Raw genomic sequence first — 67,737 nt, 5'->3', positions numbered from 1 at the left:
TTTCTCTTTGAATTCCCTTCATAACTCCGCGAGAACCTGTACTGTTATGGACCAGTGGCTACAGTGTTCGACTCCCACACTGAGGTTCTAAGATCGATACTCGTCAATGATACTTTTTTCAATATTACTTTCTTCTTTTTCTTTTACATAAGCCCGCTTTTCACTATCATATATATGATTTTCACTTTTTCTGTGTGAGGCTTTTCTTTATTCTCATGCGGCATGTGATGTTTACTAATTTTTTTCTTTGAATTATTTAGTATCCTTGTCACGACACAATGCATTTTTAACTTACAAATGTATTCCTTTCATATTGAATTACTGGCTTATGGACTCTAACTATTCAAACCTAGTTTCCAAATTGTTGGAAAAGAACCATTGAAAACCATATAGAGCGAGCCAGGGAATTGTCTTGTTGGTAAATTTTGCTTTTTCCATCAAGAGAATTATCAATTTTAATCATCTAAGAATATAGCTTTTCCAGTTATGTTTTTTTCCTACTCGGCAGGGTGGTAAAAAGTTCTAATAATAATGAAATCTGACCTGAAAACTAGGTAAGAATGAGTTGACAATATCATTTTGCAGCATAAAAGGAAACCAAATACATGTGTATATTAATAATGTGTCGTGTTGCAACACGAAAATGCAATAATTCAAAGGAAACTTTCATGTGGAAAAATGGGAAAACATCAGACATCGCAAGTGTACGAAAAAATTTCCTCGCACAGAATTAAAATTAGCAGTGAAAATCATTAATATAATTGTGAATAGCAGGTTTCTGAAAAAGAAAAAGTAGAAGGAAATTATGAAAAAAATTACCGCTGGTGGGAATCGAACATATAACTTGAGAATGGTAGTCCAGTACTTTAACCTCTGGACTGTATTTACAAGTACGTTATGCGGGCTAATACATAATTTTTGAAGGGACTTCGTAGCACTCATAAATGTTTTCCTGCATCTTTTTAATTATTAGATATGAAATTAAGTTTAATATTAATTAACTGAGCTTTATTTTGAGATATAAACGATTACATGCAATGCGTAGTGCATCTCTTGCAGGCTAATATGTTTACATATGTTTACCTGTATCCTACCGACTGGAATGCCTCTTTATTTATTGCGAGTGGTGGGAATGAATGGATCCATGGGAGTGGAGAATCCTCTGTAGAGTATTTTTGAATTGTTAGTTGTTGCTGAGTTAGTGGTAATCTTACAGATCTTTCCTCATCCCTCTCATGCAACTGAGCTGCCAGTACTCTTAGCAAAACATACATATAAATTGCAAGCTAAAGTGGCCATACTATTTATCTATGTTTTACAAGTACCTACATTGCTAAAATCCTACAGCTCATGGCAGAGCTGACCAATATTCAATTGCTCCATGGGTTTCTTAGTTACCACAGGTTTGCGTTGTTTACAGCAGCCTCTTAACTTTATGTGACATAAAAATTTGTTTGATGAAAAACAGACTATGGCGTTTGAATCAAGCTTTTGATTTATTCTGGGCATCAGTTGCTGCACCTCACAAGCTCTGATGAGCCCATGTGATTCATTCATAGTGCCTTCATTGTCCTTTCAGTCTGTGTACTTTCTCTATCTGAAATAGTGGAAGTAATTTTATTTTATATGTAGTTATCGGAAAGATTCATCATATTTCATTCTCACCATTACAAAAGGATTGTCCCAGCATGGAGTACGACCTTAAACTCAAACTTTTCTATCAGTTTGACAAACTTTTTTTTCCTAAGCATGTTTATATTGTCGTGATCATTGTGATTTCTTTCAATTAAAAGTACTACGGTTAAAAATCTATGATGCATGAACTGCGAGAAGTAACATTTATTTGATATGATGACTACACATTCTTTTTGATGCATTATGAATGTTATATAATGTGGCATTTTGCGATAAGTACCTCATGCTTCTCAATGTAATATAAAAAATTGTTCCTGCTTATTTTTAGAGGTATTATTTATAATTTCCTTCTAAAATTAATGTTTTGAACTAAAACGTATCATTGCTTAGAAAATAAATGCTTTTTATTTCAAAGTTCACAGTTGCTTGGTCATCTATTATTTGCTGTTTTTATTCTCTTTTCATTTTTTTGCAAAACAATGCACAGCACTGGAATAAAGTAATGCAATGTGCAATGGGATCTGAGTGTGGAACTACTTGAGAAAGTCCATTTTCATAAAGTTGGCACCTGAAATATCGTGCTATTGGAATTTTCCAAACCAATTTTATCTAATTACGAGTAGCCCCCATCTCACTTAGAATAAGGTTTAATGTCATTAGGGTATATCCAGGAATCTATCTAGGGTATAACCAGGGAACATGTGGAAATATGTACTCGGCATTAAAACAGCTTGGGCATAATCATTCTGGTAGCTTTGGACCTGAGGGTCAAATTTTGGTAACAGTCAATTTGAACATGTTGCTCTCAAAATTTATAGTGTGGACAGTTTCTTTTCAGGTACATAGTATGGTCTTTAAAAGTTTTCAGAATGGAGGAGGAGGTCCAGAGGATCTAGGAATCTTTTTGACTAATTTTTGAGTTTCCCCAGCACTTAGGAAGCAGGAAATACCCCCCTGACCTTGAGTCCCACACAGTAAAAGAGTTTACTTTTACCTTAGTCAGGCCTTGCAGTGTTTGCATGATTCATGAGTTGAGCAAGTAGAGGCATGAGCAGTCTCTTTTAAGGTAGCATCTTGTGAAAAACCCATACAAAATGAACAAAGATGGATGCGTAAAATATCTCATCATAATGCTTGGCGTTCATTCAACAATTGAATCCTTTGTAAGTGCTTGTGTTGTGTGAAAAGGACGTTATGTTGTAGGGAGGGATATTTCGGTTCCACTTTTTCTCTGTTTCAGTTTGATTCTTAATTTTGAACTTACATAGCTGAATTTTTTAAAGAAAATTAATTCCCCAAGGCCGTACTCTTTGATGGGCAGATTGCTAATGGGAGGTAATTGCAAACGGGAGGTAATGGCAAGATAAGACACTAACTGAAAATACAAACGTGAAACTCACACACGCACCTCGCGGATTTGCTCAGGGGAACAAATGACCGCGTGGGACACACGCACTCAGGTTTGTGGAGCCCTCGCTCACGACAGTGACCCACTCACACAAAAGAAAAAGACAAAATAAAAACACGCTCTCAGTCACGCACCTCGCGAATTTGCTCAAGGGAACAAATGACCGCGTGGGACACACGCACTCACGCACTCAGGTTTGTGGAGCCCTCGCTCACGACAGTAACCCACTCACACAAAAGAAAAAGACAAAATAAAAACACGCTCTCAGTCACGCACCTCGCGGATTTGCTCAAGGGAACAAATGACCGCGTGGGACACACGCACTCACGCACTCAGGTTTGTGGAGCCCTCGCTCACGACAGTGACCCACTCACACAAAAGAAAAAGACAAAATAAAAACACGCTCTCAGTCACGCACCTCGCGGATTTGCTCAAGGGAACAAATGACCGCGTGGGACACACGCACTCAGGTTTGTGGAGCCCTCGCTCACGACAGTGACCCACTCACACAAAAGAAAAAGACAAAATAAAAACACGCTCTCAGTCACGCACCTCGCGGATTTGCTCAAGGGAACAAATGACCGCGTGGGACACACGCACTCAGGTTTGTGGAGCCCTCGCTCACGACAGTGACCCACTCACACAAAACAAAAAGACAAAATAAAAACACGCTCTCAGTCACGCACCTCGCGGATTTGCTCAAGGGAACAAATGACCGCGTGGGACACACGCACTCACGCACTCAGGTTTGTGGAGCCCTCGCTCACGACAGTGACCTACTCACACAAAAGAAAAAGACAAAATAAAAACACGCTCTCAGTCACGCACCTCGCGGATTTGCTCAAGGGAACAAATGACCGCGTGGGACACACGCACTCACGCACTCAGGTTTGTGGAGCCCTCGCTCACGATAGTGACCCACTCACACAAACGAAAAGGACAAATGATAAAATAAATAAAAAATAAAACACGCTCTCTCTCACGCACCTCGCGGGTTTGCTCCAAGAAACAAATGGCCGCGTAGGACACACGCACTCACTCACTCAGGTTTGTGAAGCTCTCGCTTACGACAGTGACCGTCACACACACGGGAGTTGGGAAGGTAGAAGGGTAAAAGTGCCCAAGTGCTCCAAGGATCAGATAGGCAGGTGGGGCTATAATATGATGGATCCTGGTGGACATCCTTCTTGAAGCACTGCCTACATCTCTTCTGTTTTCGTCTTTTCTGTCTATCGTGTTTTTCATATAATCGGGGAAATGTCCTAATAAGCCCTTGGTTTTGGTTGAGCCAGGCTAGGATGACTATCTCCTCAAAGGGATCGAAGGTACAGATATTTTCATAAGAGATTCTATAACTGGAATTAGAAAGTCGATGAGAGGAATTTTTCAAAAATGTTCTTTGAATAAAAATTACGTTTCAGAAACAGTGATTTCAGTAGGTGGATTCCCAATTTTTAGTACCATTTGATGAATTTTCTTTCAATGGGAAAGTAAGACATCATTTGATCCCAATGATCGATGCCACAATTTTAATTGCTATATTCAACCACCACCTGTGGCTTTCTTGGCGTGCACCCTCGCCTTTTCGTAGATTCGTTCATTTTTTGCACTGAATTCAGCGATGATCATCCGCACTTCCCTCTCATCCGTCCACCTTAGGATACCGATTTTATACTCATGAAAGGCCTCCACCACCTCACCTTTCTTTAATTCGTAGCAGAGCACCAAAAGAGGAATAACTTTCTTGCCTCTCCTCAGGGTCCCCGTCAAGTTAGGTTTCCCATTTGGATGGAATCTAGAACTGGCTACACTGTTAAAAAAGTTATCAATATGAAAGGATTAGCCTCAGTCAAAATGATCCTCCATCATTTGTTTACCATCTTCTCCGACTGCCCTTTTCCAGACACTTCTGAGTTGGAGGACCTGCAGCGCCAAACCCTTTGCTTCCGTCAACATATACAACTTCATTGCGTACCTGTAGCGCTTTCCCCTCATATATTCACTATATCCCAGCCTAGCTCTCCATGGAATCATATACTCTTCCAAACTTAGGTCACGTGAGCGGGTCACTACTTTTTCCATTGTTTCCTTGAATGCGTCTATATGGGGCTAATTTTGAATAATCAGTGGGCCAGAGGAGTGTTAGAGTCAGAGAACGTAGATAGGTTCTTGTTGATTTGAAGGGCTTGGAGAATTGATATGAATAAATCAAGCGACTTCTCTCTCCTGAAGCAATGCAAGTCATATAAATATCAAGATTTTCAATTATTGGAGATGCGGGAGATTTGGATAATTCTAGCACGAAAAATAAGGCCAAAAAGTGGGAAAATTCTTCTATGATAAAATATTTCCATCTAGTAAATTTCCTTCAGGACACGTATTGCCCATTTTATATCCTCGGATGTATATATCCTCGGGCCGGATCAGTTTCTCCGAGTTCGGCGGCATGTGACTGGGTTAGTGGAAATTGTTCTGTTAGGCATTTTTTTGTTGGGGAGGATGCCAAATAGAATGCTTGTAAGTATTTCGGATATTATGGAAAAAATCAAGTAATGAGTCTCTAATTCAAATGCTAGTGAACATAAGGATGGGAAAGTCTAGCTGTTGTGCATGAAATGTAAATAGTAAAAATAAATTGCAATGTGGAACCAGGACTTTACTGAAGTTATTGTAAAATTTATGCAAATATATTATTTCATGCATAGCAGCAAATAAACATAGGGAGAACATCCAATTTTGCCATGATGAAATCAGAGCAAATAAAATTCACTCTGAAACTTTAAAAGTATAAGAACGGAAGCATTTATTGTTATCGTAAGGATAAAAATACACATACCTGGAGTATGTCCGAAATTAGGCAACCAGCTAAGCAATTTACCACGATAGCGTTAATTGACGTTAAAAATGAAAATAACAACAAGGGAAAAATATCTGTATTCCTTCTTGTAAAAACCAATTAAATAAACACAATCTAATCATTGCGTTAAAAGTCATAAAGAAAGATAAAATACCTTGTAATAAAGTAATTACCTATCCTCGTCAAATGTAAAAGTATCTTTTTATTATTTCGCTTTGAATATTTGTTAAAGTTTTTTTTTAAGGTATAAGAACAATTGTGAGAATATACAACTGTTTTCTGCATTATAAAATGAAGGTAATAAAAAAATACATTGTAAAAAGTCACCCCCAAAGACGTCCTTGCAGAGCAAAACCGGGTAAAATAGAAAAACAGAAAAAATCGCAAAAAAATTTTTTTCGGAGCTTTCCGCACGGCAAACAGGCGAAGAGTGGTAACTGACCCTCTCCCATGCCCTAACAGCGGTGGCTGGCGCTCAGGGCGGAATATAACGCAAAAGGAAATCATGACGTAGCGTCTACGTCATCAGTCACTGGGTAGTGGCTGCCATGACGTAGACGCTACGTCATCAGCACGGAACGTGTTAATCTTTTTGCTCTGGTGTTTCAAGTATTCAAAATAGCTTTACTGTCGTCCACTACTCATTGGGAGATGAATTTGATAAGTATAGCCATTCTAACGAGGAAGGCACCTTTCTTCATGGCCAAAGTCAAAAATAGGTTGTGAATGAAGATTATGTGCTGACAGACCGTATGAAAACTATTTTCATCGTGTATATGGAGGTATCTAAATTATATCATAGTGTAATTCTTGTAAATGATGTAAAGAGACGCTTCTACTCAAGTTAAAGGTTGCCTTATGAAATACATACGTCAGTCAGAAAACTTTAAACAAGGTATTCATCATAGCTATTCAAGTTATCTATGAAATGAATCATATGGTCCTTTTTTATCGTGCTTTTGATTCATTGGATGGAACTTGAAACAAATAATTTGTCATTTTGTAATTGTATTGCTAAACCTTTTCTATCTATGAGTAAACCGTATTCAAACTGATTCTTTAGCCAATTATGTACTCTGGTTACACTTTATTATGACACGAGATCCAGTTCCAGCTTCAAGAACCAGTGTAATGGAGAACTGATGCGACCCATCTCTAGTCACGATGTAATGAGGTAGAATAGTTATTAAAAACACCGAGCCTCTTTATAAAAAAAATTATATTATTTGAATGTTTAACATTCTGAATTATGTACAATTTATAATACACTTTTGGAAATATGTTGGTACATTTTAAATAAAGGAAAATATAACTTCTTCAGAAAACAAAAAAAATGCATTAAAGTTGCATATCAATGCCTTCAATCAGTTGATTACGTGAACAGTAGTATACATAATTGGCAATTTTACTAAGATTTACCAAATCTTGAATAACAATTAAACATCATCATGCATAGCACACAGTAGGAAAACAATGGTTCTAATTTATTGATCCATGGCTCTAATGGGTACCTTTCTGTAATCATTTACAACAAAACATTTAGAGGAATGACTAGATGTTATGTGGTTAAAGAGATGGGAACTTAAGGCAATGACTAGCCTATTCCCATCAATGACAATTTTCACCGACGATCGATGCACACCAGGATAAGTAACGAACATTAAAAAGAATATTCACCAAATAAAAACATCCAAGAGACATGAACCAATATCACAGGGAAAAAATGAAAGAGCACCAATGACAACTACTGATGTTTCCTATAGTGAAATCAATAGCAGTAGTTCCATTTGAAGCATCGAATTCCACTCGGGACACACAATTAGACTTGATAGCTTCCTCTCATGGGAACCCATAGTACTATTTTTGGATTTTTTTTGTTAAATAGAGGGGTAATTTACAGTGGAGAAATATGGAAATAAATTTGCAGGAAGCAATAAAGGTACCCGCTTTACATTAATTGGAAGCCTTGCGTTTCTTCAAACTATCACTTACATAAAAAACAAATACTAAGTCCTCAACTTCATAACAAAACCAGCAACAGAAGGACTGCATTTTGTACCTGCACACATAATACCGTAAAAACATTCACACAGAAAATCTATAAGCATACGCATTAACATAATAATGATATTCTGATGCAGGAATATGGCTGAAATAATCTGCAGAACCAAAATTGCAGCCAATATCAAAGGAAGTTGGCATTTTCAAACCAACAAAAATCTTACAAATTAGGAAATAAAATAAATTTGGAAAAACAGGCTCTGACAGATGAAAATATCAGAAAGAAAACATCTATAGACACCAGAAAATTATCTGACAAGGACTTAGTATCAGTTAATCAAAAAAATATTATCTTTTCAGACTATTTGTTCTTAAGAAACTCTTACAATACTAAAAAGGACCTCATCACAATTCAGCTCAGTTACTGAGAGAAGGTAAAAATATTCACACTGGTTTGCATTTATACCTCAGACAAAACCATCAACTCTCCCTGGATCACAGTTTTCTTTCTACCTTAAGGGAAGAAGTTTGCAGCATACTAAACTCACAGAAGTTCATTTGTTCGTCACTGAAAAATGTAAAGTCACATAGCAGTCAGCTGGTCAGGACTTCAATCCTTTTCCTGCACCTTCCCTCTGATGGGTGTCTGTTGGTAAGATATCCCTTCTCTGATTTGAATATGTTGCATCCGAAACTTCTTCATCACTACCCCCAAGAGTCAGACTTGTTATATCCTTCACGATCATCTCTGCTATTTGCCATGCCATGTCTTCTTTTGCCTAAATGGTTTATAAATTGATTAGTACCATGACAGATTTAAAGACAAGACATGGACTGCATCTCACTCAGCAGGAGGAATGTTCTCAAGTAAATATAGAAGTGAGATCATGAAAGGGATGTGATGAATTCTCGTCTGATGATGTTGGACTAAGTCAAATGGTTAATTCATGATAAATTATATAATATATATTTGACTTTTTGCTGTGTATTTACATTCCTTTCCATTATTTTGTTACTTGGGTCTATTCCCCTTCAGACACCTCTTTATTAATAAAATTTTATGTTGATTTTTCATCAGGAGTGGAAATACTGGGTTAGTGTTGTAATATTCTTCCTCCACCATAAAAAGCACCCATATTTCTTTGCCTTTTTGCTTTCAATTTATGATATTTAAACAATTTTCTAGTTCATAGGACCAAAAATGTACAATTTACTACCAGATTCATGACTGACACTGAAAAACTGTAATTTTATAATGAAATATATTCACTCCTGTTACTCTCAATATAATGGATGATGTTCTCCTTTAACCCTTTCGCGCCGGACCTTCGTTGAAGGAAATTCTTCCTCAATACGAGTCTCTAGAAAGTTTTCTTTACTCCTCTGTACGAAGCCTTTCCGCGTCAACTAAAGGCAGTGGGTCCCTCCCGAAACATTTTTGGACCCAACTTGGTGGGGCGCCGAACCTTTTCCTTGACCTCTGTCCCAGACCCTAGAGGGATTAAAAGCCCCTTCCTAGCACGAGTCCGCGGTCAACTAGCTAAAATATTAACGCAGAATGTATGCAAATATTTGTTGTTCGTATCGATTTTTTTAAATTCAAAATGAATTTCGTGTTTTTTTCTGAGCGTGCAGAAATTTTAAACGAAGTTCTAACGTTTATATAGACGGATTTAGTATATTTACTAGTTGTTCTATAACTCTGTTGATATTAATGTTAGAATTTCGTTTGAAATTTCCATGTGGTCAGCAAAAAAAGATGTATTCATTTCTAGCATTGGATTTCAAAAGTAAGCAACAAATATTTTTTTGGAAAACACACTGCAAATAACAGTAGTTGACCACTTGGAGAGGATAGGAAAGGGTCGACCTGAGCGGCCGAAGAAGGGGCTGGGCTCGTGCTAAGGCGGATCACAAGGGGCGACCGCGTCCGTGGGTCTATTGTGTCCGCCACGGTCACTTTTTTCGACCTGTGCCACACAGGCGCGGCATTTGTTGGTTAGGGTAATAACATTCAGGATGCACTGGTGTGGCATTCGTAGCTGAGGAAAAAAAATCCTCGCTGCACAGGTGTGGAATTCGGCACGAAAGGGTTAATTGCAAAATATATGAAAATGCTATATTAACTATGCATAAATATTGTCCTTATTATGCTTATTTTACATTCGAGCATAACCTGTTTTTGATGGTAGCCATAACACAGATAATTCTTCATAACTACCTAAAATTACTTCTTAGATGTACACCCATGTCTCGTATAGCACAAGGGATGTGTTCTTTGGGGTCTTTGCACAATACGAATTTGCGTTATACGAGAGTGTTTTAACACTGCGAAGATAGGGATGCGTTCCTGGTAGCATAGGTGTTAGGTATCTAATTTCCTCTAAACCACATATATTCCCATAAATAGCCTTAGAATACCTTACTTATATAAGTTTTTATGGAAAGTATCTTTAAAGATAGTAGGCACGCATTCAAAGACTTTTATTCATGTTAAAAAAAATTTGTACGTGCTTTTGAAATTCCATCCAGTCGTGCGGGTGTGCAAACATATGCTATCTCAGGGGTTTGTAATGCATTGCCGGCAGTTGACGATTTTTCAAACCAGTCCAAAACCAACTATTGTGTCACCCAGGCCCTTTTGTTGCTCATTGAAATGATAGGCAAATGCTACTTTGAATGCCATTTCATAGCTAGCGGAGTTTATGATCGATAAATCATTTTAATTTGAAGTCCTCCGAGGTATTAGCAGCTACGTGAAACAGTCTTTAAGAGCCTTGAAACCTGACCCAGGTGAGAATGCATTCTTTTCCAAAACAATATCGTCTCGTCAACACTAAAAACTGGTTAAGGGGGAAAGGAGCCACTTTCAATCACAGCTTGAAGTTCATCAGAAAATGTTGCGGTGACTGCGCTATCAACACTTGCAGATACACCTGATATCGCCGCACTGAAAATACCTGCTTGCCGTTTAAATTCTGGAACCAACCGGAGCTTTCACTAAATGCCTCGGAGCGATCACCACTCTCTTTTTGTACTGATTCACTATGAACTTTCCGTATGTGTAGACCACTTGGTTGAAGTTGGTGCGGCTGAGGTCACAGATGTTTTAACTTCGTCTTTATTCAGAATAAGGCATCGTGCGTTTAAATTTCCGCGCAATATCGCTTTGACGCTCTCCATTTTCAAAGCAATTGACCTCTTTCAATTCCTCTTCCATTTTTCTTGATAAATTCTTGATTTTTCTACCCGCATTCCTATTTTTTGCCATTTTCTCTTGGTTTTTACTCTGTATGGCTCTATTGAAATCACCTTCTACTGCTGAACTGTATTCCTGAGATGGAGAGGGCCTACGACTGCTGGGAGGGAATGAGGCCATTGTGTTTGAAACTCTATAGCGGACCCTTTTATGCGTTGATGCTATTCATACTTAACTCAGCCATTTCTCCCCCGTGAATACCGATGACCTTGAAGGCTTTAGCGCGGACCCTCTACCTGGAAGTCATTCGCCCGATAACCAATGACAGCAAAAATTACGTCTCAAACCGTATTGCATGAAAAAACTCATTTCCACTAGCCCCACCCTTAATTAATGATCTAAATTAACTATTGTCTTTCTGTTAAGGAGACGAGATAAATTACTTCGGTAGGCCGGCTATCTGGACCCAATGACGAGTAATACTTTTGGCCATTGCACAGCAATGGATTTCGATTAATATAAACAAAAAAGAAGATTTGAGGCAAGCAATACCATTAATATGCGTAAAATGATAGCAATTTCGTGAGTACTTAGCGCAAATTCACGTTTTATCATGAGAGCATTTAAGTTATTTGATAAGGATACACTGCGTTGCGATGTTTCCCTGAGGAACGAATTGGCGCTATATCAAAATTGCGCTATACGAGGCATGGGTGTACTCTGTTCATTTCACTCAAGCTTATCATGTAACATGATTGGAGCAATATGCAGTTATGTATTTAACCATCTATTATCTAATTACCTTGTCTTCATCCATATTCACAAGCTTTTTTACAACCTTGGTTATTCTGGACTCTGTAAGATAAGAGATAAAAATACATGAGCTTCATGTTAAAGGTTGATATAAGATATCAGGATAAAATTAAAACAAACACAATAAATATGCATGCATAAGGAAAGTTGCATTTGATTACAGGGAACTATTCACTTAGGCCATATGCCAGTTCACTTTGGGGCATACTAGGGATATATAATTTTACCTAGTTCCTGGAAGTGATGTTGAGTTCTTGACTTTGGGTGAACTTCATGACCAAAACAAGGCGCAGCACAGCTGGTACAGCTGAAGGCATACTAGAGGCTGTACCAGCCTCTCTAAATTTAAGGGGACTTTAGCTACCTCAAAAAGTTTTTCCCTTATCCCAACTGCCTATGATACATCCACTGAGGAGACCACAAGCCCAAAGGTACCTAACCTCTGATGTACCATTTTTCCATGTACATACATAGGTAATTACATTTCTTTATGTCTGCCATAGAACCAAGTTCAAGATAAAAATCCTAAGTTCAAATCCTTTTGCAACAGGACAACATTTAGAGATAAATACACAAAAAGATTTAGAGTACGAACCCGATGAATTGAAGTTACAAAGCATCATTATATTTGTAGCAATGAAAAGACACAGGTGCATAACTATACTGATTGCCATGCCCAAGAGAATAGAATGGGAGGAATGAGTGCAAGCATTCCCTTTGGCAAAAACCAATTAAGGTATCTAATAAAATTCAGCGCACCAAATTATAACCTTATTCAAGGAAATGTGAGGTTTAACGATGCATGGGAATTGATAACAAATTACCACCATAGGCAACCTTTGCACCACCCAAGCACACCTTGAATTAATTTTCAGACTTAGCGCATGCACAGAATATTTTTTTTCTTTAAATTTTGATGTCCATACAATATGACTGAAAAGTTATAGTAACTTACATTTTTTCCAATTTTGCAATTCCAAAGGAATTTCATTGGCATTAATTGAAATATATTATAAAATAAAATTTTGCAAAACTTGCCCTCTGTCTCAGCCTTTTAATGGGTGGTAAATCATAGCTTGATGCGGATAAGTGATTGATCGTTCTTGCAAGCAATACATTTTCAATTATGCTATCAGACTTTCCGTTCTTCAAGAAAAAAATTTGTAGCAATAACAACCCTGTTATCAGGGATTATCCGTAAACATTAATAATATTTTGAATTTATTACTTTCACAACCATAGGGAAAATTATAACAGAAAAAATTTTGAAGAACATTTTCTGAATTATCAGAGAAAATTCTTTAAAAAAAAAAAAGATAATGAATCTATTCAGATTAGTGAAATTTATCACATTTCCCGCTACAGGATAAGATTTAGAAAGAGAAAAATATCTGATGACTTACCTCCTTTACGATCAGGTTCCGGCTCAATGTCAGTCTCAAATCTCCCCATTTCATTTATTCTTCCAAAACATAGCCCACTGTAAAAAAAATTGGATATTTTAACTTGTAAAGTGCAAAATCTCGGTCTAAAACAAGGGATAGTAGGTAAACCATAAAGTAAACAAATTGTAATAGTAGGGGTGAACTACACATTGTAATGGTGCCTCTTTCCACCTGTTGCTTTTTTCGCCTCTCTTTTGTTTAAAACGTGAACTTTCACGGAAGTGGTGTAGTGTTCTCAGTCTGTCATGAGCCTCCCCCAAATTTGCTGACAAGAACCAGGGAGACAGACCAGGGATGGTCAAAAGATAGAGTAATGCAGAGGTGGAGACCTTGAAGTATGTCTTTCTCTGAGAAATGAAGATGTAGACACTTTGCAGCCGGTCACCATCCTTATTCAATGGTGGCAATTCTTCATTAATATGATGTAAAGAATATTAAAGTCCGTTGAGAGTTGAGCTGGTCTCCGATCCTGACTCACTCTCTGCCACCGATCATTCAGCCCCCTGAAGAATACACCAGGAAAGTAAAACGCAAATTCCCGAAGCAGTGGCAAACTTTGTGATTCTCCATATTCCCTTTTCCTTGTGAGATTCCCATTGACTGGGAACAAATACTACACATCGGAATAAGGCTGCCCCGGCTAGTGAGAATTACAGCAGACTCCTGATTATCCGGCTGCGGTTTATCCGTGTTGCGGATTATCTGTGTATGAGTTCACACTGCAGCAGTTGAATGCCCGGCAACTAGTAAGAGATGCAACTATGTGGCGTGGTGCCTGGCAGTTAAGTTTCCTACGTCAAAGAGTTGCTGTGAAGCATTCGCCCAAACCACTTTTCTGAATCTGTGATCTCGCAGCCACAGATGCACAGTTTTTGGAAACCAGTTATTATTTATAAACAATTAGAAGCAGTACGAATAGGAGTACAATCACGTTTTCACTGCTAAAAAGATAGTGATTGGGAATAGAAAGCTCTCAACGAGTCTGGGAAGCTATCTAAAATAATTGACAATGTACGTATATGATAATAATAATAAATACAATAATAATACATGGTTTGATTTGCAAAAAAATTTTGAAAATAACAAGAAATTAAAGTGAAAGTTTGGATAATACATGTTTTCCCATTTCCAATTCGTGCTGCCTCTCCCCATCATTAGCTAGGACAATTGGGAGTTTACTGTACTACAGCAGTCTTTGTTTGTTTTCTTTGTCGTGCCTTAGTGCTCATAATGTAAAAATTGGCTCATTGTAATATTATTACAAGTGTTTTTTCAATTTATTCTGCAATTTGCTTAGAGTAAGTAACGCATTTCTAATCCTTGCTAACTCATTGCATTTTGTGTTCTGACATAGCTCACACAAAGTGTAGCTTGCTCATATCGTCAAGAATAAAAGTTTTATTTTTCATTTGAAAGTTTGAATTTTGACATCAAGCACGGAATCTCACCCTGACTTTCCATCCCCTGTACGTCATTCCACTTCCTAATGAGCCCATTTGGTGACGTCACCCTGCCCTGAGACCTTCTCTTAGCTCATTTAGTTTCCGGAGAGATTGTCCGTTACAATATGTAATATTCCACAACTACATTAAACCATTTCCATGCAAAAACTATACAGCAATCTCAACAGTGATTGTCACTGAATCTCCTACCTCTTCTGCCGTCTCCTCCATAGTGAATCGGGATCATAAAGCTGTTGTGAGTCAATTGTCATCTCTCTCCCATCCACATTTCTTACAACCTTTTTGGCCGGTAAGGTACTCGGATTACTGTGAGGGGTCTCTGCATCACTTCCACTCACTGACATCAGATCTTTTGATGATAATGGAGTACTCTGACTGGATTGACTTCCTCTGCTCTCTTTCCCACTCTCGGCTCCTACATTTGGAGAAGAATTTTAAATTATTTTTAGGAGTCAACATAGCAAAGAACAGATAGTGCTGCCTCTTCAATTAATGCAAAAAGTCAAACATCAATAAAATACATAAATTTGCTGTTACGCCCAGCAAATAGGAGTATTTTCCAGAACAAATCAAAAAGAGAAAACTTCTTCATCAGTTTTAATGAAAAACACATACAGTAAATTTGAATAGAGTCACTCAGACTTTTGCACTGAATAATCAAATGATTGTTTAGTACTTAAATGAAGTCTTAATGAGCTCAATTTTAGCCACCCAGATATATATGCAAGCCATATTGTTAGAATATTTAGAAGGCCAACATTATAAATCAATCCAAACCAATAGCCAAGAAAGTTTTAGTCTGAAATCATCTTAGCATAAAATCATTCCCAAGACAAGATTGTCTGGAATCTATTGAGATTAAATGATATAGTAACTACTGGTGGAATTAGCATTTTTTCAGCCATATACTCCTAATGAAGAAAAGACGTACCTGGTGATTTGGCAGGATGATGCTTCGAATTCACAAGCTCAGATAACAACTGATAGAATAGTTGAGACGATAAAAATGCAGCAAGATGCCTCCTCTCCAATGCTCGATGAACTATAGCCATAGGCTTGTTGAAACACGTTGGAAGAGGTCCACCTTCTCTGCAAATATTTTGCTCTACCTCCAAGCGGACAGCAGCACTTACGCCTAATGGGTTTGTAGCCTGTAATGAAAAGTACCTTTCCCCCCAAAAAACAATAATTAAAAATAAATAGGAATGCTGGAAGAGTGATAATTCACTATTGATAAAAAGATAAATCATCAAAAAAAGCAACACAAAAAAATGATTTGAAAAAGCAACTTTAATAATGCATCACAAGGAAACTTTGGATTTGGATAATGAGAACAAACATAAATCCAGGTGTCTTTAATTCACTGTACTTACTTATAATCTGATTTCCAAGAAACTATTGATCATTGTAAGCGCTAGCAATATTCCATGACTAAAACTTTCAATTAAACGATGAAAACAAATTATCTCAAAAATAGCTAAATGTACCATCCCAAAAAAACATTCGCTCATTGATACCGTCTTTACTTCTTAACAAACTTTGACAAATCAAAGTCCAAAACTAAATAACTACTTCAGGATCCTGATTATGATGAAATAAAATTTTAACAACACTGGCCATAAAATGTACACTTGAGATGGTGGAAGAAGCTTTCTGAACTGAGTAAAAATTTTGCATACGAACAGAGAATGAATTATCAGTCAAAGTCATAATCTCCCACAGACAGGCAAAATCAAACCTTTTGCCCAGGGTGGAATAGATATAGTGGCTGATTAATGAGAGTTTGATTACTGCTGCTCAAGATGAGAAGTTTATTGTGCATAGCAGAGGGAGAGATTCACTTTATTCATTGGTCAGTCACAAGAGCTCAATACTTTTCATAAATGATTCCCATTATCAATCCTCGTTGTTTATCTGATTAAGCTCTTCCCTCCATTATCTCACATAATCACTGCTCAAGTTCAAGTATTGTGTAAAAATTCAATCTTGATAGCATGCAGTAGTTAAGCTTAACACTCGATAGCATACCATTAATTAAATAAACAAATAATTCCACCAAAACAATAAAATAATGCAACCATGCTTTCATCTTTAACAAAAAAATATTTTTTCAATCCTTCATATTGACTTTTTACTTATGTTTGAGTTAAAGATTTGGTAATTAGTACACAAATCACTGCTGAATGAGTATCTACTTACTTATCATACAGAATTATTGCATCATCTTGTGCTTCATCAGGATTGTAACATCCATTCTGCTCAGCTAACTGCAGCTGAAAATTATTAGCAGCTAGCCAAAATTCCAACAGAAGTCCTTGCTTTCCTTCCTGTTCAAGGAACTGATAGATAAGTATAATCAAAAATAGCTCCAATCATGATAGAAGCAATATTATCTTTGAATTAGAGCAAATATCAACTCAAGATAAGTCTGCTACAGAGGAAAACAAGATATAAAAAACAACTCCCTACCCACAATTTAAAGACAAGAAACAACACTGCATTTATGAAATTGCTGTCGGACTTGAGAAAAACAAACACAATTTATTAGTAGCACTCAACAGACAAAGCAATTTCAAAACCATTTTCACCACAAGAAAATTTTTAACAATAAAATAAGTATTCATATCTTCAATTAATGAGACACATATTTAGATTACAAAAGTAAAATACCATAAATGATCAAATTTAGCCAGAAAAAATTCACTCAAAAATAAATAGACAAAGAGAAAAGTATAACTTTCTAAATTATTACCTCCATGAAATGGAACAATGCAGTTTCACAATAAAGAATGTCATCAAGCAGAACTCTCCCACTAGTCAAAATATCCACTTGATGCTGACAATGATATTCACTGTTGAGGAAATCATTGAAATACCTGAAAGCAAAAACAGTCACGCACAAAATAAGTTTCATCATGATAAAAAAATAATGACACTCGTTTCATTTGAAGGAATTGAAATGCTCTCACTTATATTTCACAGGGAAATAGCACATAGTTTTAGGATGTAAACAGTAAATTAGTTATTTAGATTAGTTGACACCCCTTTGATGATATACTGCCAAAGAATTGTTGACTGGCTAAAAACAGTGTTAAGGGCTGATGTAATTTTATCTGAGGTTCTTTCAGATCGCAACTACTGCTGAAAATATTCCTAGGAAATTCTACTCAAATTAATGAGTTAATACATTCTAAGTAAAAAATTCTACCTTGATATGTTGATCACTGGTCAGAGAGATTTGAATTACAACGATGAATTTGAGATACAATTTTAATTTTTTGTAGATGATAAAAGACAGTTTGTGTTTAAGGCTTCTGAAGTCTTAAACACAATCTGCTTGCAACCTGAGCAATATTCGAAAATGGGCTTCTGATATTGATAAAGTGCCATGGGGAAAAGACACGAGAGCATTAGGCAATGAAAAATTGAAACATGATAAGAAATTATGCGAGTGGAAGGGCTTTGCAAAAAAATATTCCATTAAAACATTTTTCTGATGGACAGCTTAATAGCATGAAACTCATTTTATGAGCAATAAAGAGTAAATGAATCACAATCAGGCAGAGCAATGAAGGATTTTGATAGAAGGGTACATGTATTTTTCTCCCTGAGGATAATTTTTGACCAGAAAAGGTGAAGCAGAAACATGAGATAAGAGAGAAATGAGTCATAAATAAGCAGTACAATAAATATGTACTGAATAGATGTAAAGAGGGAAATATAGGATCTTTCAGAATTTAGCAATTTTGTACACATACTTGATATAGATTGGAGATAGGGTCATTCCATGTCAGTTCACCCAGGCATGGCACCCACCGACTCGGATTTTGATGAAATTTTTGTCACTAGCTACTATCACCTATCTAATGACCCATGTAAAATATTTCTTCTCTCACTCTCATAGTTTGCAAGATATGAGGAGTCAAAGTTTGAGATGTTTGCTCAGAAGTGGCGCTAGTGGGAGTCAAATTCCAGAGTGCAGGGCACACGGTAAAAATTCATAACTCAGAAACCACATAATATATTTGAATGAAATTTTGACCCCTTGTCTATCCAAGTACATAGCTTCCATAGTAATGTCTTTTATTCCCCTTGCATTGTTATGTTGGCCAAAATGATGTCAACAGTTGTTAATTAACCGATTTTTTTAGCTCAAAAACATTACTTCATATTTTCAGAATTATCACCAAAAGGCAGAGCAGTTAACTCATCCAATTTTTTTTTAAATTGAAGGTTAATATGTGCTCCAATATACTGTGAAATAAAAATGGTGGTGTTTTGACTGCCACTATGAGTATTTCAGGTTTTACTTTTTTTTCTGCCCCTGTGAGAGGGATTTTGGACACGTACTGTAAGATTGTATCCATACCTTCATGAGGATATATTTGAAATATTGGTCAGTAAATCTAAGACAAAACATGTAGTCTAGTGAATGTGGGTCTTGTTCATACAATTTTTTTAATAGCAATACTTGGCTTGTGGCAGCTGAGGGTAAAAAAATCCAAATGGCTCAGAAATGTGAAATGATGCTTTTTTCCTGGAATTTACCCATTTTTCAAGTGTTTAGTTTATGGAAAAATTGGTATCAAAATACATTAGGCTCTTACTGTGCATTAGAGGATAAATGGAAATACTAATTTAAACAAAATTATTTAAATAATACACTTCAATGTGTTTAAGGCATCTCCCGAACATCTCTGGAGGCTCTCTCGGGCAAACTAAACGCTTTACAGTACCACCAATTCCATCACATGGGGATTTTTGATATGGGTGCATAAATTTCACTTTCACATCATGTTCTTCCTCGTGTTTATAAATCACTAATCCAAAAAACCAGTGGTCATCATAAGCACATGCAATGTACAAGTTTGTTAAGATCTGTGGGATTGTATTACATGACAAACTTGAGAAGGTAATACAATCCCACCTATTCAGCCTCACTTTTCAGTGTTATTCCATCTCCCCAAGGAATAAGAGAATTAAGTGCAACCTCTAGGAAGAATAAAGTGTTACAATGTATCACAGTGAGGGCATGATAAATCAAAATAGATTCTAGGGTACCACTTTTAGTCTTCTGCCAAGTCTTCTTGTGTAAAGATGCTCCATGGGTGTCCAAGTTTATTCTGTGTGTACGATCAGTTTACTTTTACCTGTACATTAATTGTGTGTGCTATGAGTTAGGCGAAGCTGCTCATTGTGAACTTCGACATTAAAAAAGGTTAGTGCCTCCACTATGCTTCAAAATGAGCAAATTGTTGAACTGTGCAGCATTGGAAAAGTAACTGCATCTGATTGCCTCAAAAAAAGCTACACACCAGTGGTGCAACTGAACAAAATTGAGATCATGAGTATGCTTGAAAAACAGCTGTTATCTCTCAGAAGTGGTGTACCTGGGGAAGTCCTATCTAATGTCTGCGAACATCACAGAATATACTATTTGAAAAAGTATGAAACCTACCAAATATACTGTCTTGATCCTTTTAAGAGCCACAAGAAGAAAATATCAAAATCACTGAGAAATGTAAGTCTTGAATTTGCAGAAAAGGCCTGTAAAATCCCAACTCTTCCGAAATTAGTGCCAGGAATGAAAGTATGCCAGCCATGTAGGGAGGAAGTATAGAAACACTCTGGGTTTGGAAATGAGCTTTCTGGTGTTGAAGCAGTAGATAGTGACAGCAATGATAGTATTTTGAATTTTGAAACAACAGTATCCCAAGAAAAATCAACTGAGCTACTCAACAGAACGCTGCAAGATATAGAGGAGTCACCTTTAAAATTTCATGGCATATCATCTCACAGAAGGTCAACCTACGCTAAAAGGGAAGTAGAGTCAGCATGCAGTAATTTTAAAAGGAAGGTTAAAAGAGTTCTTGATAAAGAATTATCTCCAGAAAAGGATGACCCAAAACTGCCAAAAGAACTACTTCAGAAAGTTCATGATATAGAAGTGCTCATAGACTTAACCCGTCAACGCCCACGGGTGCCATAGGGCACCCAGTGCAGTGCTGAGCCAATGCTCCGGCAATGTATTTAATATGTGAATTTTAGCATACACGTCGGTGCACATACTTAGTAGAAGGTTTCCTCCATTATTCAGTCAGTTAGAATTGTGTTCTTTGTGTGAAGTTCATATGTATCATATTTTTTAAAAGTGAAATATTTGTGAATTTAAAAAAAACTTTGGACGCTGACGGGTTAATCAAACAAAAAGTTGACACATCAAGCACCCATCAAGGAAAGGTACATCTGTTATCATTGGTACCAACTTTATGGAGCAGGAAGAAAGTAATGGAAGAGTTTCATGTGAGTGAGTACACTGCCCGCCAAGCAAGAGAACTTTTCAGAGACAATGGAAAATTAGCTGCATCTGAATTGAGAAAAGGGAAGGCAAAAATAAAACATTACAATTAGTTAGGACTTTCTATGAAAGTGATGAGTACTCCAGAATGATGCCTGGAAATAAAGATTCCATAAGTATCTCCAAAAATGTACATGTTCAGAAGAGATTATTTCTTGCTAACTTGAGGGAATTGTATTCCACTTTTAAATTTGACTTCCCCAGAATTAAAATTGGCTTTTCTAAATTCTGCAACCTAGGTCCAAAATGGTTTGTGGTAGCAGAATGTCCTGGAACGCATTCAGTGTGTTTTTGCACAATTCATTAAAATGTCAACCTACTGCTTAGTGCCTGTAATATAGAGGAAACAAGCCAGGACCTAATTGGTTATTTCGTGTGCTCTAGAAATAATAGGGACTGTATACTGCGACATTGCTCTCAGTGTCCTTCACGTGAAAAATTGAAAAGCTCACTGCTGAAAAAGTTTGAAGAATGTGACCCCGGAGATGAAGTTTCATACATTCAGTGGGTTTCCAGTGACAGATATCAACTGGTGAACTTCACGGTGACATTTGATGAGTACCTATCAACTTAAATTGAAAGAGTGGAAAAACTGGTGCCCCATTCATTTATTACGAAGGTACAGGCAAACTACCTTAAGAAAATGAAAGAAAATCTTGGACCCCATGAAGCAGCTGTTCTCTTTGACTTCAGTGAGAACTACTCATGTTATCCAGGATGAGGCACAAGGGAATCACTGGACAAGTGATAGTTGTACGGTACACCCTGTTGTGATTTGTACTCTAGATCACCTGACTAAACAGCTTATTATTTCCAGTTTATGCATCTTGTCAGATGATTTGGAGCATGATGTAGCTTTTGTTTATGAAACCCAAAGAATAATATTTTGCTTTGTTAAGGAAAATTTTACTTTAGTCAAAAAATTGAGTTACTTTAGTGATGGTTGTGCAGGACGGTACAAGAACTGCAAAATATTTCTCAATCTTTGCAAGCATTACCAGGATTTCTCCTTAATGGCATCATGGACATTCTTTGATACAAGCCATGGAATATCCCCATGTGATGGAATTGTTGGTATAGTAAAGCATTTAGTTGCCCGAGAGAGCCTCCAGAGATGTTCGGGAGATGCCTTAAACACATTGAAGTGTATTATTTAAATAATTTTGTTTAAATTAGTATTTCCATTTATCCTCTAATGCACAGTAAGAGCCTAATGTATTTTGATACCAATTTTTCCATAAACTAAACACTTGAAAAATGGGTAAATTCCAGGAAAAAAGCATCATTTCACATTTCTGAGCCATTTGGATTTTTTTACCCTCAGCTGCCACAAGCCAAGTATTGCTATTAAAAAAATTGTATGAACAAGACCCACATTCACTAGACTACATGTTTTGTCTTAGATTTACTGACCAATATTTCAAATATATCCTCATGAAGGTATGGATACAATCTTACAGTACGTGTCCAAAATCCCTCTCACAGGGGCAGAAAAAAAAGTAAAACCTGAAATACTCATAGTGGCAGTCAAAACACCACCATTTTTATTTCACAGTATATTGGAGCACATATTAACCTTCAATTTAAAAAAAAATTGGATGAGTTAACTGCTCTGCCTTTTGGTGATAATTCTGAAAATATGAAGTAATGTTTTTGAGCTAAAAAAATCGGTTAATTAACAACTGTTGACATCATTTTGGCCAACATAACAATGCAAGGGGAATAAAAGACATTACTATGGAAGCTATGTACTTGGATAGACAAGGGGTCAAAATTTCATTCAAATATATTATGTGGTTTCTGAGTTATGAATTTTTACCCTGTGCCCTGCACTCTGGAATTTGACTCCCACTAGCGCCACTTCTGAGCAAACATCTCAAACTTTGACTCCTCATATCTTGCAAACTATGAGAGTGAGAGAAGAAATATTTTACATGGGTCATTAGATAGGTGATAGTAGCTAGTGACAAAAATTTCATCAAAATCCGAGTCGGTGGGTGTCATTTTGAAAATTTCTGGGTGATTTGACGTGGAATGACCCGATAGCATTGAAATAATTGGTGAAAAGTATAGGATGAAAATCTTTTTCCATCAACAATCTTTCTTTCAACCTCTATGTTTCTTCCAGAAAACCTCAACAATGATGATAGAGAGAAGATTATTACACATACTTAGGCATATTACTGAGTAAATGATATTTTAATGGATAAAGAAATATTCCTCGAATATGATAACACATATACCACAAGCAAGTTGTCAAACACTATCCACACTCACGTCCTTAAAACCTCATTCAACCAAATGTATTCTGTTTCTGTAGTAGGAGTGAATTCAGAATACTGACTGATTGTGACTGATTCTATCTACAGTGTCATAAATAAACATAACATTATTACCTAAGCACATAAAGTTATTAGGTAATTCGTAATACTCACTGATTCTCCATCACGGAATACACATATGTCTGAGCTTCCACGAAGCAATTATAGTCAACATCTCCACCCGGCCGGCAGATGGCATCAACTATAGCATTGCGAATTTCATTAGATAGGCCAACTTGCATAGGAGCATCTTGAGCCACATATATGCGGAATATGCGCACTGCCTCAGCCACATAACCACCAGTCCCACACTTCATAGGAACACCATCTTCGTTGAGTAAGGACAATGAGAGAGAAATTCCTTTACGACTTGTACAACTGTCGGAACTCACTTCCCCAGGAGATTCAGCAGGAGTAACTGGAACATTTGCACATTTGGAAGCCTCCTTGTCAGTTTTTGAACTCCCTCCAGAACTACACTCACTTTCTTCTAATACAGGGACCAAAGGGGAGAACTGAGGAGAGGTTGTGGAAGAGACCACAGAACCTGGTGAATCACACTTGGTAGGCGATTTGAGGTTTACTGGATTTGTAGTTCTATTAATGGAAATGCTAGAGGAATTACTGCGGCCCAAAGATAGCCTTTCAGCCTCATCTGAAGATTTTGGAGCCATCTCCTGGAATGCTTTAGTATCAAGCCAAAAGCGGAGCAAGGCGCCACCACTGGGGAGAGATTCCATAAACTTGGAGAAATGTACAAGAGCTCCTTTTCGATCTTCAAGAACTTGAGATAATGTCATCCACAGTCTAGACTGGCCTTTGATGACCTTCTCATCTTCCAAATTGCCATTGCTGGATTCTGGAAGAAAAAAAATTGTAATCAGTTAGGGAACAACTCTAGTAATATTATTATACACCTTGTACATGCAATGTTTGTACTCATTTCTCATGCGTTATGATTAATTGGCCACAAACATTTCCAAGGGGAACTTTTCTCATTCTATATCTTCCAGATAATTTCTCTATCCATACTCACATATATTTTCATAAAGATAGAAGGGCATGGTACACAACTATTTGTCACAAAATATCTGCCAATCCTAATAGGCATGAGGCTTAAGTACTGATATTGAAAATACAGTTGTAGATCTCACAAAAAATTCTTCATTTCAAAAAAATCCAAAGTTAATCTGAGATTATTTATAGGATAAGAATAGAATTAGAAGGAAAAGGTGACCATTGGTTCTATGTTTGTGGGGCAGGGGTGACGAAAATGGTACCTTACTACAATTGCAGACACAAATTTGAGGGATCCACCTTAAAAATCTCTATCAAGGCAAATGATTTCTCCACAGTGGAATTTTCACACATTTACCATACCCTCTTTCTCAACTTTATAACTATCACACTTTTACCCATTAAAATCCAATTGCACAATATCCCAAATAAAAAGAGTTGTTATCAGGCTTAATAACATAGGAGACACTGTAGCTCACCATACAAAAGCAACAGGTTGGACTACTCATTTAACAAAGGGTATTGCAGTGGGAATAAGTTTCCTCCAAATTTAATCTACACCACAACCATGACTTGAACCTTAGTTAAAGAGCTGGTGAGCTAGTTCACAATCAATAACACCAGGTTGACCTCTCTAATCAATTTATGATTTTTCACAAATATGTATGTACTCCACTTTTGACACACTTTCATACCAGCTTCTGTTCCCTTTTCCATGTCAACAATCACAAATCTCTCCAATGCACAAACCTCACTTTCTTCATCAAGTATTTCTAATTTAGCGCAACCGTTCATCACCCAAATTTCTAACGCAAATGCGCGATAAGTCCTTTTTGTAAGAACAAAGAATTTTGGTTTAAGCCAACACAACTAGACCTGAATATCAGAATTTACCAATCAACCCTTATACAAACACTAATACAAGACCTTCAGCTTTTATCTCATTATGGCCTCTGGTTATCTCCCAATTTCTCATCATTTAATTATATACTCGTTAATGATATCTCACTCACCTCAGTGTACAGTCAGATATCAGTGTACCTTTATCCTTATCTCCCAGTTTAATACTTCCACTTGATTCCAGTACCCTCAAAAATATAGGCATGAATCACTTCCATTGAGTGACGGTCATTTCAACTCTTGATGAAATGATGGCAAGCTACCACCCAATTCTTAACATAATCTCTGAGGAGCTGAATCTATCATCCCAGTGGAACCCCCTGAGGGGTCACGGTCAGGCTTCATTTTGCACTGAGTGACCCACATGCGAGTCATGCCTAGGTTTATCTTCTAGCCACTGCCTACAGGTGGCACCACACTCAGTTGGCAAATTGACCTTCCGCTAATGAAAGTGGGGAAGAAGGGAAATGGAAAACCTTTGGGAGCCACAGTTCAAGCATAATGCAGAAGCAGAGCACACTATAGGCAGTTCCAGCTCGGTGCCTCTAGAATGTTGCATGTGCACCCTGCCATGTCTCAGCACCGCTTATATTAGATAAATGGGATGTGCAACCTAATTGGCATATTTTGGCACAATCCTATTTTTTTCTACTTTAGTGGACATACTCAATTCCAGAGAGACGTAAGCAGCGTGAAACACTGATTGTAAGTATTATGCACAAAATAGCATTCATTTTATCACACTTGGTGGCAGGGGCGCAGCTAGGAATAGGGTGGTTTCCTATTATTTTTTTATTGCCTTAATCGAAAGATTATTACTCCTGGAGTACGTATTTCTTGCTTTTAGATTTTTAAATGACAACATCTATTTTTCGCGATTAAATGAAAAGTGGAAATTTCCAAGCGCGCGAAAACGCGACGCTTAAGTATGAATCCCGGGAAATATCTCCGTACGTCGTATTTCTGGTTCCCCCTCCCGCCCGGTGAGGTGACCTTGAGGCGAGGCTTAGCGCTGATACGTCGCAGGATGCTAGCGGATAGCTGAGTACCTTGCTGAATGGTAGCGCTTGGCTTAAAAAAGGTTTATTAATACCTTATCAAACGAAGAAAACTTTCCGACCTTAGCCAGTTTTAATAGGTGATTATTAAGACATGTTTCCCTGAGCTCTGTGCCTCATGCATGCATTGGTAACCTCAGACGATGTATAACTCCAATCCTCTCGTTTAGAAACTAGGTCCCTGTGACGTCATGCGGAGTGGAATCGCATGGGCGCCAATCTGGCCTTTTTCAAATGAGGATAAAATTTGACCCTTGCCATTCGTCTAAACCGGTATTTCAAAAACCAAATAATTTGTGTATTATGAATACACTAATGGTGGGTAACGAATCGCAATCAATGCCTTTCATTTTCTTTGTTGAAGGAAACTACCCTATTAAGGCTGGGGGGTGTTTAGGTGCAACTATTACCGGGGTGTGTGGGGGTATAGAATACCCACCAGGATAAGCGGTATGTGCGAGATTAATAAACTGCGTACTTTTAAAGATAAATGGTTCAAAATGGTGAGTTTTATGGCTTTCTGAGGGATGTTTTAGACATCCTTACACAATTCTATTAGTAATATCAATCCAATTAAGTAAAATGGATTAAACTTAAGAAATTCTCAGAGCTCTGGGGGGGTTTATCCCTCAAAACCCCCCCCTCGCTGTGCCACAGCTTGGTGGTCTAAATAGCAAATGATCGGTCATTTCATGTGGTACCATGCAGTCTGGCAAGAGTGGGTCACGCTCCATTCTAAACGAAATGAATGTCATCCTAGGCAGCAAGAATCACCACTGGTCACACCAATCTTCCACACCCACCAAATAGGTTACCATCTAGACAATGCACACCAGCACACTAAGTAATATAACTTTAATTCTTCATTAAGCTAAATGGTTAAAACAACAAAATGAAAAAAATAGAAAATTTGCCATTGGCTGAAGTGGAAATCAGATGTGTCCTACAAGTAGGTCAGGCCCCAGTAAACCTGTTTTAATAATATCATACAAAAACATTTCAAGCAATTATTCTTCACCATACCACTTTTTATACATCGATCCCTCTTCTCTCCCACTTGCCAAAACATTTTGAAAATACATTCTGGTCAAAGTAAATGGCAACATGGGAATCTAATGACTCTTAAACAAGATAGTATATATCATTCCATTAGTTGTGAGGCAGAAACATTGTGAACTGCAATGAAAATTACTGTCAATAAAATTTTCTTTGTTATAAGCATGTATTTCTTCCTCTCCCCAAATCAAACTGCAGTTTCTGCATTTTCCATTGTGGTACTAAATGATGCTAAAAATTTGTACTCCTCTATTCAGAATAAAATGCCACTCACAATTTGAACACAGATCTCCCCCAAATTTATAAGTTTTCCAGCTTCCCTTAAAAACATGTCAAACATCTCAGACCTTATTTAATAATTTCTGAATTCATTGTTTTTCCTACTCAAAGCTACATTTGGTAATGGATTTCTAAAACATCATCTTTACACTTACTACTCTCATTTATCAATGGACAGGTATACTAACAATATTGCTAGAAAACTAAACTTCTCATTTTCTCATTGGGTTAACGAGGTCTACTTTCTGTAAAAAAATTTCATTACAATGAATTCTATATGCACTAGCTTTACATAATTTTTTACTGGAGGTTACATTCCAAGCATTGAAATATTCTTATTCAAAAGAGATCATTCTAATATGTACTGTGAATAACATTTGTCATGTTCTTTGAGAACCCTCGGATAACCCCCTAAGTATTTTAACAGTTCCCCGTTTATTATTTACAGTAAAAATCGCTACCAATTGATTACCAGGTGCAGAGTTACACTGCCCAGTAGGCCGGCCCTTATTTTTCAGAATTGAGAAAAGTTATGTTTTCCTAGTCTCAAAATGGTCCAAATGAGGTTCATACTCACGTGTTAAAATTTGGTTACTTTAAAATTATGGCAACCCGTGCCCCAAGGGCCCTAAGTACTGAGGACCCTCAATTGAGATTTTTGGGGCGGAAAAAGTGCTATTTCTATGTAAAACGTAAAAGTAAAGTCCTTTAGGACCGATTTTCTGTTTGTTTTTACCTATCTCTACGCGTTTACGAGATATCGTCCGTTGTAATGCAATCCACCCCCAGGGCGCTACCCCGCACCATGGCGCTCCTGAGGTATGGCCCGCACCACTTAATAGAGACTTCCCCTCCACCCCCTCCCCTCCCTCGGCAAAGACTTTGCTTCTGCTGGGAAGATGTAGTCTGTGAAGAAATGTGCTTACGCTAGAAAGAATTTAATTGCCATGACAATACTTCCAATCAAAGTGATCAATTTACTCGTATTTTCACTTGTCCATGAATTTTAGTACATATTAACCAAAACGAAATAATTTTTCGTATTTCTAATATTTCACTGACACCACATATTTGCCATTTAAAGTGTATTTGCAGACGTTAGGGTTTGTGCTACGATGAAAATTCACACTTATTGTTAATAATTAATTTTGAAAGCTCTCTTCCTTCTACGTGACTGACTTAAAATATTGAATTAGTTTCACCCCTCTCTCTGCACAATCATCTACCGTTTGAGGACCCCGAATAATTTGCAAATCCTTATTTAATCAGGATGTTCATAGCATTCTTGCGTGAGCCCATAAAAGATAGATTCCACTCTCTCTTTATGTCGTCGCACGTTCATCCATTCGTTGAGTAATTTTTATAACTTTTCAATCGCCTTATTTTCCGTTATAACTGGAATTCTCGTTTTGTTCCATGGATGAAATGCATTTCTTACTGTTTTTCTCGCACTAAGTCTGATTCATTTCAAACCCATTAGGTTATAGAAAGACACATAGTACTTCTCTCACAGCAAGTAACTTTGAGTCAAGTATTTCTTCACTTTCTTTTCGAACCAGTTCAATTTCTGAATTTAGTCTTGATTTCTTACTTTCTCTTGTTGGCCTATTCTTAAAATGAACGTCACATGTATTCATGATAAACAAGTTCTTCAACACTTTTCTCCTACAATCCTAAAAAACTTAGCACTTCCTATCCTTTGCACACTATACATATGAACTAACTATCTCTCCACATCGATTTACAAATGTGAACTGACTGCCTCGTTTCCTCTTCCTTGAATATTTCTATCAACTGTTATGGCCCTAGAAGCCCTGCTCATTTCCTACATTCCTTTACAATTGACAAACACAATTGTATCAAATACTATTAACATTTTGAATACAAAAAGCAGTTTTGAATAAAGCATGCGGTAATGATGCACGGTCGTATGGTGGAAATAAACTAAGGTTCAAGGGGCCGGCGTACAGTACATAGGACGCGTTGAAGGGTTAAGATAGACATTGTAGGCTTTAAAAACATTAATCATGACACAAGAGGAACAACCTTTTCAATTCTGTACCACTAGCATGTAAATATTGCCATCAGGAGCAAAGTCTTTGCCGAGGGAGGGGAGGGGGTGGAGGGGAAGTCTCTATTAAGTGGTGCGGGCCGTACCTCAGGGGTGCCATGGTGCGGGGTAGCGCCCTGGGGGGTGGATTGCATTACGACGGACGATATCTCGTAAACGCATAGAGATAGGTAAAAACAAACAGAAAATCGGCCCTGTAGAGCTTTACTTTTACGTTTTACATAGAAATAGCACTTTTTCGGCCCAAAAAATCTCAATTGAGGGTCCTCAGTACTTAGGACCCTTGGGGCACGGGTTGCCATAATTTTAAAGTAACCAAATTTTAACACGTGAGTATGAACCTCATTTGGACCATTTTGAGACTAGGAAAACATAAATTTTCTCAGTTCTGAAAAATAAGGGCCGGCCTACTGCCCAGGGTTAAAGACCCTTTCAACATAATAAATTGCACATCGCCTGTACTTGAATCTAATAAAAAAGCCAATGACTTTAAATGCATGAGATTACACCAAGTAAACAAACTATGTGCTCAAAACATTTTCATGAGGTCTACATCATTTTAACATGTGAAAAGAATTCTTCAATCACATCGTTTCAACTCAATTCATGACTCGGCAGGGTAACTTTTACTGTACTATGTTTTAAGTTACTGCTATGCATTTGGCAACACTAAAATTAACGTTTTTATAGTCCTATTCTGGATATTTTTACGTGCAATATGCAACGTAAGTACCACGCTTGTTTCTAGGTAATAAATGGTATTATTATGCCTCAAAATTAATTTTCGAATGCATTAGGAATTGGCCATGGCATTTACACCTATTTGTAAACAAGTACATGAGCTTCAACCAAGATTTTAGGAACTGAAAATTCCTCCTCATATTTTAAGTAGGATATCATAATTACCAAAAACTTCATCGAGGAAATCGCTTAAAGGACCTGATAAACCTGGTTCCTCGATGAAGACTCCACTCCCATTACTTAGTGGGGCTGAGTTTACAGCCACTTCTGTTTGGCTTAATTTTGATATTTCTGGTTTTTCCTTTGTAGAACCTGAAGGCAAAAACAATAAATCAGAATTTATCCAGGATCCAGGCACAATTTTAATGGAAATAGGGGTCTATGTGTCGCTCGGAAAGGAAGCGTAGAAGCATTAGAAAGAATCAAAACAATGACTGCAAGAGAAGAATACATAAATAAATCCTTGCATAAACTGAAAACAACATCAAGGATACATAACTCACCAGATCTCTTCCAAAACTGCAGCATCCTTCACAGATGCTCAAATCAAAAAATTATTTCGGCACTGAGTAACAATTGCAGGCTGACATCTATTAGACGTCAGTAATGCGATCCAAAATAGCGAAGGAAACATTAATTCAACAAATTGGAAAACTACTCCTCATGTTCCACAATGCTATTTGAGAACGATATTTCGCTGTATCCTAACCTTAAACATTAATTAGGTACTTTGAATCAACAAAATCTTTCACGCCGTCCATGACTGTTGTTTTCGATATTTCTCATTCGAGAATAAATAAACGAGAAACGAAAATGAGGGGCGCACCAGCGCACGATATGAATTTTGTAGGCGCTCCTAGGGATGAATTGTGTTGATGCCACTGTGCTCGCTCTGGAGTTAAGTGAATTTGAACCCAAATTTTTAATAAGACTTCTATGCGACGTGGCGAGTGATTGATGAATAGCGTTAAGTTTTGACTCGTGACTCGTTAAATGGCAAGTTTGGAGGATGTCTTGCACGTGTGCAACGTGCATAGCTAATGCACTGTCATAAGCAATAATTGGATTGTCATGGAAAATGAAACGACTATGAAGTGAATGCTTTGGTGCAAGTGGCACCAGCAGTGGATTGATTGAGGTACTCTTATTCAGTCGCATTGGTAGTGGCATTTCTGGTTCATTTTATTTTTTTACTGTGGCAATGCATGTATGCAAAATATATTTATTTAAAGGTGTTCTACCGGTCGAGGTGGGTTTACTTTGAGTAATCACCGTGGTTAGTCCACCCTCCCAAATTGAATTTTCTTACTTATTTCATAACTATGTCAATACCCTTTCAATTATCCTCAGATCCTCTTCCAGAAGAGCTCTTTCTTCATCTAGTCCTTTACCTTCCCGTGAAGGCTACCTATAGGTATGGTTCCTCGTTCTCACCCACTTTTAGCGACTCCTCACACACCCATAATGTTAAACTGCACTTTCTCATTATTTTTCCTCTTCATCCCTTTTAATGTTATCTTATTCTTCTAAAAATCACAATTACATATTTCATACCCATCAGTTAAATAATGGAAATGTCAAGGAAATTAGGCAATTATCAGGGAAATACTCTGGGGGCAAAGCAAAAAGATGGAAATTGTAGTTGAATGCAGGTATACTTAGTGTTCATGTGTTGTAGTTGTTAGGTGGGTATTTTGTTCCTGCCCTGACTGTGCCTCTAGGATTAGTTCCAACTTGGCGGTACTTGACTTAATTTCTGCGACCACTACTACTGCTTGGTTTTATTTCATGATAGACCTAATATTTCCATAAAATCCCTGTATACAACTCTTTTGCTGATGATATAAAAATCTGAGAAATGTGATGCTTGAGAAAACCACATAAATTTCATCAAATTGTGATTAATATTCATGGCATTTGGAACACCATATCTTCCTGATGCATTTACCTGTATCTTGCTTCTATCTGGCCAACTGGTTAACCTACTCCTGGTTATCCAGAAAACTCACTATTTAAACAGCAGTTTATACCCTGATTCTACCCTCAACTATTACCTTCCTTTACTATATTCTCTTCAAGGCTGGGGTGACAGTGGATTTCAATGTATTACACCTCTGTGAATGCTTCACTAGTACCCTATTGGATACCATCTCTTGTGCAGTCTGAGCCATATATAAAGTTGCATATGAGTCACATATGCTTCTAGTCTAATCAGCGATTCTGGTTTTTGTTTGTAAATCTATCTGGTTTTTGTTCGTAAATCTATCTGGGTTTTTTTTCGTAAATCTATCTTTTTATCACTGGGTGGCAATCCGGACAACATTTTACAAAGTCTATTCGCCAGGAAAGCACTAAATCTTTCTTTATCTATCCATATGGATCCTTGTCCTTGAGGATGCCCATTTACTTCACCCAGTCCATTGTATCATTTCTTTTTTCAAACCGTTAACATAGATCCTGATTATAGTATGTAAATAGGTTTCTCTTAAAAGGAATGTCATTACTGCATTGAATCTTGGGATTCCCTTCCTGAATTTTAAAATACCTCAGGTGTGTTCTGTTGTTGTCAGAATTAGAACTTTAAATATGAAATGGAATAAAGTGATCACTCGTACTTACAGATCATGGACTAGATGCCCCATAAATCTAATTAATAAGTTATTTCCTGTTTGGTTCATACATGTTCAATTCTGTTTAAGATTGGTTTGGTCAGACATCACAGATGTAAACTACTGACTCTTATTACCCACTTCTGTTCAAGTTTAATTAAGAGGGCCTTCTTCGTAACTCTGTCCTAGAATCTATTGGCTTGCCACAGTATTTTCCTCTTGACTAAATAAACCTTGTGGCCACTAAGGAGGCTGTTTTCCGTAACCACTGACCGTTGTAGTTCTTTAATGTGTTTACTGCGGAGCTGAATTTCTCTTCCCGGGTTCAGACTACTTTGGGATTCACTGGTGGGTCATGAGTGAGCCCGTTTTTTAGCCTGTGTCTTGACGTGGTGCCACACTAGTTGGGAGGCCTTCTGTCAATGGGAGTGTATAGTGGAGAAGTGGAGAAACATGGGGCACCCACCATTGGTTATTTCACATATGGAATATATGTACATGTGATGTATGTGATCACGCGTACACGCTATTTAAAAATCGCATGCGAAGAAGATATTCCTACAGCCGTTTGCTAATGATTTTTATTTGAAGATGTCTGCTACAGGCTACAAGCTTTATTTTTTTATTTCAACAATTTTCCAACGTTCCCGTTAATACAAATTATTGTTTAATAGGCCTTGCATTGTGGACGATTTTGAGATCGGAAAAACGGGCTGCCGTGGATGTATGGATGGTGTTGGTGGGCTTTTGTTAACGATGTTCGTTGGAAAATTTGGAATTAGTTCCGTACTTTCAATGAATGGAGTCATTCATCAATTTTTTTAAATGTCGATTGTGATATGGCTTGAAAAATAGAGAGACCAGTGATATTTCGTTTTTCGATCCGTCGAGTCGCCTAATTCACGTTCTTCTCGCGACGTAAAAGCGGCAGTCTAACCCTTTCGCGAATAAGTTGATGACGTCACAAACTCCTGCCGAGCGTGCCACTGCTTCTCCGCAACTCCTCCGTTTTGCGCATCGGTTCCACGTGGATCAAAGTTATTTACATTCCAGTGAGCGACTCCTTCCTTCAATTAGCGGTCATCTCTGAACGTATGAATGAGATGGAACACTAATGACGTCACCAACTCATGAAAAGTAGGCGGAATACTTCGCGTTTTTTTAATTGATAACTAATGAGAAAATCACGTTATGAGGAATGTGACATTTTCGTCATAACTGAGGTTTCCCTTTCGTCATAACTGAGGTTTCCCTTCCGTCTTTCCGTTCCGTCTCCTCTTCGAGTCGAATTGTCTCGGAAACCCACGGTTGAACTTAAGCACTATGTTGGGCGTTCGCCATGTCACTTCCCTCCTCCGTTCCTTTCTCTCCCACAATTTTCGCCTCCCCTATTCTTCGCATTTTGGGGTTGTAGTCTCGAGCGCGAACTGCACTAGAAAAGTTCTTCGCTAAAAATCTGTATTGCAGATACAGGTAGGCGCATAATAAAAGATCATTTCGACTAAAAAAATAGCGGCAACGTTAGGTACCAACTTTTACTCTTAAACTCATCACACTCCTTCCTCGCCATTTCCTCTACGTACACGTGAACCAGCAAAGGCGATAGTGGACAGCCTTGTCTTACACCTCGATCAATGCTTGAACGAATATCAGGAGCAAAAAGGATTCTTCTGTCGGTTAATAGAAGTCTTCAGTGGCGGAACTAGTTTTTGATCAGGGGTGTGAGAAACCCGTGGGTCTTGGGAAAAGGTACCCCCTCAGCCGAAGGGGGGTTCGGGGATTTTGGAAATTTGGGATTTTCAAAACTCAAAAATGGTGGTTTTAGGATACTTCTTTGATAAAAAAAGATACAACTATGCATAGGCAGGAAGTCGTACCAAAGTGTGTAAAATAGGCCCTAAGTTTCAAACTATGTAGTTGACTAGCTTTCGGAAGTAGCCCGAGGACAGCTAGGCTTTGAGGTGGCAATTGAACCACACAGAGCAATATTTTAGGTAATTCAATTTTAAACGAGACCAATTTTGAAAAATCCATTGGGAAAATCTTCTGTTATTCATATCGTTCCATTAATTATATTTCACGATTATCAATCTTTTACTGCATTTAATTAGACAACTGCTGTCAATGACAAGTAATGCTGGACCAAAATTTCGACTTCATCTTTATTTAAGAGTGGATTTTATAATACAATTTTGCTTCTTGACATGGTGACTGAAAAGTGTGTTAGGAAACAGAGTGTCATGCCTGAAAAGGCAGGTGCTACAGCTAAACCAAACGCTATCATACCCCACTCCCTCCGTTGTCAGCAGCTGGTGTGGCACAAATAGAAATAATCAAAACAACTACATTCAGTTCAGAGTTTGACCCGTAAATGGTACTGTGAATCGGAACTAGTCTCGTGAAATTGTTTTATGAAGTGGTAAATACCAGTACATTCTGTAGTAAAAGATGGAACGATTATACATCGACCTTATACGCTTGGTTTAAAGCAGCCACTCTGGTCAGTTCAATAAGTTTTTCTCTTTATCATTCACAAGTTGGATTTTTTTTAGAGAAGCAAGCAACTCTATATGTACCATTTTTATCCATTTAGGTTGTTAGGGAACGTAAAATATTGGAAGTTCATGTAGATAAAGGAATGCCTTATGTCCAGAAAGTGGTCTTCACCGGTGAAGGTGACTAAGAACCAGGTTTGGAGCCTGGAGACATTGTGATTGTGTTGGATGAGAAGGAGCATGATGTTTTCAAGTAAGTATAGGTTCCTATCTAAAATAATCACCTATATTTATGTACTTAAGGCTCATTTTGTGAGGTGTTCATCATGGGTGTGTGACTTATGAAGTAGAAGTACTCGTATGGTCCCCTTGAATTGTGTAAGACATTGCTCTGGCAAGCATTCTTGGAGTTATTGTTGGCAATTGCAAATTCTACTTAAATAGTATGATGGGTTCCGTATAACTTTGCACTGATCATGTAATGAGGAACTTGCATGGGTCGTAGATTGCTCTAAAAACTATTTTGAATAAGTCAAATGGATACATTAGCTCGCAAAAATACCTTCAGTTTCTCCATTCAACATCAAAAGAAATAAAAAAATTGCATTTAAAATCGAGAAAAATTTCTCTGAGCCGACCACTGCGCGAAGACACCCGAGCGTTGCCGAGGCCAGGCGTGACGTCATAGGTGCCTAAACAACCGTAGGGAGTAGGGAAATACGCTGAGCGCATGGTGTAAAATTTGTTTTGAGGGAGTATTTAGCCGCTCATCGTCACTTTATTTTGTTCTGTTATTCTTGGGCAAGTTCTCCTATTGCTATTGTGCCTAGATTATTACTTGGGATATTAATAATGCGGCATCGGGATTATGAAATACAAGCGTTTCACTTCGTGTGTTTTGGTTATCAGAAAAATGGAAGATAACGTTTCCACTCGTTCGAATAGTACACCTGAAATTCATCTACGTCTACATAATACCCCGCAAGCCGCCTAAAAGGCGTGTGGCATGGGGTGTTAGGACACCAGCCTTTTTTTAGAACACCAAAAATTGATGCCACGACCCTCATGGAATTTGTTAAGACAAATTATTGCTATACGTCGGCGGCAAATCGAGTTCTAAAAGAAACTTGTAATACTGGAGGATAACGATCGTAAGCTGTGCTGTTGACATTAGAGTAAGCTCTGCTGTTGAATTTGGCAACGCCGGATTAACGGAGAAGGTAGTCCTATCCGTCCTACGGTACGAATTCACAGCAAAACAGTCTGCACACAATCCACATGTGAGATCGCGAATCGGTTCCGCTGCCAACACACACACAAGCTACCATTGAAATAAATTCTACCTATATTATTTAAATCCATAAACAATATACTAGCATATACCATAAAAATATAATGGGAAATAGGCAAATACTCTTATCAAAAACTGGATGTCACTATCATATTCGTATATTCATCACGTACAACTTACAATAACAGAACTCGTTATGATGAATACAACTATTTATTCACTGATTTAAACCCTTAAATTAGCCCACACAGGTGACATTCTCACTACTATTCGTTGAAATAATGGAATAACAAACTTCACACAGAGTTTTTATTTCAATAGCGTGATCGTGAAATGTCATATCTACGGTGAACAACGGAGATTAGCACGCCACTGACAATTTTTACACTACTGTTAGACATTTATCGATAGCGTAATAGCACTTTTTACAATTCAATCACGATGGAACACTGATAACTATTGGCCGATATTTTTCAACCTTGTCAAACTTTGTGCATTACAACCACTGGCACTGTGATTATTAGCAGTAGCTTAACGGGAGATGTCACGTTGAAAATAACACTATTTTGGCACAAAAATGTTCTTAGATGTCTCCAATCAGCGAGCAAAAGTTGCATTGACTGGAATTCACCCCATAATACAAGCACAGACAGTCCTAAACGACGAATTCTCCGGTACCTACGAATAAACGGATGAAGTTATTGTATATAAAAGCTAAGCGGACATTAGTAAACATCAAAATCGTTCTAATTACATACTTAAATGAATGATATGCCGTCGATAACATCAACTTACAATTAACGTATCCCCCTTCCAATGGCCGTGGCTCAGACTCCTACAACGATGTTATTTAGGTATAATCAAATTTTTGGTTTAACTGCTCCAGTTTTATATTTTATGCCCTTACTCAGATATTAATATTCTAAATAATGCAAAATACGAGGGCTTCCAAGCCTCTATCGTCGGATATTTATCTTTAAATATAAAATAATCAACACGTCTAACAAACGAAGCTCTCACAACTGCTGGAAACTATTACAAACAATCACAACAATAGCTTCGCGTGATGTTTAGGCACCTTTGACGTCATCGAGGCTTCGTCGGCAGTGGCTTGGGGGGTGAGGGAGTTTTTCCCGCGCTTTAAAATTCGTTATATTAATCATTAAATATCTCGCGAAGGAAAACTCAGATTTACATGCGGTTTTCTTTGTTGTATTCAGAAAATAATTTTCTGTCCGCCTATGAAATAAAAAAAATTCATGCAAGTTCCCCATTGTTTTAATAGAATTATGGTGTTTCTTTGTTTTTTGTGCCAAAAAAATTTCCCCATTTTGTGAAGTTCTACATCTTAGTATTGCATGTCAAGTGTTCTTATTTTGGCCTCATTTCTTGTGTTTATTTTTATTGGTAAATACAGTGGAAGCCCAGTTTAGTTAGTATGGCATTTTATGAGAATTGCATTTAAGCGAGTGATAGTCTTTGTACTGCCAAACAGCTTATGTCTTACATGTAACATAAATTGGATTTAGCTAGGTCAAAAAGGTCTTTCCACTGTAGTACGACAGTTATTTCTCGAGGGCAATGCACTGCTGAGCAAGGATTAACTATTTTGTTTTGTATTAACAGTTATAAACGTAAAAATACGAGATGTGTGTCAGATCTACGACACCTACTTAAGCCAGTTAGATTAAGTTAAGATTTAAACTTAGGGAGAAAATGGAAAAACCTAGTGTGCATGGGATATACAGAGCTCATTGAAAAACATCTACTGCTATTAACATGTGAGAGAGCTTAACTTATTCCCATCAGCAGAGATTAGCATCGAATTAGTATCTAAATACAGTAAAACTTGGATTTTACGCAGTTGGAGGGACCGAAATATGGGCACTGTGTAAAATCAAGAGTCAGTATTGAGGTGAAGTATAGTTTTCAGGATAACTCTTGCTCATTATTTTTAGAACGCTTAATCATACACTTATGTATAGTTCTGATTTGAGCCAGAACCGGATACAGAAAAAGCCACATATGTGAGGCTTTGCGGTAAAAGAACATGAAATCCTTTTCAATCGCATCAGATATATGTTTCCCGGATTCAATTACTCATTTGGAGGCAATAAAATGAAGCCTAATAATCTTATTTACTCACAAGCAACACCACAGATGACGTGTTACCTTAAGAGAAACAAGGATGCAATCCTGAACAATGTCTAACATGGTTGAACTGCTAGCATTTCTGGCACTAAGATTACTTCTATTACCCAGGAGAAATTTCGGAATGGTGATACTAAATGCTCGCAGAGAAGCTAATTTTCGAAAATATTCTCATTAAAAGCAGTTTTCAGGAAATCCGTTTAACCACCTGCGAACAAACAAAGATTGGGGATTGAAGAAATGAGATATCTGAGGATAGTCATTCAAATTAATCCCATTAACAGTGAGCATAATTTTGCTAATACATCACAAAGGCTTTACACCCTGTGGGCCTGGGTTCAAGTCCTGGCAGTAGCAGAAACTTATCAGAAATGGCCCTATCCCTACTTGAGAGTAATGGGGAGGGCAATTCCAGTGCACCACTCTGTCCAGCAGATGGGACGTCAAGTACTCGTCCCTTAAAGGCCTATCATTACAACCTGGCTAATGCCAACATATGGTTCAGCACACAGGACCCGGGATATTCGGAAATTCAGATTTTTCCGGTGTTTAGATCACTTTTTTAAAGTGAGCTATTTAAATAACCGCGCAACTACCGTCATGCCGCCAGCTGGTAGTTGCACTAGTGATGAATAAAAAAATCATCAATAGTCCGGAACAATTTTCCTTCCTTATAATTTGTACGAATTAAAAAAGCATTTTCCCATGAAATTTTAGCATTAGTAGATAGAATCTACCGGGTATAGCTTCTCTGTCGGCATTCTTCCGCGAATTCAGCGCCGGGACCTTCGACTCACAAGCCGGGTGACTCATCTTAACGTAATATTTTGCTTTCCCATATCTGATAACAACACCAGACACTTTTTGTATTTCGATTTAATGGTACTAAGCCATTCATGAGTTTAATGGGACTGCCTTATCACTCACGTCTTGAATTTGACTTCAATGACGACGCGAGTTATTCTCCGAGGGCATTAACTCCCGTTCCGTTGAAAATTAACGCTTGCCACCTAGCGGATTTGAGTCGCTAGCTATTAAAGTTCCAACCATGTTACGCTATTTAAAGCTGGAAACTGATTCATTGATTGGGTGATTGATACAAATTAGCAGCCCAAACTGTGATAGGTGTGGGTATATGGAATATTGTACGTAAAAGTAAAAAAAAATTCATCGGGAGGAAAAATCTGAAATCTTAAAAAAGTCGATTAGTTTTCGAGATATATCGACTTGAATTAACATGGGAGCCTTATGGGACTAAAACTTTTTCACCTCTAAAATATATTTCTAAATATGTGAGGAACATGACATTCCCTTGACATAAACTAGATTTTTTAGTTGATTTTTTGGTATGGTTGTCATTGCGATGAATTGATATATAGTATTTTTTATGATTTTTTGAAAGTGCCCCATGCTTTTCTTATGGCACTACGTTAGGATTTTTTTTGACCAACATGCAATCATCACAGGACAAATTCCTTGAAACGCAAGATACTAGATTTTTTGGTTGATTTTTTGGCTATCTCGAAATTTTCATATGTCGAAACAATTCCGAGGAATAAACGATTTCGACTTTCCATTGTAGAGGTGGTCAAATTTTCAATCTTGGATTTCGGCGTTGAGACATGTGCCATATGAAAATTTGGAATCTTTTAGAAAAACCGTTAGAGGGTTCTCCGAACCCTCACGTTTGAGCTCACTTTCTCCGTATCCCTCTTGGTTAATTAATAATTAAATTCCGAAAAATGTCCTGCAAGCGAAAAATCATTGTCGCCATTTTTTTGTGGAGCATGCAATCTTGAATATCTTAGCAACCGTTGAAGCTAGAGGAATGAAATTTTCAGAGTAATAATATTATTAAAATGGTCAACTTTTGCAATGATGACCATTCCGCTCGATCGATTCATGTGCGAGTTATATCGATACGAATCTCCTTGGATACGCTTTAATCGCTAATAACTTTTTTATTAATCAAGTTTTGAACATGAATGTCATACAAAATACGACTGAAAATGTCATTCATCCGACAAAAGTTAAATCAGGCGAATCGATTGATTAGACTCGAAGTTATGATCGATACAAGGTTGTATTCGATTGAGCCATTTTTTGGGCTTATTTACATAGTTACGGAAATAAAAATTTTAACAATATGTAACGAAAAAAATGAATTATGCGCACACATAAATTATTTAGATGAAATATGTTTCCTAATGAAGATACATCGATTTGAATTTATATCTTTTTGTATTAGGACCCCGTAAGAAATACACGCATCCCGTCCAATTACGTCACCAATATAAGAACATAGGCTAAATTTTGAAAGCGGGGATATTAAAGAAGGCAGGGATAAGGGAGTGACCATAGAAGGGATATCAATAGGATTGCGGATTTTACAGTACAGATGTCAGAAGTGTCTAAAGTACGATTCGATTAGCATAGCAAATACGCAAATTGGCATAACTTGATAAATGTGTACGTTGGACCAATGAAACTTGGTAAACAGGTACATCTTGGTATTCCTCACGATACTCTATGGTACTATGTTTTGTATTCAGTCTTACGTTCGATATATATCGAATCTACTTTTTCTTAAAATATATCGAATTGCTATAACATGTAGGATTTAACATTCAAGGACATAGTTTACCAGGGATTAAATAGTAGATACCCATAGACTGGATTTCAAACCAATAGCATTGTGGATTTTACAGTACAGATGTCAGTATGATCGAAAAATCGATTCGATTTTTTTAGCAAATACGTAAATGGGCATAACTTCCATAGATTTACCGTTGGATCAATGAAATTTGGTTATTGGGTACATATTGGTATTCCTCACGATGCCCAATGAAAATTTGTTTTGTACGTAGCCTCACATTCGATATATATCGAATCTACTTTTTCTTCAAATGTATCGAATTGCTATAACATGTAGGATTTTACATCCAAGGACATAGTTTACTAGGGATTAAATAGTAGATACCCATTGACTGGATTTTAAACCAATAGCCTTGCGGATTTTACAGTACAGATGTCAGTATGATCGAAAAATCGATTCGATTATTATAGCAAATACGTAAATGGGCATAACTTCAATAGATTTACCGTTGGATCAATGAAATTTGGTGAATGGGTACATATTGGTATTCCTCACAATGCCCAATGAAAATTTGTTCTGTACGTAGTCTCACATTCGATATATATCGAATCTACTTTTTCTTAAAGTATATCGAATTGCTATAACATGTAGGATTTTACATCCACAGGCATAGTTGACCAGGTATTAAATATAAGATACCCATAGACTGATAATTAAACCAATGGGATTGCGGACTTTACCGTACAGATGTCAGTATGATCGAAAAATCGATTCGATTATTATAGCATATACACATATTGGTATAACTTGAAAAGTATACCCGTTGGACCAATGAAATTTGGTGAATGTGCACATCTTGGTAATCCTCACACTGCCCAACAGAAATATGCTTTGTATGTTGTCTAACGTGCGATATATATCGAATATGCTTTTTCTTCAAATATATCGAACCGCTATAACATATAGGATTTTACATCCAAGGGCATAGTTGGCCAGGTATTGTATAGTAGACACACAGACTGAAAATTAAACCAATAGCATTGCGGATTTTACAGTACAGATGACAGTGTAATCGCAAGATCGATTCGATTATTCTATCAAATACGCAAATTTGCAAAACTTGATTAGTTTATACGTTGGACCAATGAAATTTGGCAAATTGGTACATCTTGGTATTCCTCACAATGCCCAAATGAAACATATTTTGTGTATAGTCTCACGTTCGGTATTAATCGAATCTACTTTTTCTTAAAATATATCGTATTGCTATAACATATAGGATTTTACATCCAAGGACATAGTTGACCAATATAATTATGTGGAAGATAGCCATAGACTGTAAGTTAAATCAATTGCATTGCGGATTCAACAATACAAATGCCAGTATAATCGAAGAATGGATTCGATTATTATAACAAATACATAACATTGGCACAAGTTGAATAGTGTATCCGTTGGACCAATTAAATTTGGTGCTTGGTACATCTTGGTATTCCTCACAATTCCCAAAGGTAATATGTTTTGCATGTAGTCTCACGATTGATGCATATCGAATATGCTTTTTCTTAAAATATATCGAATCGTTATAACATAGGATTTCGCATGCACGTACATTGTCGACCAGGAATTTTAGTGTTGATAATCAAAGATTGGAAGGTAAATCTATCGGAATGCGTATTTTCAATGCACGTGTCTGTATACTTGATGATTGGATACGATTATGATAGCAAATATGCCAAATCTTTTTTGCAAAATGGAATATCTTGAGAATAACTATTTTTTAAGACCAAAGAAATTAGAGGAATCGTTACAATTCAGTATTTTACAAACTGCATTATGGACATTCGTTTTGCAAGTGGAATATCTTTATAATTTATCTAAACAATCTGCGTTGTATTTTCAAGAGTGGCTTATCACAATGCTTATGAACTTTAACAGTTGAAAAATAACCACATAATCAACACTCTCTTGAAATTTTTAAAACCTTATTCCGATTATGTGTCAATGGCTAACTTAATGGAGCAAAGAATCAATTATCCGTCAAATAAAATCACATTGAAAATAACAAATATTTCTAACAGTGAAAAATTTAGTTCCTTACCCTTTCAAAAAACGGCGGGGAAATTTTTTAATATTAAACCACTTATGGGCACATGACTCGAAAATATGTAACACAACTATGTTTCCACCTCCCCTAATTACCCGCTTGATGAATTCAAGCGCCCAATCGACTCGTTAACGTCCCTATAATAGCTGCGATTTGATTCACTGATTGGGTGATTGATACAAATTAGTAGCCCAAACTGTGATAGGTGTGGGTATATGGAATATTGGACGTAAAAATAAAAAAAAAATTCATCGGGAGGAAAAATCTGAAATCTTAAAAAAGTCGATAACTTTTCGAGATATATCGACTTGAATTAACATGGGAGCCTTATGGGACTAAAACTTTTTCGCTTTTTTAATGTATTTTTAAATATGTGAGGAACATGACATTCCCTTGACATAAACTAGATTTTTTGGTTGATTTTTTGGTGTGGTTGTCAATGCGATGAATCAATATTTAGTATTTTTTATGATTTTTTGAAAGTGCCCCATGCTTTCCTTATGGCACTACGTAAAGAATTTTTTTGACCAACTTGCAATCATCACAGGACAAATTCCTTGAAACGCAAGATACTAGATTTTTTGGTTGATTTTTTGGCTATCTCGGAATTTTCATATGTCGAAACAATTCCGAGGAATAAACGATTTCGACTTTCCATTGTAGAGGTGGTCGAATTTTCAATCTTGGATTTCGGCGTTGAGACATGTGCCATATGAAAATTTGGAATCTCCAAGAAAAACCGTTAGAGGGTTCTCCGAACCCTCACGTTTGAGCTTACTTTCGCCGTATCCCTCTTGGTTAATTAATAATTAAATTCCGAAAAATGTCCTGCAAGCGAAAAATCATTGTCGCCATTTTTTTGTGGAGCATGCAATCTTGAATATCTTAGCAACCGTTGAAGCTAGAGGAATGAAATTTTCAGAGTAATAATATTATTAAAATGGTCAACTTTTGCAATGATGACCATTCCGCTCGATCGATTCATGTGCGAGTTATATCGATACGAATCTCCTTGGATACGCTTTAATCGCTAATAACTTTTTTATTAATCATGTTTTGAACATGAATGTCATACAAAATACGACTGAAAATGTCATTCATCCGACAAAAGTTAAATCAGGCGAATCGATTGATTAGACTCGAAGTTATGATCGATACAAGGTTGTATTCGATTGAGCCATTTTTTGGGCTTATTTACATAGTTACGGAAATAAAAATTTTAACAATATGTAAGGAAAAAAATGAATTATGCGCACACATAAATTATTTAGATGAATTATGTTTCCTAATGAAGATACATCGATTTGAATTTATATCTTTTTGTATTAGGCCCCCGTAAGAAATACACGCATCCCGTCCAATTACGTCACCAATATAAGAACATAGGCTTAATTTTGAAAGCGGGGTTATTAGAGAAGGCAGGGATAAGGGAGTGACCTTAGAAGGGATATCAATAGGATTGCGGATTTTACAGTACAGATGTCAGAAGTGTCTAAAGTACAATTCGATTAGTATAGCAAATACGCAAATTGGCATAACTTGATAAGTGTGTACGTTGGACCAATGAAACTTGGTAAACAGGTACATCTTGGTATTCCTCACGATACTCTATGGTAGTATGTTTATTATTCAGTCTCACGTTCGATTTATATCGAATCTACTTTTTCTTAAAATATATCGAATTGCTATAACATGTAGGATTTAACATTCAAGGACATAGTTTACTAGGGATTAAATAGTAGATACCCATAGACTGGATTTCAAACCAATAGCATTGCGGATTTTACAGTACAGATGTCAGTATGATCGAAAAATCGATTCGATTATTATAGCAAATACGTAAATGGGCATAACTTCCATAGATTTACCGTTGGATCAATGAAATTTGGTGATTCGGTACATATTGGTATTCCTCACGATGCCCAATGAAAATTTGTTTTGTACGTAGTCTCAAATTCGATATATATCGAATCTACTTTTTCTTAAAATGTATCGAATTGCTATAACATGTAGGATTTTACACCCAAGGACATAGTTTACTAGGGATTAAATAGTAGATACCCATTGACTGGATTTTAAACCAATAGCCTTGCGGATTTTACAGTACAGATGTCAGTATGATCGAATAATCGAATCGATTTTGACCATTTCGCGCGATCGATTCATGTGCGAGTTATATCGTTACCAATCTCCTTGGTTACGCTTAAATCGCTAATAACTTTTTTAAAAATCAAGTTATAAATATGAAAGTCATATATAATACTACTGTTAATGTCTTTTCTCCGACAAAAGTTAAATGAAGCGAATCGAGCGATTACAGTCGAAGTAATGATCGATAAAAGGTTGCATTCGATTGAGCCATTTTTGAGACCTATTTACATAGTTACGGGGATAAAAATTATGGCAATATGTAAAGGAAGGAATGAGTTATGCGTACACATTAATTATTTAGATGAGTATTGTCTCCTAACGAAGATATATCAATATGAATTAATATCTTTTTGTATTAGGTCCCCGTAAGAAATACACGCATCGCCCTATATACGTCACCAATATAAGAACATAGGCGAAATTTTTAAAGCGGGGATAGTAGAGAAGAGAGGGAAAAGGGTATGGCCATAGAATGGAGGGGTTATCAAAAGGATGCTAATTTTTCAATACAGGTGGCAGTATAGTCGAATGTACGATTCGATATTTATAGCAAAAACGCAAATTGGCATTAAATGATAAGTGTATACGTTGGACCAATGAAATTCAGTGAATTGGTACATCATGGTATTCCTCACAATGCGCAATGGAAACATGTTTTGTATAAAGTCTCACGCTCGATATATATCGAATCTACTTTTTCTTAAAATATATCGAATTGCTATAGCATATAGGATTTTACAACTAAGGACATAGTAGACCAGGAAATATATAGTAGATACCCATAGACCAGAAATTAAACCAAAAACATTGCGAATTTTAAAGTACAGATGTCAGTATGATCGAAAAATCGATTCGATTATTATAGCAAATACGTTAATTGGCATAACTTCAATAGTGTTTCCGTTGGACCAATGAAATTTGGTGAATGGGTACATCTTTGTATTCCTCACAATGCCCAATGAAAATTTGTTTTGTATGTAGTCTCACGCTCGATATATATCGAATATAATTTTTATTGAAATATATCGAATTGCTATAACACATAGGATTTTACATCCAAGGACATAGTTGACCAGGAATTATATAGTAGATACCCATAGACTGTAAGTTAAACCAAAAGCAATGCGGATTTTAAAGTACAGATGTCAGTATGATCGAAGAATCGATTCGATTATTCTAGCAAATACGTTAATTGGCATTACTTCAATAGTGTTTCCATTGGACCAATGAAATTTGGTGAATGGGTACATCTTTTTATTCCTCACAATGTCCAATGAAAATATGTTTTGCATGTAGTCTCACATTCGATATATATCGAATCTGCTTTTTCACAATTTATATCGAATAGCTATAACATATAGGATTTTACACCCACGGGCATTGTTGACCAGGAATTATATAGTAGATGACCATAGACTGGATATAAAAAAAATGTCATTGCGGATTTTACATTACAGATGTCAGTATAGTCGAAAGATCGAATCGATTATTGTAGCAAATACGCAAATTGGCATAACTGGATTAGTATATACGTTGGACCAATGAAAATTGGTGAATGGGTACATCTTGGTATTCCTCACATTGCCCAATGGAAATATGTTTTGCATGTAGTCTCACATTCGATACATATCGAATCTGCTTTTTCACAAATTATATCGAATAGCTATAACATTTAGGATTTTACACCCACGGGCATTGTTGACCAGCAATTATATAGAAGATGACCATGGCGGGGAAATAAAATCAATATCGTTGCGGATTTTACAGTGCAGATGTCAGTATAATCGAAAGATCGATTCGATAGTTATAGCAAATGCTGAAATTAGCATAATTTGATTAGTATATACGTTGCACCAATGAAATTTTGTGAATGGGTACATCTTGGGATTCCTCACAATGCCCAATTGAAATATTGTTTGTGTTTAGTCTCACGTTCGATATATATCGAATCTACTTTTTCTTAAAATATGTCGAATTGCTATAACATATAGGATTTTACATCCAAGGACATAGTTGACCAGGAAATATAGAGAAGATTTCTATTAACTGGAATTAAAATCTACGGCATTGCGGATATTACAGTGCAGATAGCAGTTTTATCGAAAGATCGATTCGATAATTGTAGCAAATACGCGAATTGGCATAACATGATTGGTATTTACGTTGGACCAATGAAATTTGGTGAATGGGTACACCTTGGTCTTCCTCACAATGCCCAATGGAAATATGCTTTGCGTGTAGTCTCACGATCTATATATATTGAGTATGCTTTTTCTTAAAATATATCGAATCGTTATTACATACAGGATTTTCTATCCACGTACATAGTTGACCAGGAATTTTAGGGTTGATGATCGAAGACTGGAACAGGATTGCGAATTTTCAATACACGTGTCAGTATACTTGATAATTCGATACGATAATGATAGCAAACATACCAAAGCTATTTTTTTCAAATTGGAATATCTTGAGAATAACTATTTTTTAGTACCAAAGAGATTTGGGGAATCGTTACTATTTAGTATTTTACACACTGCATTATGGACATATGTTTTTCGAGTGGTACATCTTTATATATTTATCTAAGGAATCTGCGTTTCATTTTCAAGTTTCGCTTATCACAACGCTTTTGGACTTTTAAGAGTTGAAAAATAACCACAAAATCATCACTGTCTTGAAATTTTAAAAACCTTATTCCAATTATGTCTCAGTGCTAAACTTAGCCTATTCAAATAATGAACTATCCGTCAAATGAAATCATATTGAAAATAACAAATAATTTTAAAAGTAAACAATTAAGTTCCTTGCCCTTTCAAAAACCGGCAGGGAAATTTTTGAATATTTTAAACACTTATGGACACAATACTCGACAACACGTGACACAACAATGTTCCCACCCTCCTAATTACCCGCTTGAAGAATTCAAGCACCCAATCGACTCGTTACGCTATTTAAAGCTGGAAAGTAATTCATTGATTGGGTGATTCATCAAAATTAGCAGCCCAAACTGTGATATGTGTGGTTATATGGAATATTGGACGTAAAAATAAAAAAAAAATTCATCGGGAGGAAAAATCTACAAACTTGAAAAAGTCGATTAGTTTTCGAGATATATCGACTTGAATTAACATGGGAGCCTTATGGGACTAAAACTTTTTCACTTTTATTATGTATTTTTAAATATGTGAGGAACATGACATTCCCTTGACATAAACTAGATTTTTTGGTTGATTTTTTGGTGTGGTTGTCAATGCGATGAATTAATATTTAGTATTTTTTATGATTTTTTGAAAGTGCCCCATGCTTTCCTTATGGCACTACGTAAAGAATTTTTTTGACCAACTTGCAATCATCGCAGGACAAATTCCTTGAAACGCAAGATACTAGATTTTTTGGTTGATTTTTTGGCTATCTCGGAATTTTCATATGTCGAAACAATTCCGAGGAATAAACGATTTCGACTTTCCATTGTAGAGGTGGTCGAATTTTCAATATTGGATTTCGGCGTTGAGACATGTGCCATATGAAAATTTGGAATCTTCTAGAAAAACCGTTAAGGGTTCTTCGAACCCTACGTTTTAGCTTACTTTCTCCGTATCCCTCTTGGGTTATTCATAATTAAATTCCGAAAAATGTCCTGCAAGCGAAAAATCATTGTCGCCATTTTTTTGTGGATCATACAATCTTGAATATTTTAGCAACCATATCAGCTAGATGAATGAAATTTTCAGGGTAATAGGTTTATTAAAAAGGTCAACTTTTTCACTGATTGCCATTCCGCTCGATCGATTCACGTGCGAGTTATATCGATACCAATCTCCTTGGATACGCTTTAATCGCGAACAACTTTTTTGTTAATCAAGTTTTGAACATGAAAGTCATACACAATACAACTGGAAATGTGTTTCATCCGACAAAAGTTAAATCAAGCGGATCGATTGATTACACTCGAAGTTATGATCGATACAAGGTTGTATTCGATTGAGCCATTTTTTGGGCTTATTTACATAGTTACGGAGATAAAAAATTTAACAATATGTAAGGAAAAGAATGAATTACGCGCACACAGAAATTATTTAGATGAATTATGTTTCCTAATGAAAATACATCCATTTGAATTTATATCTTTTTGCATTAGGCCCCCGTAAGAAATACACGCATCCCGTCCAATTACGTCACCAATATAAGAACATAGGCTAAATTTTGAAAGCGGGGATATTAGAGAAGGCATGGATAAGGGAGTGACCATAGAAGGGATATCAATAGGATTGCGGATTTTACAGGACAGATGTCAGCAGTGTCTAATGTACGATTCGATTAGTATAGCAAATACGCATATTGGCATAACTTGATAAGTATATACGTTGGACCAATGAAACTTGGTAAACAGGTACATCTTGGTATTCCTCACGATACTCTATGGTAGTATGTTTTGTATTCAGTCTCACGTTCGATATATATCGAATCTACTTTTTCTTAAAATATGTCGAATTGCTATAACATATAGGATTTTACATCTAGGGACATAGTTGACCAGGAATTTTAAAGAAGTTACCCATACACTGGATGTTAAACCAATAGCATTGCGGATTTTACAGTACAGATGTCAGTATGATCGAAAAATCGATTCAATTATTATAGCAAATACACAAATTGGTATAACTTGAAAAGTATACCCGTTGGACCAATGAAATTTGGCGAATGTGCACATCTTGGTATTCCTCACAAAGCCCAATAGAAATGTGTTTTGTATGTAGTCTAACGTGCGATATATATCGAATCTACTTTTTCTTCAAATATATCGAACTGCTATAACATATAGGGTTTTACATCCAAGGGCATAGTAGACCAGGTATTACATAGTAGATACCCATAGACTGAAAGTTAAACCAATAGTATTGCGGATTTTACAGTACAGATGTCAGTAGGATCGAAAAATCGATTCGATTATTATAGCAAATACGTAAATTGGCATAACTTCAATACTATATCCGCTGGACCAATGACATTTCGTGAATGGGTAAATCCTGGTATTCCTCACAATGCCCAATGGAAATATGTTTTGTATGTATTCTCACGTTCGATATATATCGAATCTACTTTTTCTTAAAAGATATCGAATTGCTATAACATATAGGATTTTACATCCAAGGACATAGTTGACCAGGAATCATATAGAAAATACCTGCAGACTGGAAGTTAAACCAATAGTATTGCGGATTTTACAGTACAGATGTCAGTATAATCGAAAGATCGATACGATAATTATAGCGAATACGCAAATTGGCATAACTTGATTGCTATATAAGTTGGACCAAAGAAATTTTGGGAATGGGTATATCATGATATTTCTCACAATGCCAAATAGAAATATGTTTTGTATATGGTCTCACATGCGATATATATCGAATCTTCATTTTCCAAATTATATCGATTTTTCCTTAACATTTAGGATTTTACATCCACAGGCATTGTTGACCAGGAATTATAGAGTAGATGACTATTAACTGGAATTATAATATACAGCATTACGGATTTTACAGTGCAGATGGCAGTTTAATCGAAAGATCGAATCGATTATTGTAGCAAATATGCAAATTGGCATAACTTGAATAGTATATGCGTTGGACCAATGAAATTTGGTGAATGGGTACATATTGGCATTCCTCACAATGCCCAATGGGAACATTTTTTGTATGTAGTCTCTCATTCGATATATATCGAATCTGCTTTTTCTTAAAATATATGGATTTGTTATAACACATTGGAATTTACATCAATGGGCAAAGTTGACAAGGAATTACATGGTAAATGGCCATGGACCGGAATTAAAATCAAAAGCATTGCGAATTTTACATTACAGATGCAGTATAATCGAATGATCGTATCGATTACTATAGAAAATACGCAAATTTGCATAACTTGATTCGCGTATCCTTTGGACCAATGAAATTTGGTGAATGTGTACATCCTGGTATTCTTCACAAAGCCGATTGGAAATATGTTTTGCATGTAGTATCGATTCATCGTTTTCTTAAAATATATCGAATTGCTATAACATGCAGGATTTTACATCCGCGGGCGTATTTGACCATGAAATATAGGGTAGATGACCAAATGGGAAGATAAATCAATGGGATTGCGAATATATATTTTCACATGTGAGTATACTTGACAATTCGTTATGAATATGGTAGCAAGTATGCTAATTTGCGTATCTTCATTGCTATTGATGTCAGACCGAAGACATTTTATGAATTTGTTTATTAAAGCATTGTTCATGCTGCACCAATGAAATATATTGTTTTTTTATGCTCCCATTCGACACATATCAAATCTACGTTTTTGTAAAATATATCGAACTGCTATTACTTACCGAATATAACATCAACGGGGACAGTTGAACATTCTTCGGTTCTTTCTCCAATTCCAGTTTCATAACCGTATTAATATATTTATTGTTATCAATGCGTTTTTTTTGTTATAAACCTTCCTTAGATATAAAAAAGGACAGCATCGAGAGACATACATCGTCAGAGAAATCCGAACATTACTTCATCATTCGAGACATATTTATTCGGATAATCATTTCATAAGTCTCTGTTCGTTTATTTTCTAATAATGATGTATTTTATTTCATTAAGTCTGTTGTATTCAAACGTTAAAAATCAAAAATGGAGGTGATACAATCCTAGGGTAAGGGCTAAAATAAGAAAAATCGGCTACATTTCATAAGTTCATCTATCGTACACTATATTTTTTTCTACATTGCGTAAATCATTCATATCAAAACGGTTTCCCGAAGCATTGATCACCGTGGTTACTAAGAAGGTCTTAAGTATTATTGACAGTGAATGAGCGTATTGCCCGCATATTTCACTCATTTAAACGAAATTTGGGGTGTTTCTTTCGCTTTTTGAACCACTTATGGGCACATGACTCGGAAACATGTGACACAACTATGTTCCCACCCCCCCTAATTGCCCGCTTGATGAATTCAAGCGCCCAATCGACTCGTTTCATTTAAACCCACTGACAATGAGATACAAGTTGAATCAGCTCTAATAAGCGCGCCGCGCAATCAACTTTCCCTCGCCTCCATTCGTCCCGCAGATGTGGGGTTAGCCCGCGGAATGAGACAACGTATGCTGCTTTTACCATCTTGTTGAATCACCATCGACTTACGTCCATATTAGAAGTACGACTTTTTGGATCACCTTGGAAGCCAAAATTTTGGGACGGGAGGATTTTTAACGGCTCATTTCACCGTTATATTTCGCTGGGGCGAAGGAAAACATAGCGCTGGCAAAATTCTAGAAAACCTTACGCTAGGGATAGATATTCCGAGGTTCATAATTCCGGATTAACGACCATCTACTGTAATTACAATAAATATGTTATAAAAGCGTCGATCAATAAGTCGAATAATAAACGAAAGGTGATAATGTCAATATCTCCGGCGATCATCTGTATCAATCCCCAGTCAACACAGTATTCGTAATGAGGTTTTATATGAACTCATGCGTTGGACTCCTTTAACCCAGACGGCACAGGAAGTTTTCGTACCTAAATACGAGGGTGGACAATCAAGATACAAAAATCGCGCTTAGGAAGTTACTTAGAAGGTTTTGTTTCTTTATTTCCTTTAATTACGAAAAAAGATGCAAGAGGACTGGCAAATTCATATGCATCGATAAAATTGTATCTCATCGATAAAACTGTATTCGGTCTGGGACTATTTTCTTTCGCGGGTGGTGCCATCTGGTGCCATCGTGCCATATCCTCCTAGAAAGATCACATGCCTTCACAAGCCGTTGGAGATGGCATGGTTTACGTCACGTCTCACCACATTTCAGGGATTTTTGTGGTTAAGTTTGTGAAAAATAGAGTGTCTGGTAATGGTGAAGTTTCCCTTATTCTTTAATTTCATTCTCTGGGATTCATTAACGTGTTTGTGAGATATTTTTGTTAAAAATGCCTTCCGTATGTGTAATGTCGGGATGTAATGGAAACTCCGGGACATGGCTCAAGTTTTTAGCTTTCCAAAAGATCCTGAGTTGAAGAAGAAGTGCATTCGGGCGATAAGAAGAAAACATTTCACCCCTACGAAAAACTGTGAGGTATGTACTCTTTCTCGCTGTAATTATTTGGATGTCATTTTAAGTTAGAAGTGGCTTCGGGATGTTGATGCATCAACATCCCGAACTATTCAGTACTGAAGTACTATAGTACTATTCAGTACTAAAAATGGTGATTCAAAATATTGTAGCAGCAATTCTTTTGAAAATTCTTGCATTTTAGTTGTCTTTTTTGTATTAATTCATTCGGTAAACGTGTGGTTAAAGGAGAAACTAGGAATAAGCTGCCAAGTTTATAGGATCGAGTATTAATACTAGGGCAAGCTAAGAAGCAATTGCTTCTTAGCTTGCCCTATGGCGTATTACACGTCGGCTTTCATCATTTCAAATTATCTTATGCTATAGTTTAAAACAATAAAAATATCAGGCATAAAATATTTACTGTATTTACGAGCCTAGTAATTTGATTTATCATGCAGAAATACCAAAAATTGGAAATGATTTGACCTAATAAGTTACATGGTATTTTATTATTTATTAATTTTAGGTGTGTGAGCTTCACATCGCACCTTGTGATATCAGAAAATAATCTGTGGCCTTGGACGAGAAGACGAGGAGAAAATTCCTGCTGAATTGAAGGTGCCCAGATTGGAGGAAGGTACCATTGCTTCACTGTTACCTGTCGCCAAGAAGACAGACATTGTGGCAGAAGTGACATATTTGTGGATGTGGATTTGATTTGTGCAAGTTGGTGCAGTGATAGTGGACGTTCATCGGAGAAAGTATTGACGATAGTTTGTATGTATCGACCAGTCCTCTTTTAAATAATTTTCTATTCGAAAGAGAATAAGAGTAATTGTTTCGCTAAATTAGATGTGGGATAGAAGAGAAAATTGGAAATATTATTGTGGTTGACAATAGAAAATACATAATATATGTATTGTATTTCTGTGGGTTTTTTCTTTCCTGCCTCTTCAAAATTTCTTCCGGTGGTGACTTCATGCAAAGTAAGTATAAAATCGGAGGTGTGATCTAAGAGATGCCATGTTTTATTTTACAAGTGTTTATGCTGGTGATTTGGCAGGACTTTCATATTTTTAATAGGGTGATACATTTACTGCAGTGACCTAGGGACTTTTACTCATACCAAATAATTTTTCAAATACTTTAGCGCCTGATATGGGTAAGTTTTAGTAGCTGAGACTGAACTATACGTTAATTTTTGCTTGCATTTTGATGAATTCGATCATACTAATAGCAGATGTGTCAGCAATCCTGTTTCATCGGCAATTTTTATTTAAAAATTTTATTTCGTCAGGCTTTAGGGTAAGCTTTTTAATGCTCGTGGGCTATGTGATGTCTTATTTAGTGTCAAAATTAATAAGAATTTACTCTCATTAACATCTCAAGGTTTCCAAGTAAGTACGAGCCACTTAACAATGCTGGATGCTGGGGGTGCGTGAATTTGCCATGAGAATCTCATTTTTCGCAGAGTTATTTAAGTGGCCGAGTAAGTTTTGTAAGTTCTCAATGGGTAAATAATACTATTACCATGAAAAACTCACAACCGACAAAAACTTTGTCGGTCGTGAGTCTTTCATGGTAATTAGAATTCATGATATGGTGTTATTTACCTATTGAGAACTTACAATTCATAATGATTCGTATCAAGGTTCTCGCTACGGTCGGTAGCTATCGATTGTGTTGCGTTCGATACATTTTTCGATCGTTCGAGTTACGATATATCTAATTTCGACCTAATCGATTGAGATTAGCCTGAGTGCCGTGTTCCTGCGCGCTTCGTATCCAATCGTACGTGCTTAGTAGCGGACATTCACATGCTGCGTACGCGCTTCGTCGACAGGCCGCGAACGGATATTATCCATTGACGAAAAGCGACGGAGCGGCATAGTATCCCCTTAGTCAACGGGTACTATGTACATACGAATTAGATACGGAGGGTTCTGTGCCGTCTGGGAAGATTCCACATTAAGACACATGAAAGACATAAGAGACATACAAAGTTTTTGTCGGTTGTGAGTTTTTCATGGTAATTAGAATTCATGATATAGTATTATTTACCCATTGAGAACTTACAAAACTTACTCGGCCACTTAAATAACTCTGCGAAAAATGAGATTCTCATGGCAAATTCACGCACCCCCAGCATCCAGCATTGTTAAGTGGCTCGTACATACTTGGAAACCTTGAGATGTTAATGAGAGTAAATTCTTATTAATTTTGACACTAAATAAGACATCACATAGCCCACGAGCATTAAAAAGCTTACCCTAAAGCCTGACGAAATAAAATTTTTAAATAAAAATTGCCGATGAAACAGGATTGCTGACACATCTGCTATTAGTATGATCGAATTCATCAAAATGCAAGCAAAAATTAACGTATAGTTCAGTCTCAGCTACTAAAACTTACCCATATCAGGCGCTAAAGTATTTGAAAAGTTATTTGGTATGAGTAAAAGTCCCTAGGTCACTGCAGTAAATGTATCAACCTATTAAAAATATGAAAGTCCTGCCAAATCACCAGCATAAACACTTGTAAAATAAAACATGGCATCTCTTAGATCACACCTCCGATTTTATACTTACTTTGCATGAAGTCACCACCGGAAGAAATTTTGAAGAGGCAGGAAAGAAAAAACCCACAGAAATACAATACATATATTATGTATTTTCTATTGTCAACCACAATAATATTTCCTATTTCCTTTCTCAATATTTCCTTTTTTAAATATTTCTTTTTTTCAATATTTTCTTTATTCAATATTTCCTTTTTTCAATATTTCCTTTATTCAATATTTCCTTTTTTCGATATTTCCTTTTGTCAATATTTCCTTTATTTAATATTTCCTTTTTTCAATATTTCCTTTTTTCTATATTTCCTTTTTTCAATATTTCCTTTTTTCAATATTTCCTTTTTTCAATTTTTCCTTTTGTCCATATTTCATTTTTCAATATTTCCTTTTTTAAATATTTTCTTTTTTCAATATTTCCTTTTTTCAATATTTCCTTTTATCAATATTTCCTTTTTTCAATATTTACTTTTTCAATATTTCTTTTTTTCAATATTTCCTTTTTTCAAAATTTCCTTTTGTCAATATTTCCTTTCTCAATATTTCCTTTTTTCAATATTTCCTTTTTTCCATATTTCGTTTTTTCAATATTTCCTTTTTTCAATATTTCCCTTTTTCAATATCCTTTTTTCAATACTTCCTTTTCTCCTAACAACTTTTTGTCAATACTTCCTATCTCAATATTTCCTTTTTTCAATATTTAATTTTTTCAAAATTTCCTTTTTTCAATATCCTTTTTTCAATACTTCCTTTTCTCCATACATCTTTTTGTCAATAATTCCTATCTCAATATTTCCTTTTTTCAATATTTATTTTTTTCAAAATTTCCTTGCGTCAATATTTCCATTCTTAATGTTTCCTTTTTTCAATATTTCCTTTTGTCAATAATTCCTATCTCAATATTTCCTTTTGTAAATATTTCCTCTTTTCAATATTTCCTTTTTTCTATATTTCCTTTAATCAATATTTCCTTTTTTCAATATTTCCTTTTGTCAATATTTCCTTTTGTCAATATTTTCTTTATTCAATATTTCCTTTATTCAATATTTCCTTTTTTCAATATTTCCTTTTTTCTATACTTCCTTTTTTCAATATTTCCTTTTTTCAATATTTCCTTTTCGATATTTCCTTTTGTCAATATTTCCTTTATTCAATATTTCCTCTTTTCAATATTTCCTTTTTTCAATATTTCCTTTTTTCTATATTTCCTTTTTTCAATATTTCCTTTTTTCAATATTTCCATTTTTCAATATTTCCTTTTTTCAATATTTCCTTTTGTCAATATTTCATTTTTCAATATTTCCTTTTTAAATATTTTCTTTTTTAAATATTTCCTCTTCTCAATATTTCCTTTTTTCAATATTTCCTTTTGTCAATATATCCTTTTTCAATATTTCCTTTTTTAATATTTTCTATTTTCAATGTTTTGTCTTCTCATAATTTCCTTTTTTCAATATTTCCTTTTTTCAATATTTCCTTTTTTCTATATTTCCTTTTTTCAATATTTCCTTTTTTCAATATTTCCTTTTTTCAATATTTCCTTTTGTCCATATTTCATTTTTCAATATTTCCTTTTTTAAATATTTTCTTTTTTCAATATTTCCTTTTTTCAATATTTCCTTTTATCAATATTTCCTTTTTTCATTATTTCCTTTTACAATATTTCTTTTTTTCAATATTTCCTTTTTTCAAAATTTCCTTTTGTCAATATTTCCTTTCTCAATATTTCCTTTTTTCAATATTTCCTTTTTTCCATTATTCGTTTTTTCAATATTTCCTTTTTTCAATATTTCCTTTTTTCAATATCCTTTTTTCAATACTTCCTTTTCTCCTAACAACTCTTTGTCAATACTTCCTATCTCAATATTTCCTTTTTTCAATATTTAATTTTTTCAAAATTTCCTTTTTTCAATATCCTTTTTTCAATACTTCCTTTTCTCCATACATCTTTTTGTCAATAATTCCTATCTCAATATTTCCTTTTTTCAATATTTATTTTTTTCAAAATTTCCTTGCGTCAATATTTCCATTCTTAATGTTTCCTTTTTTCAATATTTCCTTTTGTCAAGATTTCTTTTTTCAATATTTCCTTTTGTTAATATTTCCTCTATTCAATATTTCCTTTTTTCTATATTTCCTTTAATCAATATTTCCTTTTTTCAATATTTCCTTTTGTCAATATTTCCTTTTGTCAATATTTTCTTTATTCAATATTTCCTTTATTCAATATTTCCTTTTTTCAATATTTTCTTTTTTCAATATTTCCTTTTTTCAATATTTCCTTTTCGATATTTTCTTTTGTCAATATTTCCTTTATTCAATATTTCCTCTTTTCAATATTTCCTTTTTTCAATATTTCCTTTTTTCTATATTTCCTTTTTTCAATATTTCCTTTTTTCAATATTTCCATTTTTCAATATTTCCTTTTTTCAATATTTCCTTTTGTCAATATATCCTTTTTCAATATTTCCTTTTTTAATATTTTCTATTTTCAATGTTTTGTCTTCTCATAATTTCCTTTTTTCAATATTTCCTTTTTTCAATATTTCCTTTTATCAATATTTCCTTTTTTCAATATATCCTTTTTCAATATTTCCTTTTTTTAATAATTCCTTTTTTCAATATTTCCTTTTGTCAATATTTCCATTCTCAATATTTCTTTTTTTCAATATTTCCTTTTTTCAATATCCTTTTTTCAATACTTCCTTTTTTCCATACATCTTTTTGTCAATATTTACTTTCTCAATATTTCCTTTTTTCAATATTTCCATTTTTCAAAATTTCCTTTTGTCAATATTTCCTTTCTCAATATTTCCTTTTTTCAATAATTTCTTTTTTTCCATATTTCCTTTTTTCAATATTTCCTTTTTTCAATATTTTCTTCTTTCAATATCTCCTTTTTTCAATATTTCCTTTTTTTATATTTCCTTTTTTCAATATTACCTTTTTCCAATATCCTTTTTTCAATACTTCCTTTTCTCCATAGATCTTTTTGTCAATATTCTCTATCTCAATATTTCCTTTTTTCAATATATAAATTTTTTTTTTAAATTTCCTTTTGTCAATATTTCCTTTCTCAATGTTTCCTTTTTTCAATATTTCCTTTTTTTCCATATATCCTTCTATCAATACTTCCTTTTTTCAATATTTTCTTTTTTCAATATTTCCTTTTGTCAATATTTGATTTTTCAATATTTCCTTTTTTAAATATTCTCTTTTTTCAATATTTCCTCTTCTCAATATTTGCTTTTTTAAATATTACCTTTTGTCAATATTTCCTATCTCAATATTTCCTTTTTTCAATATTTCCTTTTTTCCATATCCATTTTTCAATACTTCTGTTTTTCAATATTTCCTTTTGTCAATATTTTCTCTCTCCATATTCCCTTTTTTCAATATTTCCTTTTTTCAATATTTCCTTTTTTCAATACTTCCTTTTTTCAATATTTCCTTTTTTCCATATTTCGTTTTTTCAATAATTCCTTTTTTCAATATTTCCTTTTTTCAATATCCTTTTTTCAATACTTCCTTTTCTCCATACATCTTTTTGTCAATATTTCCTATCTCAATATTTCCTTTTTTCAATATTAATTTTTTTCAATATTTCCTTTTTTCAATATTTATTTTTTTCAAAATTTCCTTGTGTCAATATTTCCATTCTTAATGTTTCCTTTTTTGAATATTTCCTTTTGTAAATATTTCTTTTTTCAATTATTCCTTTTGTTAATATTTCCGTTATTCAATATTTCCTTTTTTCAATATTTCCTTTATTCAATATTTCCTTTTTTCAATATTTCCTTTTGTCAATATTTCCTTTTGTCAATATTTTCTTTATTCAATATTTCCTTTATTCAATATTTCCTTTTTTCAATATTTCCTTTTTTCTATACTTCCTTTTTTCAATATTTCTTTTTTTCAATATTTCCTTTTTTCAATATTTCCTTTTTTCAATATTTCCTTTTCGATATCTCTTTTTGTCAATATTTCCTTTGTTCAATATTTCCTTTTTTCAATATTTCCTTTTTTCAACATTTGCTTTTTTCTATATTTCCTTTTTTCAATATTTCCTTTTTTCAATATTTCCTTTTTTCAATATTTCCTTTTTTTAACATTTCCTTTTGTCAATATTTCATTTTTCAATATTTCCTTTTTTAAATATTTTCTTTTTTCAATATTTCCTCTTCTCAATATTTCCTTTTTTCAATATTTCCTTTTTTCAATATTTCCTTTTTTCAATATTTACTTTTGTCAGTATTTCCTTTTTCAATATTTCCTTTTTTAATATTTTCCATGTTCAATATTTTCCCTTCTCAAAATTTCCTTTTTTCAATATTTCCTTTTTTCAATATTTTCTTTTATCAATATTTCCTTTTTTCAATATTTCCTTTCTCAATATTTCCTTTTTTTAATATTTCCTTTTTTCAATATTTCCTTTTGTCAATATTTCCATTCTCAATATTTCTTTTTTTCAATATTTTGTTTTTTCAATATCCCCTTTTCAATACTTCCTTTTTTCCATACATCTTTTTGTCAATATTTCCTTTCTCCAGATTTCCTTCTTTCAATATTTCCTTTTTTCAAAATTTCCTTTTTTCCATATTTCCTTTTTTCAATATTTCCTCTTTTTAATATTTTCTTTTTTCAATATCTTTTTGTTTCAATATTTCCTTTTTTTATATTTCCTTTTTTTAATATTACCTTTTTCCAATATTCTTTTTTCAATACTTCCTTTTCTCCATATATCTTTTTGTCAATATTCTCTATCGCAATATTTCCTTTTTTCAATATATCCTTTTTTTTAAATTTCCTTTTGTCAATATTTCCTTTCTCAATGTTTCCTTTTTTCAATATTTCCTTTTTTTCCATATATCCTTCTATCAATACTTCCTTTTTTCAATATTTTCTTTTTTCAATATTTCCTTTTGTCAATATTTCATTTTCAATATTTCCTTTTTTAAATATTCTCTTTTTTCAATATTTCCTCTTCTCAATATATCCTTTTTCCAATATTTCCTTTTTTCAAAATTTCTTTTTTTCAATATTTCTTTTCTCAGTATTTCCTTTTTTAAATATTACCTTTTGTCAATATTTCCTTTCTTAATATTTCCTTTTTTTCTATATTTCCTTTTTTCCATATTTTGTTTTTTCAATATTTCCTTTTTTCAATACCTCTTTTTCTCCATACATCTTTTTGTCAATATTTCCTATCTCAATATTTCCTTTTTTCAATATTAATTTTTTTCAATATTTCCTTTTTTCAATATCCTTTTTTCAATACTTCCTTTTCTCCATACATCTTTTTGTCAATATTTTCTATCTCAATATTTCCTTTTTTCAATATTTATTTTTTTCAAAATTTCCTTGTGTCAATATTTCCATTCTTAATGTTTCCTTTTTTGAATATTTCCTTTTGTCAATATTTCTTTTTTCAATTATTCCTTTTGTTAATATTTTCGTTATTCAATATTTCCTTTTTTCAATATTTCCTTTATTCAATATTTCCTTTTTTCAATATTTCCTTTTGTCAATATTTTCTTTTGTCAATATTTTCTTTATTCAATATTTCCTTTATTCAATATTTCCTTTTTTCAATATTTCCTTTTTTCTATACTTCCTTTTTTCAATATTTCCTTTTTTCAATATTTCCTTTTTTCAATATTTCCTTTTTTCAATATTTCCTTTTCGATATCTCTTTTTGTCAATATTTCCTTTATTCAATATTACCTTTTTCCAATATCCTTTTTTCAATACTTCCTTTTCTCCATAGATCTTTTTGTCAATATTCTCTATCTCAATATTTCCTTTTTTCAATATATAAATTTTTTTTTTAAATTTCCTTTTGTCAATATTTCCTTTCTCAATGTTTCCTTTTTTCAATATTTCCTTTTTTTCCATATATCCTTCTATCAATACTTCCTTTTTTCAATATTTTCTTTTTTCAATATTTCCTTTATCAATATTTCATTTTTCAATATTTCCTTTTTTAAATATTCTCTTTTTTCAATATTTCCTCTTCTCAATATTTGCTTTTTTAAATATTACCTTTTGTCAATATTTCCTATCTCAATATTTCCTTTTTTCAATATTTCCTTTTTTCCATATCCATTTTTCAATACTTCTGTTTTTCAATATTTCCTTTTTTCAATATTTCCTTTTGTCAATATTTTCTCTCTCCATATTCCCTTTTTTCAATATTTCCTTTTTTCAATATTTCCTTTTTTCAATATTTCCTTTTTTAAATATCCTTTTTTCAATACTTCCTTTTTTCAATATTTCCTTTTTTCCATATTTCGTTTTTTCAATATTTCCTTTTTTCAATATTTCCTTTTTTCAATATCCTTTTTTCAATACTTCCTTTTCTCCATACATCTTTTTGTCAATATTTCCTATCTCAATATTTCCTTTTTTCAATATTAATTTTTTTCAATATTTCCTTTTTTCAATATCCTTTTTCAATACTTCCTTTTCTCCATACATCTTTTTGTCAATATTTTCTATCTCAATATTTCCTTTTTTCAATATTTATTTTTTTCAAAATTTCCTTGTATCAATATTTCCATTCTTAATGTTTCCTTTTTTGAATATTTCCTTTTGTCAATATTTCTTTTTTCAATTATTCCTTTTGTTAATATTTCCGTTATTCAATATTTCCTTTTTTCAATATTTCCTTTATTCAATATTTCCTTTTTTCAATATTTCCTTTTGTCAATATTTCCTTTTGTCAATATTTTCTTTATTCAATATTTCCTTTATTCAATATTTCCTTTTTTCAATATTTCCTTTTTTCTATACTTCCTTTTTTCAATATTTCTTTTTTTCAATATTTCCTTTTTTCAATATTTCCTTTTTTCAATATTTCCTTTTCGATATCTCTTTTTGTCAATATTTCCTTTGTTCAATATTTCCTTTTTTCAATATTTCCTTTTTTCAACATTTGCTTTTTTCTATATTTCCTTTTTTCAATATTTCCTTTTTTCAATATTTCCTTTTTTCAATATTTCCTTTTTTTAACATTTCCTTTTGTCAATATTTCATTTTTCAATATTTCCTTTTTTAAATATTTTCTTTTTTCAATATTTCCTCTTCTCAATATTTCCTTTTTTCAATATTTCCTTTTTTCAATATTTCCTTTTTTCAATATTTACTTTTGTCAGTATTTCCTTTTTCAATATTTCCTTTTTTAATATTTTCCATGTTCAATATTTTCCCTTCTCAAAATTTCCTTTTTTCAATATTTCCTTTTTTCAATATTTTCTTTTATCAATATTTCCTTTTTTCAATATTTCCTTTCTCAATATTTCCTTTTTTTAATATTTCCTTTTTTCAATATTTCCTTTTGTCAATATTTCCATTCTCAATATTTCTTTTTTTCAATATTTTGTTTTTTCAATATCCCCTTTTCAATACTTCCTTTTTTCCATACATCTTTTTGTCAATATTTCCTTTCTCCAGATTTCCTTTTTTCAATATTTCCTTTTTTCAATATTCCCTTTTTTCCATATTTCCTTTTTTCAATATTTCCTCTTTTTAATATTTTCTTTTTTCAATATCTCCTTGTTTCAATATTTCCTTTTTTTATATTTCCTTTTTTTAATATTACCTTTTTCCAATATTCTTTTTTCAATACTTCCTTTTCTCCATACATCTTTTTGTCAATATTCTCTATCGCAATATTTCCTTTTTTCAATATATCCTTTTTTTTAAATTTCCTTTTGTCAATATTTCCTTTCTCAATGTTTCCTTTTTTCAATATTTCCTTTTTTTCCATATATCCTTCTATCAATACTTCCTTTTTTCAATATTTTCTTTTTTCAATATTTCCTTTTGTCAATATTTCATTTTCAATATTTCCTTTTTTAAATATTCTCTTTTTTCAATATTTCCTCTTCTCAATATTTCCTTTTTCCAATATTTCCTTTTTTCAAAATTTCTTTTTTTCAATATTTCTTTTCTCAATATTTCCTTTTTTAAATATTACCTTTTGTCAATATTTCCTTTCTTAATATTTCCTTTTTTTCTATATTTCCTTTTTTCCATATTTTGTTTTTTCAATATTTCCCTTTTTCAATACCTCCTTTTCTCCATACATCTTTTTGTCAATATTTCCTATCTCAATATTTCCTTTTTTCAATATTAATTTTTTTCAATATTTCCTTTTTTCAATATTTCCTTTTTTCAATACTTCCTTTTCTCCATACATCTTTTTGTCAATATTTTCTATCTCAATATTTCCTTTTTTCAATATTTATTTTTTTCAAAATTTCCTTGTGTCAATATTTCCATTCTTAATGTTTCCTTTTTTGAATATTTCCTTTTGTCAATATTTCTTTTTTCAATTATTCCTTTTGTTAATATTTCCGTTATTCAATATTTCCTTTTTTCAATATTTCCTTTATTCAATATTTCCTTTTTTCAATATTTCCTTTTGTCAATATTTCCTTTTGTCAATATTTTGTTTATTCAATATTTCCTTTATTCAATATTTCCTTTTTTCAATATTTCCTTTTTTCTATACTTCCTTTTTTCAATATTTCCTTTTTTCAATATTTCCTTTTTTCAATATTTCCTTTTTTCAATATTTCCTTTTCGATATCTCTTTTTGTCAATATTTCCTTTATTCAATATTTCCATTTTTCAATATTTCCTTTTTTCAATATTTCCTTTTTTCTATATTTCCTTTTTTCAATATTTCCTTTTTTCAATATTTCCTTTTTTCAATATTTCCTTTTTTCTATATTTTCTTTTCGATATCTCTTTTTGTCAATATTTCCTTTATTCAATATTTCCTTTTTTCAATATTTCCTTTTTTTCAATATTTCCTTTTTTTCCATATATCCTTCTATCAATACTTCCTTTTTTCAATATTTTCTTTTTTCAATATTTCCTTTTGTCAATATTTCATTTTTCAATATTACCATTTTTAAATATTCTCATTTTTCAATATTTCCTCTTCTCAATATTTCCTTTTTCCAATATTTCCTTTTTTAAAAATGTCTTTTTTTCAATAATTCTTTTCTCAATATTTTCTTTTTTAAATAATACCTTTTGTCAATATTTCCTTTCTCAATATTTTCTTTTTTTCTATATTTCCTTTTTTCCATATTTCGTTTTTTCAATATTTCCTTTTTTCAATATTTCCTTTTTTCAATATCCTTTTTTCAATACTTCCTTTTCTCCATACATCTTTTTGTCAATATTTCGTATCTCAATATTTCCTTTTTTCAATATTTATTTTTTTCAATATTTCCTTTTTTCAATATTCTTTTTTCAATACTTCCTTTTCTCCATACATCTTTTTGTCAATATTTTCTATCTCAATATTTCCTTTTTTCAATATTTATTTTTTTCAAAATTTCCTTGTGTCAATATTTCCATTCTTAATGTTTCCTTTTTTGAATATTTCCTTTTGTCAATATTTCTTTTTTCAATTATTCCTTTTGTTAATATTTCCGTTATTCAATATTTCCTTTTTTCAATATTTCCTTTATTCAATATTTCCTTTTTTCAATATTTCCTTTTGTCAATATTTCCTTTTGTCAATATTTTCTTTATTCAATATTTCCTTTATTCAATATTTCCTTTTTTCAATATTTCCTTTTTTCTATACTTCCTTTTTTCAATATTTCCTTTTTTCAATATTTCCTTTTTTCAATATTTCCTTTTTTCAATATTTCCTTTTCGATATCTCTTTTTGTCAATATTTCCTTTATTCAATATTACCTTTTTTCAATATTTCCTTTTTTCAATATTTCCTTTTTTCTATATTTCCTTTTTTCAATATTTCCTTTTTTCAATATTTCCTTTTTTTAAAATTTCCTTTTGTCAATATTTCATTTTTTAATATTTCCTTTTTTAAATATTTTCTTTTTTCAATATTTCCTCTTCTCAATATTTCCTTTTTTCAATTTTTCCTTTTTTCAATATTTCCTTTTTCAATATTTACATTTGTCAATATTTCCTTTTTCAATATTTCCTTTTTTAATATTTTCCATGTTCAATATTTTCCCTTCTCAAAATATCCTTTTTTCAATATATCCTTTTTTCAATATTTCCTTTTGTCAATATTTTCTCTCTCAATATTCCCTTTTTTCAATATTTCCTTTTTTCAATATTTCCTTTTTTCAATATTTCCTTTTTTCAATATCCTTTTTTCAATACTTCCATTTTTCAATATTTCCTTTTTTCCATATTTCGTTTTTTAAATATTTCCTTTTTTTCAATATTTCCTTTTTTCAATATCCTTTTTTCAATACTTCCTTTTCTCCATACATCTTTTTGTCAATATTTCCTATCTCAATATTTCCTTTTTTCAATATTAATTTTTTTCAATATTTCCTTTTTTCAATATCCTTTTTCAATACTTCCTTTTCTCCATACATCTTTTTGTCAATATTTTCTATCTCAATATTTCCTTTTTTCAATATTTATTTTTTTCAAAATTTCCTTGTGTCAATATTTCCATTCTTAATGTTTCCTTTTTTGAATATTTCCTTTTGTCAATATATCTTTTTTCAATTATTCCTTTTGTTAATATTTCCGTTATTCAATATTTCCTCTTTTCAATATTTCCTTTATTCAATATTTCGTTTTTTCAATATTTCCTTTTGTCAATATTTCCTTCTGTAAATATTTTCTTTATTCAATATTTCCTTTATTCAATATTTCCTTTTTTCAATATTTCCTTTTTTCTATACTTCCTTTTTTCAATATTTCCTTTTTTCAATATTTCCTTTTTTCAATATTTCCTTTTTTCAATATGTCCTTTTCGATATTTCTTTTTGTCAATATTTCCTTTGTTCAATATTTCCTTTTTTCAATATTTCCTTTTTTCAATATTTCCTTTTTTCAACATTTCGTTTTTTTTAAATTTCGTTTTATCAATATTTCATTTTTCAATATTTCCTTTTTTAAATATTTTCTTTTTTCAATATATCCTCTTCTCAATATTTCCTTTTTTCAATATTTTTTTTTCAATATTTCCTTTTTTCAATATTTACTTTTGTCAATATTTCCTTTTTCAATATTTCCTTTTTTAATATTTTCC

General features: G+C 34.1%; 1 protein-coding gene across 2 annotated transcripts; it reads right to left on the bottom strand.

Annotated features, from left to right (window-relative positions):
- Positions 1-7,101: 7,101 nt before the first annotated feature.
- Positions 7,102-31,420, bottom strand: LOC124158648 (A-kinase anchor protein 10, mitochondrial). Of its 2 annotated transcripts, XM_046533851.1 has the most exons (10): positions 31,126-31,420; positions 30,788-30,934; positions 23,615-24,359; positions 17,574-17,697; positions 17,021-17,160; positions 15,753-15,988; positions 15,011-15,236; positions 13,317-13,393; positions 11,903-11,955; positions 7,102-8,680 (listed from the first exon to the last, which is right to left on the bottom strand). In XM_046533851.1, exons 1-10 carry the CDS (start codon positions 31,148-31,150, stop codon positions 8,504-8,506), a joined length of 1,950 nt encoding a protein of 649 aa, XP_046389807.1. In that variant the 5' UTR covers positions 31,151-31,420; the 3' UTR covers positions 7,102-8,503. The 2 variants fall into 2 exon arrangements, with proteins under 2 accessions (XP_046389807.1, XP_046389808.1); XM_046533852.1 differs by lacking the exons at positions 30,788-30,934; positions 31,126-31,420 and adding an exon at positions 25,213-25,395.
- Between the last annotated feature and the right edge of the window lie 36,317 nt (positions 31,421-67,737).

This window comes from Ischnura elegans, chromosome 5, assembly GCF_921293095.1.
Source record: "Ischnura elegans chromosome 5, ioIscEleg1.1, whole genome shotgun sequence".
In the NCBI taxonomy this organism is placed as follows: Eukaryota; Metazoa; Arthropoda; class Insecta; order Odonata; family Coenagrionidae; genus Ischnura; species Ischnura elegans.
This window is presented reverse-complemented; position numbering and strand designations above follow the sequence as displayed.

What these genes read in the sequence shown, in the direction of transcription:
- LOC124158648 (XM_046533851.1), bottom strand. Translation starts at nt 31,150, where the DNA reads ATGCTGCAGTTTTGGAAGAGATCTG. An exon ending in GCAGTTTTGGAAGAGATCTG is followed by an intron (nt 30,935 to 31,125) that starts GTGAGTTATGTA and finishes TTTTGCCTTCAG; the next exon opens with GTTCTACAAAGGAAAAACCA. An exon ending in TGAATATGGATGAAGACAAG is followed by an intron (nt 8,681 to 11,902) that starts GTAATTAGATAA and finishes TAAACCATTTAG; the next exon opens with GCAAAAGAAGACATGGCATG.